Genomic DNA, 58,786 nt, shown 5'->3' on the forward strand with positions numbered 1-58,786 from the left:
CATTATGATTTTTACCTATAAAGTCTCTCGTAGAAGAATATTTCATTTTCTTCTTAATGCTCTTCTTAGATGGACATGTACAACTGGATGGTCCACAGCTTCTAAGAAACGAAAATGATACAGAGGAATGATTAATGTTTATACAGAAAATTCATTGGAAAAATTAAAGGGAAAACAAAGAGATAAAGGATTGCAAAGAGAGAGCATATATATATATGCAATCATTTCAGCCATTAAGGTTGGGGAGGTTGGACGTAGCTTGGTAAGTCTAATCTTGACAGGTTGCTTATCATATTATTTAATTCTCAATTTAATTGGGTTTCCAGAGGGGACCACTGACAATTCTTTCATTCTTCTTGGTCTTAAACTCTGATAAGAGAATTTCTATAAGTCAATTTAACTCTAAAGGGTATAGCAAAGCAAACCTAAAATGTTTGCTTATTTGTGTATAACTTTCAACTATAGCTAATGCTTAATTAGCCATAGCATAATGTGGCATTGTGGTTGTTCATTAATGTATTTTGTCATAATTCGACTAATTCGATTTCGAATTAGGGTTTCTCCATCTTTCCTAAAAAAATCCAATAATTTTTTTTTGAAATATTTCAATCGGTTCATCGTTTTGCAATTAGTTTGAGTTGGGACAAATTCTGGAATTAAAGTTTTAAACTTCTTCCAAAGACGGTACAGAGAAAGATCGGACACATGCTCAGTTTCCTGGCGCCTATTAAGCTACCATCATTTCGTCAACATATTTTTCTTTGAACATGTCAAATATCAGAGTTTAGCTGAAATGTCACTACACGAGTAACTTTTAATTCTAGTTGGTTTTATGTGTACGTGGAAAAATCGTAATTAATGTGATGTGATTTGGATTTATACAAATGGATTACCATATGCTGATGGTGCTAATGCTTGCAAACGAAATTCAATCAAACATGTTGCTATTAAATTTTGTACTAGCTAAAACTTATACGAAATTGTTTGCATGATGCACCACTAGGGATAGCCTAGTGGTATTGGGTGTGTTTAGTGTGTATTAGGTGTGCGGTTCGATTCCCTGTAATGTCCAAAAAAAGAAATTGTTTGCATGATTGTTAATGATTTCCTCTTCTCTTTTAATATTACTCAGGTCTGTCCAAAGCAAAATCAGAAATCAAAACTATTTAAGGGGGAAAAAGATTCAACTGGCAACTGATGATGATAGCATGACACGACACCCCCTCTTTGCAAACCACGAAATCATCGTCAGCACTATTATTAATTTATTATTCTTTTTCCCTCTCCATGAATTAGTACTTTGTTTGAAGAAATTAATTAAGATACATATTATGATCAATCAAGTATTTATATACAGTCCTTTTTTACACGATTATTAACTTTACAGTAATGCTATTTACGCAACTGAAAAAGATTACTTTTAGAAAGAAAGAAAGAAAAATGTAGATTAATATATATGCTTTTCAATATGGCAAATAAATAAATAGATAATTTTTTAATTTGGTCTTCCAAAAATTGGGATGTCACGACATTATTATTATTATTATTATTAATTTAAAAATTGTCTTTAAATTAATTTATCAAAACCTATATGTTGCTACATTAGTCCTCTAAATAATTTTTTCATTAAATTAGTCCTTCATAGATACAAACAAATAATTAAATTTGTCTTTTGTGTTACCACTTTAATTTTTTACTAAGATGAATATGGTGATATTTCAAAATTAAAAAAAAAAAAAAAAACTGGTGAGAAAATTTATAAAGAACTAATACGATAACCTTATACAAAAAAAAAAAAAACTAATTTTGTTATCAATATTTGAAGCACCGAATAGAGGTAAATTGGATAGAGTTATGTTATTTGGATGTAGAATTTGGTCCACACTGCTCAGATAAGTTGGGTTGGATAACTTTTTCACCAATTATCATAATTGTTCACGCAAGAATCTTAGTGTGAATTGGTGGGGATTAGTTCAGTAGGACAATAATATTTACGCATAAAAAATTTCACACGTAACCATAATTACCACATCCATTCACCGTTAAAAGGGACAAACTAATTAGGCATAATTGTGTTGGGACGAAAGCAATTCACAGGTCTCACAGCTCTCGGCACTTCGAGGTCAACCTAAAGTCATCAGGTCAGTTAAAATGTAAAAACAGAGAAAATACAAAACTGAGAAATGAAGAGTAAAACAGCAAATTTTAATGCGGAAAATCTTCTTTAATATAGAGAAATAAAAACCACAACAGCTAATCCAAAAATTCTTCCACTATGAATAATATGAGTACAAAGGATTCAAACTTCCTTAATTAGTCACACTAGAGGTACACTTAAATTTTACCAAAAAATGTGATTATGAGATTCTTCTCTAAAGAGGTCTTGGATTTTACACTCTAAAAAATGTCTCAGCTAACCTATTACAAATGGTTTCTTATAATTAAAAAGGTGAAGAGAAACCTCACACCTTATTCTAGAATCTTCATCAATAATGAGGTGATTATTAAGATATTGAGTCATGCACCCATAAAGGTGGTGCATGCTTAACCACCAAGTATTAAATGAAGGAATGGACCCCAACGAATCTCTTCCTTCCAGCTTTAATGCATAGGGTTCAGCAACCCAACACCTTCATAGTAGTCTTCAAATTTTTTTGCTGGTATTGGCTTGGTCATCATGTCGGGCCAATTTAGGTTGGTGTGCACTTTGACAAGTTCGAGCTGTTTATCCTCTATTACATCCCAGATCTAGTAATATCTTACATCAATATGTTTATGCGAGAGTGATAGGCCGAGTTCTTTGCTAAGTGAATTGCGCTTCGATTGTCACATTTCAACTTGTACCTGTCTTACTCATGGCCGAGTTCAAAAAAGAATTTCTTCATCCGTATTATCTCCTTGCAAGCTTCAATCGCCAATCACGGTTGTTGATAGTGCAGCACACTTTTATAATTTTGATTGCGAGGAGACAACACCTTATGCAAATGTCATTTGGTAACCCGTCGTCGACTTTCTCAAGTCGGCATCTCCCTTTAAATCAGCATTTGTAAAACCTTCCAGCTCAGCTTTACCATCTCCAAAGCAGAGGCATAAACTTGTCGTTCCTCTGAGATACTTGAAGATTCACTTGACAACTTCCCAAAGCTTCTTGCTGGGGTTAGACAGATACTGGCTTACCATTCCATCAGCGTACGCCAAGACGAGTCTCATACATACCATTGTATAGATCAAACTTCTGACGGTAGACTGGTACGAGATCTTCAACTTATTGTCGTTTTGCTCATCAAACCTCTGACATTATCTGTGACTCAATTTTATGTATCCAGCTAGTGGGTTCTCACTCTCTTGGCCTTGTCCACGCTGAATCTCTTCAAAATTTTCTTAATGTATTTTTTTTTAGATAACCACAGGAGCTTTCTTTGACGGTCTCTTATAATTCTGATTTCGAGAATTTGCTTGTAGGGCTAACGTCCTTTATAGCAAAGGACGAGCTCAACACTTTCTTTAAGGCGGTAATCCTCATTTTATCTTAATGTACAATAAACATATCATCAACTTATAAAAGTCAAATAAGAAAGTCTCTAGCATCATACCTATTAACAAATACATAGTGGTCGACCTCCATCTTGAACTTTTGCTTAGTCGTGAAGGATTCAAATTTCTTATACCATTGTCGAAATGTTTGTTTAAAATCGTATAGACTCTTCTTCAAACGACAGACCATATTTTCTTTACTTGGAGCTCAGAACCCTTCAGGTTGCTCCATATAGATTTCCCTTAAAAATCGTCGTGAAGGAATATGGTCGTCACGTCCATTTGCTCAACTTCTAAGTACATTGAGGCTACCACAACTAATATAGTTCAAACCAAATCATTTTCACAATAGGAGAGAAAATTTCTTTAAAATCAATTCATTTCTTTTGATTGCGTTCTTTCATGACAATTTTGGCCTTGTATCTGGGCCTTTGGCCATTCTCTTCATGCTTAATTTTATAAACCATTTATTTTTCAAAATTATTCTCCATTGAGACAGCTCAATCAACTCATAAGTCTGATTTTCATGCAATGACTTCATCTTGTCCTGCATTGCTTTCTCCCATTCTTTCTTATCGGAGCTCGTCATAGCCTCATCATAGCTTTGGGGTTCTCCATCTTTAGCAACAACTGTATATTTGTTAGGTGGTATCTTGTGGAAGGTCGTCTCACTCTAGTAAAGTGTGTAGGTTGTATCTCAGGTTGTGAGTCTGGCTCTTCATTCGCATATCGGACCTATGGATGACCTGCTTCAACTTGTCTTTTTTCATCACCTACAGCAGGTGGTTCTGCTTGTTGGTCATTTTCATCTATATTTTCTTGACCATTTTCTCCCCTTGTTTCTACTCTGACGGGAAGGACAAGTTCTTCACTTTGGACAACAACCTAGACTTTTGGCTTCTAGATGTCTTCGATAGTCTCGTCTTTGTGGAAGATAATACCTCGACTTATCACAATTTTCTTGTTGCCTTTCATCATTGGGAATATGCACGAAAACTCTGCATCCAAATACTTTCAAGTGGTTATATGAAGCTTTCTGCCTTGACCATACTTCTTCAAGGATTTCTCCTTCGAGTGGTTGTGATGGTGATAGATTGATCAAATCAACAACAATTTGGACCGCTTCTCCCCAAAATAATTTTGGTAACCCAACATGGGACAACATACTTCAGACCATTTTCTTCAATAATGCAATTCATATTCTCATCCACTTCATTAAGCTGAGGAGTCATGAGTGGCGTCTTCTCAAGTCTTATCTCGGTCTTTCAACAGTAAGTGTTAAAAGGGCCGCAATATTCACCTCTGTTATCAGAACGGACCACCTTCAGCTTCAGCTTATTGCTAGTCTCTCTTTACACCATAGTACGGAATTCTTTAAAGGCTTGGAGTACCTGGTCTTTAGACTTCAACAAATACACTCACACTTTGCGAGAATGGTCATGAATAAAGAGAGAAAATATTGAGTCCCACCAAGTGATCTCTCTGACATGAAGAATATGTCAGTGTGGGATGCTCCGGTCTCATTAAAGAAACACGGTGCTGCTTTTCAGCTAAGCAGTGCATACAACTCTCCAACACTTTGTCCTTCAACCCAGTCAAGACTCCCTTCTTATTCAAAATTTAAAGCCCCTTTTTTTGCTCATATGGCTGAAGCGCTTGTGCCACAACTTTATGTTAAGTCTGTATCGGATAGAGTTGGCTTCTCTACCATTTATTTTTCCTTGCATTATGTTCAAGGAGTCTTCCTTCTTGCCTTAGGCAACCACCAAGTTTCCCTTGGCCAATTTCCTTCTTCTGCTTCCAAATAAATCACTAGCCCGACATCATCAAATTTTTCTACCGATATTAGGTTCAGCTGCATGTATGGTACATGACTTACTTCCTTCAACATGAGTCGACAGCCGACGTCTGTGGTCAAGGTTACATCACTAACCCTAACAATATTAATGGTGACTTGATTTTCCATTTTTATTACACCAAATTCACCGTTACAATAGAAAGAGAAGAAGTCCATGCATATGATGACATGGAAGGAGGCACCTGAATCAAAAATACAGACATAATCATCGTAGACAACATTCAAAAAATTATCCTCATCTAAGAGGAAAACCTTGACACCAGTGTGGGTAGCCACCACAATGATGCTCTTGTGTTCTTTCTTTTTGGGCTCTATCAGATCTGATTCTATATTGCCGCTATTATGGTCTTTCTTCAAAGTCCAGCAGTCAGTCTTCTTGTGGTCGAGCTTCCCACAATAGAAGCAAGTTAATTCGTATTCTGGCCTAGACCAACCTTTGGACTTGTCATGACTCTGACTTTTGCTACGACCTCGGAAGTCATACATTCATCGATTCTCAGACGTGCTAGATATACCTCATTCTCTTCTCCTAGTTTTTTCTTTCATGAGACTGTCTGTCACAAAGTCCATTGTCAATTTTCTCTCAAGAGCCGAGTTGCTTAGAGTAACTACTAGAGTATCCCAACTTTATGGCAGCAAACTGAGGAGTAAGAGATCCTGGAGTTTGTCATAAATTATCATTTCAGCTTTAGAGAGTTGGTTTACAATGCCTATGTATGTGTTGAGGTGTTCAACCGTGCTCATGTCATCCTTGTGTTCGAGCTTCACAAGTCGACAAATCAGGTGCGCTTTGTTCCTGGGAGTCTTCTTCAATATCATGAACTCCAGCTTCATCCATAACTCATGCGCATTGGTGAACTGGGACACATGCTCAAATAGGCTTTTGTCAATATACTTCTTGATCATGACAACGGCTTTTCTATTTAGGATTTCCCATTCCTTCTCATTTTTTCCTTCCAGCATCTCGACATTGAGGATGGGCTCGTATAGGTCCTTGCAGAATAAACGATCCTCCATCGTCGATCTCCACTAAGTAAAATTATCTACCGTGAGCATAAACATGTCTCCGCTATGAGCAATACCACTGGTCTCCATCTTGTCTCGTCAAAGCCCTTCAAACTCGGGCTCTGATACCACTTTTAGGATTGGGTTCTGCAGTCAGCGCTGAAGCGATTCACAAGTCGGCACGTCGAGCTCGCAACTTGGAATTTCGAAGTCGACCTAAAGTCACCAGGTCAGCCAAAACGCAAAAGCAAAGAAAATGCAGAAATGAGATATGGAGAGTAAAACAACAAATTTTAATGTGACAAATATTCTCTAACACAGAGAAGTAAAAACTACGGGATTTAATCCATAAAATCTTCTATTATGAATATTATAATATCCCAAACTTAAGCATTTAATTGATTAATTTTAATTAAATAATTAAGCATGTTTTAGTGAGTAAAATTAAGTAAAAGACTTAATTAAATGAATCGGAGTCACTTAGAGTTAAAAAGTGTACTCAGTGAAAATTAAGGGGTATAAATGGGTACTGGCGAAAGTACCCAAAATATAAAAATAAAAATAGTAATATTCCTAGAATAATATTCCAGACTTTTGGGTAAAGTTTGGTAATTAATGGAGTTGAATAGATAGACGAACCAATACCCGCTTAAAGTCACTTAACCTATGTTAAGTGACTAAAGAACAAAGAAGAACCCATTTCCCCCCCATTGCCCGTCGACAGCAAACAGAAAGGAGGAGAAGAGAAGAGAGGGAGAAGAGAGGAAGAAGGAGGGAAAACCTAGTGGGAGCAAATCCCAACCGTTTTGGGTGATTCAAAAGCCTAAACTACTCTAAATCTTCCCCTTTTTCATAATCCTAGCTTGGTTTTGAGTGGGAGTCCTTGTGGAGAGAGATATTGGTCCCCAAAGATTCGCCCCTTTTGAGAAGTGTGGGGTTTTGGGAGTTTCTACCTCCATGGAAGCTTGAGGAACGCTCATTCCTCTATTGTGTGATCATTGGTGGTAAGTTTCCACTCTCTTTCACATGATTCTTGGAGATTTGCATGAGTTTAGGGTTAATGAATAGTGTTTTAGGGTTTTTATGAAATGTTGAGTAGATTGGCTATGTTCAAGGAAGAATGAGGCTTAGAGTATGTTGTGAAAAATGCTAGGAATGACATTTAATCGGTAGAAATGAGTTTATAGTGTTATTTTAGTATGCTTTGATGTTTGGAGAAATCTAGGCTTGGAACTATGGATTTCCTTGCATTGTTAGCATTGTTTGATTGTATTCCTTGTGTTGATAGGATTGAGGCAAGAGGACCAAGTGGAGTGACCAACCCTTGGGGTTGTGTGCAATTGAGGAAAGCTCAAAGAGCAAGGTAAACCTTTGGACCTTGTGGTTGATCCCATTGAGTGTTCCACCATACTCCGTTGAGGAGAAATGGTTTATGAGATGTGATATGTAATTATGATAGTGATTGTATGCATTGATTCATGCATTGATACATGTTATGATTGATTGATGATTATTGGTTGATGTTTGATTGTTTAAGAGTAATTGAGGAATGATTATAGAAGTAGCAATAATGAATGAGGTAATGGTTGAGGATTGTGATTGAGGTTATGAGTGATAGTATTATGATGAGGATGATTGGTAGGAACTTCCCTTGGAAACAGCCCTATGTGGATCTCCATGTGATGAGCCTAAGAGGAACAACATGTGGATCCCTCTTGGAGGTTCCTAGATTGAGGAAAGGACTTCCCTTGGAAACAGCCCTATGTGGATCTCCATGTGGTAAGAGCCTAAGAGGAACAGCCCTATGTGGATCCCTCTTGGAGGTTCCTAGATTGAGGAAAGGACTTCCCTTGGAAACAGCCCTAGGTGGATCTCCATGTGGTAAGAGCCTAAGAGAAACAACCCTTTGAGGATCTCTCTTGGAATAGATTGAGGAAAGGACTTCCCTTGGAAACAGCCCTATGTGGATCTCCATGTGGTAAGAGCCTAAGAGAAACAGCCCATAGTGGATCTCTCTTGGAAGTCCATGTGATGCTTGTGGATAAGAATGTGTTAAGCTATTATGATTATGTGTACATCAAAGTGAACCTTAGGGTGGAGTGATCTCCAAGGACCTCTGGTTTACTGTGATATATTCGTATATCTCACCCCGTGTTGTGGGGCATCATTTCAGGTACTGATAGAGGTGAGGTTGATCGAGGCAAGAAGCGTGAGTAGACTGTACCTGATAGCTGGACATGTTGAGTTGCATGCCATTTAGCATTGCTATATGTATATTTTGATGCCACATGATGTATTTTGGAGGACTTAGTGCATGATCATTGTAGTAGTAATGGGTATCTGATACAGGGTTACTTGCTTTGATCATGTTCATTTTGTAGCTAAGTCCTTTGGCATGTATATGAGATTTGTAATTAAGACATGATGTAATATTGTAAGTAATGAAGATATTGGTGTATGATGCTTACTGTAAGTTAAATGCATGAATGTATTTTTATGTATTGGATATGTTGAGCTGGAAAGTCAATTAGGTACCTTGTGCTAAGTTGGGAAACGTTGAGAAAACAAAGGTTATGCTGCCTAATTTCCGTTAAATCAATGATGAGAGGATGAGAGTTAAGCAATGATATAGGGATATCACAAGCTTGTTAAATAGGTTGTAAAATGTGTAGGATTGATTTCCCAAGAAAGATGCATGAAAAATATGAGTATAGGAAATTGCCCAGAAGAGGGGGCTTAAGCCTGCAAATGGAGGCTTAAGCCTGCTCAGGGGGCTTAAGCGCCCAGGAGGGGGCTTAAGCGCCCTGATGCACCTGTGAAGACCAAAACTTTCTGCCGCCTGGGGCTTTAGCGCCCAAAATGGGGGCTTAAGCGCCCAGGTAGCGCGCTTAAGCGCCCTGGAGCGAGCTTAAGCGCCCTTGGTGGCTAAAAATGTAAATTCCCTCTGTCTGTGGGCGCTTAAGCGCCCTGGAGTGCGCTTAAGCGCCCTGCCCGCGTAGTTTTTCAGCATACACCTGAGTTAGTAAAATTGTCATAACTTGAGCTACAGAGCTCCAAATGAGGAGCGGTTTGAAACCACGCGTAGCTAACGAAGAGATCTACAATATAGTAGAAGTTGGGAAATAAATAAGAATTAAATTAATGGTTTAAAAATGGAATAAGAACATGATGTTAAGCTTGGTTTATCTGATTCCGCAAGGTAATATGGTTATGATCACGCAATTGGCTATTTTAAATTCGGCGTCGTTTTAAAAAGAAAAACTTATCTGGATTTTAATTGAGCCAATGTGATTGTAACTGCGCTTAATATCATAATGCGATGTTAACAAACCGGTTCTAGAACGGGGCGTTACATTTTATGGTATCAGAGCAGTTTCGTAGGGAATAACTGTTAGCTATTGTTGAGTATGCTTAGTGTTTGATGTTTTATAGTTGTTTTAGTACTCTTTATGATTATTGCATTTGTGATCACTAAGTGTGGGCCTGATCAACTCACTTCTTTGTGTAACATGTGTAGTGACATGACGAGGAACCGAAACAACCCCGGACCATCAAACACCAATGCTCAGCCAGAACCTGTTTTGGCTGCTCTTGTGAGGCTTAGAAGTGGCCGTGGGGCAACGAGCGTACAGCCTGATCCCGTGGCTGAAGCTCTTGCAGCCGTTCAGAGGGAGTTGGCTGCTAGCAGGCAAGCCAATGAAAATCTGATGAAAACAAATGAAGACTCGCGGACTGCTATGGCCGCGATGATGACCGAGTTGAGGACGTTGAGGGGTCCTAGGCCCGTGAACTGGCAACCCACTCCTCCTCCTCACACTGCTACGCCTTCTCCACCTCCTTCACAGGAAGATGGTGCAGTGGGTAACAATGAAGGTGAGGGTAGTCACCACTCTGGAAGTCGGAGTCATCACACTGAGGTTCGTCAACCTCGAGTTGAAAATGTCGGTGATCATGAAGTGGAGGAAAGAAGATTGATGGCTTTCTGAAAACACAAACCTCCTTCTTTTAAGGGAGGTTATGAGCCAATGGCGGCTGCGAAATGGCTCCAAGCTATGGAGAAGATATTCAGGGTGATGAGGTGCCTTGATGCAATGAAGTTGGCCTACTTTGTTTATATGCTGGAAGAGGAAGCGGAAGATTGGTGGACCAATACCGTGCAGCCATTAGAAGCTGAAGGCCGGGAAATCACCTGGCGGTTGTTCGAGACATTGTTCTTGGATAACTATTTTCCTAGGGAGGCTAGGGAACAGAAACAGAATGAGTATAACGATCTCAAGCAAGGGTCGATGACAATTGACCAATATTTCGCCAAGTTCAATGAATTGGTGAAATATGCTAACTATGGGAGAGCCTTACCCATTCCGGCCGAGATGACCTCTAAATTTCAATGGGGTCTAAATGAGAAGATGTCTCGAAAGATGTCAAATTGTGACATCCGAGAGTTTAGTAGATTCGTGAACCAATGCCGGAAGGTGGAAGAAGTTTATGGTGTGCTGAAAAGTAAGAAGTCCTCCGAGGCACAAGCATCTGGTGCTAGTGGAGCAACTGGCTCTACTTCAGAAAAGGGTAAGAAGATGGATGACAGGAATATTAAAGAAAGATTACAAGCTAAACAATCTGAGGAAAAGTTTAAGAGAAGCGGGAGTCAACAGAGTTGGGACAATGAAAGACCTCTTGTGCCCCAGTGTGACAACTGTGGGAGGCATCACAAGGGCGTTTGTTTGATGGGTCAAAACGTATGTTTCAAGTATGCTAGACCTGGTCACTATGCGAGGGATTGTCCCCAGATCGTGGGACAAGTTGCTCATGTGCAAGTGGTCTCTGGTCTTCCAGCAGCGGCACATGTTAGCACTTCGACCCAACCCCAGCTAGAGAGGTTCCCATACTTGACGGGAGGTATGACGCATGTAGATTAATATGACATGCATAGTTTATTGAGGTTGGAGCCACACATGCTTAGACTGTGGACTCAATTATGATTGTGTGATTCGTTATGTCTAGTAATTAAAGACTAGACTATGTATTGATTGCTAAAAGATGGTAAGTTGTATGCAATGACCTTTCCATGGATGTAGTGGTAGTATTACCTCCATGAGGATAATATCCTATGAGATAGAGAATTCTCATTAAAGGTCTAGATTGAGGGGAACTTCCCTTGGAGTTAGCCTTCGGGACCTCCTTGTCAGATACCTAAGAGAAACAGCCCATAGTGGATCTCTCTTGGAAGTTCCATCAGATGAGATTTTATGTATGAGGTTATTAGTAGGACCGCAGAAGGTAGTGAATAGGTATGACCCTGGAGGAAAACGAAAGATAAAAGTGCTTGAACATATTAGTATCACCTAATTATAAAACATAGATTGAATCATGAATGAAACATTTCATCTTATGATAAGATGATGAGGAAAAGAGGAACTCATTAATAGGGTAACTTCGGGAACACAAGAAGAGTTCTCCGATAAATCCATAGATGATTGAATGAGTGGTTTTGTCGATTTTGAGGACAAAATCGTTAAAAAGGTGGGGTGAATATAATATCCCAAACTTAAGCATTTAATTGATTAATTTTAATTAAATAATTAAGCATGTTTTAGTGAGTAAAATTAAGTAAAAGACTTAATTAAATGAATCGGAGTCACTTAGAGTTAAAAAGTGTACTCAGTGAAAATTAAGGGGTATAAATGGGTACTGGCGAAAGTACCCAAAATATAAAAATAAAAATAGTAATATTCCTAGAATAATATTCCAGACTTTTGGGTAAAGTTTGGTAATTAATGGAGTTGAATAGATAGACGAACCAATACCCGCTTAAAGTCACTTAACCTATGTTAAGTGACTAAAGAACAAAGAAGAACCCATTTCCCCCCCCATTGCCCGTCGACAGCAAACAGAAAGGAGGAGAAGAGAAGAGAGGGAGAAGAGAGGAAGAAGGAGGGAAAACCTAGTGGGAGCAAATCCCAACCGTTTTGGGTGATTCAAAAGCCTAAACTACTCTAAATCTTCCCCTTTTTCATAATCCTAGCTTGGTTTTGAGTGGGAGTCCTTGTGGAGAGAGATATTGGTCCCCAAAGATTCGCCCCTTTTGAGAAGTGTGGGGTTTTGGGAGTTTCTACCTCCATGGAAGCTTGAGGAACACTCATTCCTCTATTGTGTGATCATTGGTGGTAAGTTTCCACTCTCTTTCACATGATTCTTGGAGATTTGCATGAGTTTAGGGTTAATGAATAGTGTTTTAGGGTTTTTATGAAATGTTGAGTAGATTGGCTATGTTCAAGGAAGAATGAGGCTTAGAGTATGTTGTGAAAAATGCTAGGAATGACATTTAATCGGTAGAAATGAGTTTATAGTGTTATTTTAGTATGCTTTGATGTTTGGAGAAATCTAGGCTTGGAACTATGGATTTCCTTGCATTGTTAGCATTGTTTGATTGTATTCCTTGTGTTGATAGGATTGAGGCAAGAGGACCAAGTGGAGTGACCAACCCTTGGGGTTGTGTGCAATTGAGGAAAGCTCAAAGAGCAAGGTAAACCTTTGGACCTTGTGGTTGATCCCATTGAGTGTTCCACCATACTCCGTTGAGGAGAAATGGTTTATGAGATGTGATATGTAATTATGATAGTGATTGTATGCTCATGCATTGATTCATGCATTGATACATGTTATGATTGATTGATGATTATTGGTTGATGTTTGATTGTTTAAGAGTAATTGAGGAATGATTATAGAAGTAGCAATAATGAATGAGGTAATGGTTGAGGATTGTGATTGAGGTTATGAGTGATAGTATTATGATGAGGATGATTGGTAGGAACTTCCCTTGGAAACAGCCCTATGTGGATCTCCATGTGGTTAGAGCCTAAGAGGAACACAGCCCTATGTGGATCCCTCCATGTGGTTAGAGCCTAAGAGGAACAGAGGTTCCTAGATTGAGGAAAGGACTTCCCTTGGAAACAGCCCTAGGTGGATCTCCATGTGGTAAGAGCCTAAGAGAAACAGCCCTTTGAGGATCTCTCTTGGAATAGATTGAGGAAAGGACTTCCCTTGGAAACAACCCTATGTGGATCTCCATGTGGTAAGAGCCTAAGAGAAACAGCCCATAGTGGATCTCTCTTGGAAGTCCATGTGATGCTTGTGGATAAGAATGTGTTAAGCTATTATGATTATGTGTACATCAAAGTGAACCTTAGGGTGGAGTGATCTCCAAGGACCTCTGGTTTACTGTGATATATTCGTATATCTCACCCCGTGTTGTGGGGCATCATTTCAGGTACTGATAGAGGTGAGGTTGATCGAGGCAAGAAGCGTGAGTAGACTGTACCTGATAGCTGGACATGTTGAGTTGCATGCCATTTAGCATTGCTATATGTATATTTTGATGCCACATGATGTATTTTGGAGGACTTAGTGCATGATCATTGTAGTAGTAATGGGTATCTGATACAGGGTTACTTGCTTTGATCATGTTCATTTTGTAGCTAAGTCCTTTGGCATGTATATGAGATTTGTAATTAAGACATGATGTAATATTGTAAGTAATGAAGATATTGGTGTATGATGCTTACTGTAAGTTAAATGCATGAATGTATTTTTATGTATTGGATATGTTGAGCTGGAAAGTCAATTAGGTACCTTGTGCTAAGTTGGGAAACGTTGAGAAAACAAAGGTTATGCTGCCTAATTTCCGTTAAATCAATGATGAGAGGATGAGAGTTAAGCAATGATATAGGGATATCACAAGCTTGTTAAATAGGTTGTAAAATGTGTAGGATTGATTCCCCAAGAAAGATGCATGAAAAATATGAGTATAGGAAATTGCCCAGAAGAGGGGGCTTAAGCCTGCAAATGGAGGCTTAAGCCTGCTCAGGGGGCTTAAGCGCCCAGGAGGGGGCTTAAGCGCCCTGATGCACCTGTGAAGACCAAAACTTTCTGTCGCCTGGGGCTTTAGCGCCCAAAATGGGGGCTTAAGCGCCCAGGTAGCGCGCTTAAGCGCCCTGGAGCGAGCTTAAGCGCCCTTGGTGGCTAAAAATGTAAATTCCCTCTGTCTGTGGGCGCTTAAGCGCCCTGGAGTGCGCTTAAGCGCCCTGCCCGCGTAGTTTTTCAGCATACACCTGAGTTAGTAAAATTGTCATAACTTGAGCTACAGAGCTCCAAATGAGGAGCGGTTTGAAACCACGCGTAGCTAACGAAGAGATCTACAATATAGTAGAAGTTGGGAAATAAATAAGAAGTAAATTAATGGTTTAAAAATGGAATAAGAACATGATGTTAAGCTTGGTTTATCTGATTCCGCAAGGTAATATGGTTATGATCACGCAATTGGCTATTTTAAATTCGGCGTCGTTTTAAAAAGAAAAACTTATCTGGATTTTAATTGAGCCAATGTGATTGTAACTGCGCTTAATATCATAATGCGATGTTAACAAACCGGTTCTAGAACGGGGCGTTACAAATATCGGGATTATAAAGGATTCAAACTTTCCTAGTCACACTAAAGGTACACTCAAACTTCAATAACAATGGTGGTTAGAAGATTCTTCTCTAAAGAGGCCTCACACTCGATCTTCTCTTAAGAGGATTTCACACTCTCAAAAATATCTCAGGTAATCTATTGCAAAAGGTTTCTTATGATTATAAAGGTGAAGAGAAATGTTACACCTTCTTCAAGAATCTTCATCAATAATGAGGTGGGTACATTCATTGAGGTGGTTGTTAAGATATTGGATCATGCGCCCATATATATGGTGCATGCTTAGCCACCAAAAAATGGAGATAAATATCCCAACAAATTGTTGGGTTAATATTGGATACTGATTTAAAAAGTATACATTTATATTACGTATGATTAAAAGTTTTCATTTTTGTGTGTGGCTAAAATACAACTTACCCCCTTAAACTTTGGTCATGCTTCAAATTACCACATTGTACTTTTAATTGTTTCAATTAACCCCTCATAGTTTATGATGATAACAAATTAACATATTTGTTAAAATTTTGTCTAACAGTGTTAATTTTTTTTTAACAATAGGACATTTTTAGCTCCTAAGGAGAAAGTACACTCATAAATACATGATAAATATCTGAATTCTGAACCACTTCTTCAGACGAAAAATAAAATGCACTTTAACAAATACTGATATATTAGGATACAATTTAAAAATAGTAATTGAACACGAAATGTTACTTAAGCTGAGCTTTAACTCCTGATTTCTTGAACCCTTCTGCAAATCTCCTTTGGTTTTCCTATGGAAAACTCAATTTCTTTGTTTTGAGCATCAAAGTTTGAACTTTTCTATTCTAGGGTGACCCGATCGGAATAGCAAGTCACCATTTTTTTATTTCCAAGCTCATCTTAAATGCCCAACATCTTGTTCTTGATGTTTAAGATTCATGTATCAAATTCTTAGTGAAATATTCTTTGGTAGGTGTATGATCAATTGCGATGTTAGACGCAGGACCCATTTAGTTCAACCCTTCTCAGTTGCTTTCCTTTATTGGCTCTACTATGTTTCATGATTTCTAACCCCCTCTTAGTTTCGGATTATTAAAGTATATCATCGCTATATATTATTACTATTATTATCTGCAATATTTTATGGTTGTGTTTAGTGTCTGGTTTCCTGCGAACAAGTGTCCATCTTCTTTGTTTAACTTTTGAATAATTGTAAGCTTGTATTGGTCTCTCTCTCTCTCTTACATGGCTTCCTCAAGTGGAACATCTTCAGGATAATCTCTTTTAGGTTTGAATGGGCTTTCAGGATCAAATGTGAGCTTTCTGGATTTTAGATAGAGAGGGAATAAAGGTATTCTACTATTGTTTATTTCTTTTAGGTTTTAGTAAATGGAGAAATTGTAAAGAACTATAAAGAACTACCTAAATGTTTTCAAAAACATAAGCAATGCAACGATTCAAACTTCCAAGGTTCCCTTAAAACTCCTAACCAGAATTTGAATGTAGAAGAGAAGGAGAAAAACTCTACACAAGAGTATCAAATGCAAATAAGGGAAGAGAATAAATTAAGGATTTAAGATTAATATTGTTAGTCAAATTTTAATAGATATGTTAATTTGTTTTTGTAACAAAGTACAAGGGGATTAATTAAAACAGTTTAAAGTATTAATTTAAAACATGATCAAAGTTAATGGGGGTATCTTGCATTTTACCCTCTCTTTTTTAACAAAAGTTTATATTGAGGAAAGTCACACCCTATGCATAATAGACATGAAGAAGAACACCCATTTCATTAGGATTTAAATGGCTAATGTACATGAAAGTCATGTATAGGATAGGCAAATAGTAATTAAGTCCCGATTTAGAATTAGTCTTATAAATAATTTAAAGAGTTGATACTTTTAAAAATATCCGAGATTGACTTGTCTCAAGGAGATAATTACGATCAGAATAAAAAAAAATTAGAATTCATTCCTTTATAATCTTATTCAACTGTAGAATGGGAATAGAATTTTCATTGCAGTTTATTAATTCATATTATTATTCTACATATCTTCGTTTTTTGCACCTACCGTTACCTAAAAGTGGGAGCATGTCTATTAGTCAAATACCTACTTGAACATTTGTCCATCACAAGACTCGATTAAATATAATCATTAAATTGACAAATCATATTGAATTATCTAGTCTCATATTTATATTTTTTGTCAATCAATTAATCATAAAGGGCAGTTTTGTATTTCTAGGAGGAAGATGTTCTCCCACAGTCCCACTACTAACTTAGCATAAACATAAGCAACTTATTCGCTGCCCTGTTTGGGAAACGGGGAAAAAGTATTTTAAAGCTAAGGTAAAAGTGCAAAATGTAGCTAGCATTATATAGCAGGTGGGTCCCCACACAAACTAAACAACTGGATGATAATTATATTCTCGACCTTCTAAAGTTAAAGATTTCTTTTCTCCTAGCCCACCTAATGACTTTATTATAAAAAAACTTCACCTCATATTTCATTCCGGAAACAGTTTAAATTAATGAAAACAAAATAAATATTCTGCAGCCAATCATGTAGTGCTATTATTTGTATGTTCTTTTCCTTCCTAGGACTAAATTGTTAACTATTATCTAAGAATTTTATAATGAGTTCGAATATTGAGAGTTATAATTTCTAAACAAGATGGAGAAATACAAATTTAAAATCAGATTAGTCAATTTCATTAGAACTTCGGACATAAGATGGTATAAAAAAAAAAAAAAAATGTTAACCGTTATAATAAAATTCGTGAATAGTCAAAGAAATTGAAAACTCAATGGCTCTGTTAATGTTATTTCATTGTCAAAGTGGGGATGAGATGTTTGATAATAAAAGTGGTATAGTAGTACACTCTATTTATTAATGACCACTGATGATGCGGTCAGACTCAATTTCTTCGTCCAACATCTTTGTGCGACTACTTGAATACTTATCAACGACACAGTGGGAAGCAAAGAGATTAGAGAAGATTAAAGAGAAGGATAATCGTGTGTGCAAACACGTCCACTATCATCTACTTCTCATGGCTTCCTAAGCATATACGTAAATTTCCATCATTCACACACCTTTCAACTAGCATCTAGTTGAGATCTTTGGGTCCCGTTGTGTATGTGGGACTAGTTTTGTCTGTGCTTGAGAACGCGTGTGAGACACAAGAGAAGCAAAAGGGAATGGACTCATTAATGGTCAACGAATTAGCATATTACTTGTTAAGAAACAAGTAAAAGGGTTTGAAATTATTGTATGAGAAGAAAGGACCCAATGATCAAATTTTTAAGTGTATAATTATGATATAACCTATTGCCATGTTTGACTAACATTGATGGTGAAGGTTATCAAAGGAGGGATTTCTAATTTTTTAATTTTTTGGAGCTTTTTCTTTTTGGTTCAACGAGTGTAGCCAAACGCTCACCCACTTCAGGATTCCCTCCCACTATTGTTATCTTTTAGTTCCTTTCTCCTCCCCTAAAAAGGGGAGGTTTCTATAATTATATAGCTTTTCTTTCAGGAAAAAAGCTTAAAAAACCATCAACTACGCATTTATGGGAATGCAAGGATTGCTAGTGCTCCTAGGCTCTATATATGGGGCAACTTAGGGAGGCTTTTTATGTGAGCAGGCGGGGGTGTTTGAACTGCCCTTTTTCATGATTGTGATTGTGATTTTGATTTGTGAATTTTCCTTCTTCAACTTAATATGTGACTCTATGATGAGAAGATGCCATATGTCGCCAAAACCAATGGTTGCCACCGAATGGTGCTGATGCACTAGGAGGTGCTACAGTTAGCATTTAGCAGTGTCACATTTTAATAGATGACACTCCAGTTGATTTTCATGAGGGACCCAACGGTTCTTGGCAATTAAACTTTCGTCTATACAATATTACTTTTTTACGTGTCTCAAATATTGGCCATTTTACATTTTCAGGATTCAGGACAACTGCTTTTAGATAATTGTCCCTTTGAAAACCTAAAATCTTGCAATTTAGTTTAGACCCATCAAAGTTGTTATTTTAGGGACTTGAATTTCACTTCAAAATTTGACGGATCAGTTGACATGGAGGAGCAACCAGCTGTTCCAGCACATACAGAAAAAGTGGGTATTAAGTGGACTAAGACTGCTACCCCAATATAATGCACAGTTCAAGTATCCACCACATATACAAATGCACAGTTCAAGTATTTGAGGGGATATTAATGGTTTTCGCTAGAGGTACACTAGTCCAATGTGTATATTTTCTTAGCCGACAGTATCACGGACCAATGAAAAAAACTTGAATTTTTCAGCGGCTATCTCTCTTTCTTTTCTTTTTTTTAAGGTGGAGCCCTGCAATTGTTTTCTATTACAAAATTCAGAACTACCCAAAAAAAAAAGGCAGCAGCTTGCTTTTTTCGCCCACACCTTCTGCCTATCCATCTCTGTTTTTAAGTTGGTTCATTTGCTTGCTTGGTTTGGCAATCAGTACGATGTACAAACCTGCTCCATTTACTTAATGGATCCACAATTTGCTCAGAAGGTTTTGGCACTTTAATGTGCAGAACCTTTGAACACAATACATATTCGGGTAGGGAATAGGCCCACGCTATGGATTGTAAAGTCTTTAGTGCACTCATTTACAGCACTGTGGCTTGATGGCCTTTAACTGTAAAGGCGGCGGCGGCCGGTGTATTCTCAATAACAACTTTATGCAGTTACGGCAAAAGTTAGATACTGAAGAGTTATGACAGAAGAAGCCGAAATTCAGAGGAGCTGGAAAAGTGGTTTCAAGTGTCCTAGCTGTCACTCAACCTTTAAAAATGGGATGAAAATGACAGTATGCCTGTAATGGAAAAAGTGAGAAAAACCAAGCTTTTCGAAGTGAAATTATTATTTATCTAATTACTAAAAACGACAATTAAGAAACAAAATCTTTTATTTCCCCACAACTTCGATTTCATAAAAGCTTGAAATGGATTCATCTTGCTCAAGAACTTGAAATGTTATACCCAGGTGGTATTTACAGCCAAAGACAAGCCCCACAGACTCTTGACATCAAATTGTCTCAAATCAGTTTCCTCGAGCTTCTATCTCTTTATATCCAGAAAAAAGAATATGACAAATTGGTAAGATATAAAGCTATCTTCAGCTATCCAACATTTCCTGGTAATTTGGGGCAAAAAGAATCATTGGAACAACTTGTCTCATTAGCATACCAGATTGCACAAATCATTAATCCTTGCCCGAGAGATGTTGGTAAAAGGAAAGACCCTGAAGTTGCCATTCCCCAAACAGGTCATTGTCAGCTGAGCATTACTCACCATTGTCTGCAGTTGTGGCACATAACCAACATTAGCATAAAGCATTGCGCTTCAGGAATTAATAACTTCCTGTAAACTTAATAGAGGGCATGCCCGGTGACTTCTATATTTAACAATGGTGTACTGATAAATATTAAATAGCTAGGTAATTGCCAAAACATTTTGTGTGGAAAGGAAGTTGAAATACTTCAACTACCTAGTTGCCGAAACAGGTAAACTTAGATAAGAAAAAGTTCAACTGAGCACATCTATGTTAGTATGCTGGCATTCCGTCTTGGCTTAATTCTATTTAACTTTTTTTAGAATATGTGATTACCTAGCAGTTCATGGTAACAAACTAACAATTGACTTCTCTTCACAGTAAAAATTGGTAAATAGTGCCAAACTTACCGTGAAGTTCCGTTTATAAGAATTCATATGTGCCATAGGTATATTTTTCATACAGTTGTAAAAGAGAATTCTTCTTTGTGATAGATATTTTGTTAGGCATTTTTAATTTGGGAAATGCCAAAAGTAAGCTGTATACCTCACAAGAGGCTTCTATGTCTTTGCAGTGCCAGCTTGTAAAAGGTATACAATCAACATACGGACACCATGTGCAATAACTGTTGATGTTGATTCCATAAAGAATTGCCACAAGACAACCAGCCAATCTGCAAAGAGAAGAAGCTTCTTATCTAAGATTTGAAGCATGCAAAAAAGCACTAGTGATAGACGACAGCTAGCAATGCAAATTAAATAGAAAAAAAGAGAGAGGTAAAAACAACATACAATAGGCTGAAGAGGATAAGAGAAACAATCCTGAGAACTGGTCTGTCCAGCTTTTGCTTCAACTTTAACTTGATGTAACTTTTGAAACCATAATCAATTACACCTCCTTTATTCGGAGCTACTTGTTGGAGCTGAGGGCTGACTAAAAGAACAGATCCAAGAAGGAATCCTGATATAAAACCTCCAATGCTTGAAAAATTGTCTACGTAAGGTAGAAAACCAAGGACGAAATTGCACACAAAGACAACGACTAATGATGCTATTGCTGAAATCTGCACCCAACCAATAAAAAGGATCGATACCCAAGCAAATCAATGAGAAAAGAAAATGAGGGGAAGAAGAAGCACCTTATTGACACGAAATTTCCAGTTCCAAACAAGTTCGGAAAGTAATGTTCCCAGTAATCCATATAAAGCACCGGAAGAACCAACAGCTGGGGTGTTTTGGAGAAAAAGAGAAGCCACCAAGGCACCCAAAAAAGCAGACAGTGTATAGATTATACCAATCCTTACTGCAAATAAAATGAAGCGTTCATAAATTTTGAACATTATCAAAGCATTTCAATATCATTTTCTGTATCAATTTAATCAAAATAAACACTAGAAATGGAAATCTGAAACCCAAAAGTTAATTAAAAAAAATTACGTGGTCCAAACTCCTGCTCTAGGTGAATTCCAACATAGATCACACTGCAGAGATTGACGACAAGGTGGAACAGTCCAGCATGCAAAAATGGAAATGTGAAAAGACGCCAAGTCTGATGATATTCTGTCAAAAAGGTTTTTCTAAGAGCTCCCATTTCATCTAACCTGCAGTAAATATAACACCCTTAGCCATCATTTTGTAACGAATAAACAAAGTTATCTATCACACCAAATAAACAAGCAGTGATCATTTCCTTCAAACCACAAACTATCAAAACCTATATCTTAGAATATATCCATACAATTCCAACATGCTAACAATAATTTCTCAAACCGCCAAGCTTGAATAGTTAATTAATTGCTTTTAGTTACCGATTCGCTGTGAAACCTAAATTAGACAATAAACAGAGCAGCGTGTAGTGCAGTGAGTGAAAAGTAAGGATAGGATAGAACAGAATCAAGAAAGTGAAAAGAAACGGTTTCTCTCACTTGGACTGGGAAGGACCTAAGAGGGGATTCTCGGAGAGAGGCTGAAACGAGAACCTTCCGAGAGCTTGGAGAGCACAATCACCGTGAGAATTGGTCCAACAGTCATTAACAAGCATCGTTGCTATGAAAACCCCAATCTGGATTATTACGAACACTGAAACCACCCATGTATCGCCTCGTCTAGATTTCACCAACGGAATCCTCTTATCAGATGCAGGAGACAGCTTTAAGTCAACGAATTCCGAACTTTCCGCCATGGATTTTCCACGAAAATTCAAGATTCTATCTCCAAGGCAGAGCGAGAGAGATAGAAAGAGAAAGAGATAGTGGAAATAGTTGGTTATTTTAGTTGAATTTGGCGGGAATTCTTGTTTTGTTTATTGTTTTATTTTATCATAAAGTATAAATTAAATAAACATGAAATTCCACAACCGGATCCGTGGCGCAATGGTAGCGCGTCTGACTCCAGATCAGAAGGTTGCGTGTTCGATTCACGTCGGGTTCAAAATCCCGATCCGTAAAGCTACCAACGGATCAATTTTTATCCTTCGGTTCCGTTACGTTGTTCTTTCTTATTTTGGGCCTGTATTGACGTGGCGTTTGGACTCGACTCCCTTATAATTGGGCTTATAAATGGGCTGTGTTACTACACATGATTTTACGGTCTTGCGCTGCTGCGCCGACTTTTTTTTATGTTTCTAAAATACAACAAACAAATTCTAAAATTGCATTAATTTACCTATATTATTATCCTATATATCTATATCGTCTATGCTATTATAAAATGAATTTGTTCATTTTATCACATTTTTTTAAAATATTATCATTCAATTAAACTATGATACAATATATTACAGAAATTACAAAAATAATTATTTTACCATTATAATTGCCTTTAGATATTCTTGAATGCATTGACATGTCAAAGAAATATAGTTTTTTTTTTAATTTGTAATTATTTTTTCACTATTACATAAAAATTAAAAAAAAAAATACAATGGATGAGCAGTAAACATTAGTTTATTGATAAAGCAAAATCTAATGTAGATTTATATTTTCATATATTAATACAAAATTTAAAATAATTATTAACTAAACCTTTTCGTTATTGGATATTTTTATTACTATTCCATGATATTAATTATTTTTTCGTTTCTTCATTATATGATTGATGATAAATATTCTGTATTGAATTTTCTAAAATATAAAAATAAATCTATTGCAAGCATATCGACTTTTAAATTATGAAATCAATCATTATATATATTTATCCAACTCTTATAATATCACGGTGTTTTTATAATTTTAATTTATTTTAATATTATTATAGTCTTTATAATTATAAATTTTTAATCTTTTAATTTCAAAACGACGTCGTTTTAGAAGTAAATGTAGATAACTTATCTACATTAACTGCAGAAATATTTATATATACATACATATATATATATATATATATATATATATATATAGGTTTAGTGTTTGTCATTTTAAATGACATAAGTTATGTCATTTTAGAAGAGATACAGACACAGAAAAATGGAAATCATGTGAGAGAGAAAGTAGGTGATTTTTTTTAATTTAAAATTCAAATTTTTTGTGTCTGTATCTCTCTTAAAATGACATAACTTTCTGTCATTTAAAATGACAAATACTTTTTCATATATATATATATATATATATATGGAAACTTCACAACTAGGATGACAATGTAATTAAGTGTTCGTTTGGATGAAAAAAAAATAAAAGTTTTAAAAAAGGAAAAAATCTTAAGCCAAAATTTTAGCTTAAGTTAAAACTCATATATTTTTTTCAAAATCAAATTTTTTATTTTATTTTTTTGTAAAAAGTACTTAATTTCTAAAATAATTAAGGAAAAAAAAATTTGGGCTTATCATTTCTAGATAATTTTATCTTCAGCTATTAAACCATAACCGTACAAAGATAGATCAATGATGATATAGGAAGAAAGAGAAAAAAAAAATTATAACAATTCAAAATTGAATTAATTAATATAAAAAATAAATAAATAAAATGACGTAATTTTGTAATAACCGAAGATAAATATATCTTGAAACAGCTTGAGAAATATATATATATATATATTTTTTTTTTCGAACGGCGGGAATTATATATATATATATATATATATAGTTACTAAGATTGACACATGTAGTTAGAAACATTAATTTGGGTAATGTACGACCTTAGAAAACTAATAATCCTGCCCGTCTCGTCGGCTATTCAAATTTCAATCTTCTCCTTTGGTAGCGTAGCGGTTTTAATAACTGTACACGTGCTTGCTCATTTTCTCTGAACTAGCTTAGAAAATGAAATCAATCACCGATTGTTTCAAATCAAAATTCGAATTTGTAACTACCAGATTAGGATCTACCACTTACGGAGATTGATTCCCACTCAAACGCTACTACTACCTTTGCCTAAACAACTCTATAAATACCCAAACGCTCCTCAAAGGTACATACATACATACATCCAACACTGAGTTAGGGTTCTCTTCCATTTGGATTTTGCGCTTATTCCGATTTCGTGAGAGGTGAATTTTGAGTTCATCATATTATTTCCTTATTTAATTTTGGTTCAATTTAACTTTCTTTTTTGGATGATGAGTTGTTTGCATGCAATTTTTATGTAGGCGATTTTGATGGATAAATTAAACGGATTGGAAGCTCCTATTGAAACACAAGTCAAAGCCTTTTTTGACTCTGCTCCTCCTTGGCATTGCAGTCATGAAGTAACTCTAAAATTGAATCAATTCATTGAACGGAATTCTTCCCCATCAGGCTAGTTGATTCCTTACAAACATTGAATTATGCATTTTCATTTAATATTATTATTTATTTTTTGTGATGCTTCCCTGATGAATTTTTAAATAATGTGTTGTGGATTTTGGTCCCTCAGCTAATGGGGAAGCTAAGAGAATTGTTTGTGTGACGTCTGGTGGTACCACTGCTCCATTGGAGCAACGGTGTGTCCGCTATGTTGACAACTTCAGTTCAGGTCACAGAGGGGCCACATCCACAGAGTATGTTGCATTCATCTTGTTCTTTTTTTTTTTTTTTTAAAAAAGGAAAAGAAAAGAAAAAGCTTTTGTTATTCTTTATTTAAATTTCTTGAGAAGAATAGGTTGCTGGTTGTGTTTTAGGTATTTTCTGAAGGCTGGATATGCTGTTATCTTTCTGTACCGGAGGTGACGTAGACTTTTCTTATTGTTTTATATGTTGGTGTGGACTCTTTTAGGTTTGTTGATTAACAATAAATATTTATGCAGGGGAAGTTTCCAGCCATTTTCCAGATCCCTTCCTGACGATCCCTTACTTGAATGCTTCGAGCCCACCAAGGATTCAAACTTTCAAGGTTTGTAGTTTTTGTTTTTTTTCCTCTTCTCTTGCCATAAAATGATAAATAAACTAATACCTATAATCCTATGAGCAATCTTGCACATTATATATAACATTTGCAATGCACTTGGTATCATGATGGACTGAAATACTTGACAATGCATGTTATTAATTGTATGGAGTGGTGGTGTTAAGTTTCTCTGGAGCAAATTTTTTCTAGATGAGTCTATCTCTTAATTATGATCCATTAGAGGCTACCATAAGTGCACCTATATAATTTCTTCAAAAATTGTGCTTTCCTAGTCCTTGGATGAATGCTACTCAAAGATTTATACTTCATTTGTTATTTTGTGACTATTTACTTAGTATGCCTACTTCATTTCTTCCTTGTATTGCTATTTTATACAAACAACTGTGGTTGTCTTGATTTTTGCCGAATTCTGTTCAATGGTTCAGTTTGCGAGGCTTATTCTGAAGCAGTGAAGAGGGTCATCGTGGATCATCATACTGTATGATCTGTGGATTGGGTTTTGTGATTTAAATGTCTTTTTTTTTTCTGTGATTTCCTTGTCTCTTTTAATTAATGGTTCATCAGCTTTACATTATTTAGATATACTTGTAGCCTCATTGGGGTTTTTTTCATTCTACTGCAGGCAGTGGCAGGTGGTTACATGTTGAAACTTCCTTTCAGCACCATATTTGAGTATCTCCAGGTTAGTTTTAGTCATGTTTGTAAAGTGTATGTATCCATTAGATGCAACAAATAATGAAATCTCTTGTATGGTGTATATTCTCATTCTCTGTCTGTCAGGGTGTTTACTGGCAATCAACCATGGAGTTTGATTGAATTATTGCCTTTTGATTTTCATGTGTTCGTCAGATTGCAAGATAGAGCCACTTCTTGTTTTATTGTATTGAAAAGAAGTTTCTGTATATATTGATTTTGAATAATTTACATGAGTGAGTATTTATACAAGAAAGAATCGCTAAGAATGACTAAGCGATGACTAAGCGATGACTAATCAATCCTAATCACAATCAATTCTAATCAATCACAATCAATCCTAATCAATCATAATCAATCCTAATTAATAGGAAATAAAAACGGAAACATGTTTGGATTCTGATTTTCTACACTCCCCCTCAAGTTGGGAGGTAAATATTGATCATTCCCAACTTGCCAATCAAGTCTTCGAATGCTGGACGGTGTAGGCCCTTGGTAAGGATATCTGCCGTTTGCTCTTTGGTTGGAACATATATCAAACGCACACTTCCATCATTTAATTTTTCTTTGATGAAGTGACGATCAACTTCCACGTGCTTTGTTCGATCATGATGCACAGGATTTTGAGCAATGCTAACAGCTGCCTTGTTGTCACAATATAGTTTTATTGGTAGGGAATATGAAATCTTCAACTCTTGAAGAAGTCTTCTCAACCAGATTCCTTCACAAACTCCATGAGATAAAGCTCGAAATTCTGCTTCAGCACTACTTCTTGCAACCACTGTTTGCTTTTTGCTTCTCCAAGTAACAAGATTTCCCCACACATAGGTGCAATAGCCTGAGGTAGATCTCCTGTCTACTGATGAGCCTGCCCAATCTGCATCAGTGTAGATTTCAATTGTCCTTTTATACCCCTTTTTAAAGAATAATCCTCTTCCTGGAGTATTCTTGAGGTATCTAAGCACCCTATAGACTGCACTAAGATGCTTCTCCTTGGGTGAGTGCATGAATTGACTAATCATACTCACCGCAAAGGCAATGTCAGGACGCGTATGAGATAAGTAGATTAGTTTACCAACCAATCGCTGATATTGTTCTTTATCCACCTCATTCCCATCTTCAATACCTAACTTGGTATTAGGTTCCACAGGTGTCTCAGCAGGTTTACACCCTAACATTCCTGTTTCCAACAAAAGATCTAGAACATATTTTTTTTGTGTTAGAGTGATGCCTGTTTTGCTTCTAGCAACTTCCATACCAAGGAAATATTTGAGAGTGCCAAGGTCTTTGAGTTCAAATTGAGCTGCTAGAAATTTCTTCAAGGTGTTCAATTCCTCAATATCATCACCTGTAAGAATTATATCATCTACGTATACAATAAGAATAGCAATTTTACCATCCTTAGAGTGTTTGTGGAAGAGAGTATGATCAGTCTGTGCTTGAATGAAGCCTCTTCTTTTGACTGCTTGTGTGAATTTGTCGAACCATTCTCTGGGAGACTGTTTCAATCCATATAGAGACTTTTTTAGTTTACACACTGATCCATTTCCCTTTTCAAAACCAGGTGGAGGATCCATATAGACTTCTTCATGTAAGTCACCATTTAGGAATGCATTCTTCACATCTAACTGTTGCAGAGGCCAATCTAGATTGGCAGCAAGAGATAAGAGAACTCGGATGGTATTGACTTTAGCAACCGGAGCAAAAGTCTCATGATAATCTATCCCATGAGTCTGAGTGAAACCCTTTGCAACCAATCTTGCCTTGTATCTGTTGATGCTATTATCTGCATTGAATTTTATTGTAAACACCCATTTGCATCCTACTGCCTGCTTTCCTTTGGGTAGGGTCACTATCTCCCAAGTTCCATTTCTTTTTAAAGCATTCATTTCTTCAAAGACAGCATCCCTCCATTTTTTATCATTGAGAGCCTCATGTATATTTCTCGGTATCTTTGTACTATCCAACATAGTATTGAAAGCACGAAACCCTGGGGACAACTTTCCATATGAAATATGATTAGAAATAGGATGAGTAGTACAAGATCGAGTACCTTTTCTGAGAGCAATGGGCAAGTGTAGATCATTTTCACCATGACACTCAAGTATTGGGGTGCTGGAACTAGAACATGGTTCAGAATCCTGGCAGTGTAGAGGCTCTGGGTTATTCACACTTTGAGGAGGCTTTCGCCTGCTATAAACTTGTCCCCATTTTGAGAAGGCTCCTGATGGTGAGGATTCTGTAGCTCCCCCTGTTTCCAAAATTAGAGGTAATACCGTGGCATCAGTAGGTTCCCATGACTGATCTTCATCTACTCCTATCTCCCCCTGAAGAGAAGTCGAGGGGAAGAAAGGGTCATTTTCAGAAAAAGTGACATCCATAGAGACAAAGACCTTACGAAGAGAGGGTGAATAACATTTATAGCCACGTTGAGTAGGAGAATAACCAATAAAGACACACTGGAGAGACTTAGGATCAAGCTTAGACCGTTGATGGGAGGGAATATGGACAAATGCAACGCAACCAAATAACTTGAGAGGTAAGGAGGAGACACCTCGGAAGGAAGGGCAGATACGAACAAGACTAGAAAGAGGAGACTGAAATTTCAGAATGCGAGATGGCATTCGATTTATCAGATACGAGGCAGTGAGAACTGCCTCTCCCCAAAGATATTTAGGAACACTCGTGGTAAACATAAGAGCCCGAGCAACTTCAAGGAGATGTCGGTTTTTTCTTTCCGCAACTCCGTTTTGTTGGGGTGTGTCAGGACACGAGCTTTGGTGAAGGATGCCATGTTGGGAAAGATATTCTCCAAGAATAGAGTTAAAATACTCTTTGCCATTATCTGTACGAAGAATTTGTATAGCAACTTGGAATTGGGTTTGAACCATGGCATGAAATTTTTTAAACACGGATGCAGCATCGGAATTATCGTTTAGAAGATACACCCAACAGACTCGAGAATGGTCATCAATGAAGGTAATGAACCATCGAGTACCTGAAATATTTTTAACACGGGCTGGACCCCATATGTCACTATGAATTAAGGAAAATGGGGAAGAGTCATGGTGAACTTTAGAAGGATAATGAGCACGAGTATGCTTGGCAAGTTGACAAATATCACAAGAAAACAAACTTGGACTTTTATGAATAAATAAGTTTGGCAACAACTTCTGAAGATAAATAAAATTTGGATGGCCTAGCCTACGATGCCACATCATAACATCATTACATGAATCAAAAGGAAACATAGAATTTTTTTCTACGAAAACAGCTTCATGAGTCACATCCTCCTCAAAGTAGTAAAGTCCACCATCCTCTCTAGCACTGCCAATCATCCTCTCGGAGTCCTGTTCCTGAAAAACACAACCATGTGGAAAGAATTTAGCAAAGCAATGCAACTCAGAGGTGAGCTTGCTAATAGAAATGAGATTACAAGTCAGAGAAGGAACATAAAGAAATGATGTCAAAGTAATCAGCTCAGAAAGTTTAATGGTTCCATGTCCCGCAATCTGGGAAAAACTGCCATCGGCGATCTTGACCCGAGAAGGTTCAGAATATGGAGTGTATGAACAAAACAAGCCAAGATTACATGTCATATGATCAGAGGCTCCAGAATCAAGGATCCAATGATTTTGACTATCAACATGGAAAGTTGTACCTTGCTGGACCACATGACTAGTGGCCTTAGGAGGTTGAGTCAAAAGTCTCTGAAGTTGTTCAAACTTAGTCTTGCTAAGAAAGACACCATTAGAGTAGGAGGAAGAGTGTTTTGAGGAAGCCATGAATAGAAAGAGAAGGGTTGACCGTTGATGAAAAATCAAGTTTTGTAAATTTTTGATCTGACCTCTGGAACAGGAAGGGGAGAAGCCGGCGAGAAGGTCTGTGCAAGTCGCGGCGGAAAAAGACGTTGGGAAGGCGGCGCGTGGAGCTCACGCGCCGGAAACTGGCCGCGCGTGTGACGGCGCGTGGCGGCGGTTGACGGCGATGGGTCCAGCGGCGGTCGACTCGTCGGATCCTTCTGAGTCGAATGGTCACCTCACTTTCTTGATCGGAGATCAGTAGACTAGGTTTCTGTGTTGGACAGATTCAAGGAGGTGTTTGACGGTGATGAAAGTGTTTGGATGGTTATTTCAGATTTGAATTATGGTAGGAACGAACCCGCTCTTGATACCATATTGAAAAGAAGTTTCTGTATATATTGATTTTGAATAATTTACATGAGTGAGTATTTATACAAGAGAGAATCGCTAAGAATGACTAAGCGATGACTAATCAATCCTAATCACAATCAATTCTAATCATTCACAATCAATCCTAATCAATCATAATCAATCCTAATTAATAGGAAATAAAAACGGAAACATGTTTGGATTCTGATTTTCTACATATTGTAACTTTTAATTCTAGGTGTTTAATCAGTAGATTTGTTATTGCTAAATAGTCATTGCTGATTGCCTTTTGTTTTTGCAGATGTTGCAAATGGTTGCAATCTCAATGAGGTGTATTGGCCCGCATGCGATGTTCTATCTTGCTGCTGCTGTATCTGACTATTATCTTCCTTGGAAAGACATGGTATAAATATGACACGTTAATTATTCATTCCATGAAAGTTTTAATGCCTTACTGGTTATGATCTTGATTTAAGTGATTCCGTAATTGGTTAAGGGCATAGTTATCAAATGCGGATTGCGGCATGTCGCGGCCAACCCCAAAAAACGCTATAGCGTTATAGCGGGTTGCGGTTGCGGAAATAGCGGAATAGATATATGACAAAAATAATGACAAAAAGAAACATTTTTCAAAGGCAGAGATAGCAGAAGTGATAGAGAGAGACGCGGATAGACTAAAAAACCCTTAAATTTTTTCTATTACACATTTAAATTTAGGACAAAATTGATATTTTGCCTTATGACAGCAATATGGCCACAAAGCCCATACGGCGCGGTGTCTTGCGGCGAGGCACCGCAACGCCCATACGGCGCGGCTCGCGGCGCTATTGTAGCGCAATTAACTACTATGGTTAAGGGACAATAGATTTATTATTCCACGAAGAATTCTGCACTGCTGCTTGCACGAAGATAAAATTTGTGTAGTGAAACGTCACAAAACTTTACTGGTCATGCTTCAATTTCAGTAAGGCATGGAATTTGAGTAGTGGCTGTACACTATTCGTACAACTTGTAAGGCCCTTGCCAAACCCTAGAACTGGAAGGACTTTCTAGGCTAAAACCATTCTAGAAGTATGTGGAACTTTAAAACTCCCATGGCTGTAGATTGATAAGTGCATCAAAGATGTCAAGATAGGCAGACATACATTTATGGAACAATAAAAAGAGTGGGGATATTCTAACTACCAAAAACTCTCACTACTAACTTACTACTCATCACATCACCATTGGATCAAAGAGAGAGAATGTTAAAAAGTTTTTAAAGAGAGAGAAAATGTTAATCTAATGGTGATTAGATAAGTACTAAGTTAGTAGTGAAAAATTTTGGTAGTTAGAATATCCCTCCTCCAATAAAAATTGTTTACATATGGTTGATTATTAACAAAAAGTTGCACTATAGTGCTAGGAGGTTGGAATTATAACATTTCAATGATAAGATTTACTTAAGTTGGAAATGTCAACTTGTTGTGTATTAATCCTGCAGGTAGAGCACAAAATTCAGTCAGGATCTCACCTTTTGGATGTGAAACTAGTTCAAGTGCCAAAAATGTTGTCAGTGCTCAGGAAAGATTGGGCTCCCTTGGCTTTCTGCATATCTTTCAAGGTATTGATGGTATTTGGAAATATAAGACTTAAAAAAAATCTATATGGATCTATACCATTTCACAAATACTAAACTGCAGTTATTACCAATTAAAATAGCAAAAATGTCTTCATATGGGAAGTTGAGAGTTTTGCCTCAAAAAACATGGGTGAAAATAAGTTTAGTCTAACCCCACATGTAATGATGCCTCGCAAATCAGCAAGTCTCATATCTGCAGTAATAGAAGAATAGACTAACATAATTAATACTAATTTTCTAAAGGAACTTCATTATCTATGTTTTTTCTGCTTAGGATATGTAGAAATAAAAATGAACCTTTTGAGATATAAAATATGATCCCCTGTGAGGATCAAAAGACCCCACTTAATACTGATCAAGTATTCAAGTTAGCGAGGTTATTTTTCTGTTTTTCAACAACAGACATCCAAACTTAGAATAAAATTATATATAAATACCTTGACACATTGAAACTGGCTTGACTAAGATTTACCTTCCCTCCTTGACTGACAGTTAGAGACAGATTCAAACATTCTTCTAAATAAGGCTGTTACAGCTCTTGAAAAGTACAAGATGCATGCAGTTGTTGCAAATGAACTCTCAAATCGCAAGGAGCAAGTGGTGGTTGTCACTAGTGCTGAGAAGATTACTGTTCAGCGAGATAAGAGTCAGCCTCTTAATGACGTAGAGAATCCCCTGATTAACCTTCTTTCGGAGAGACATACCATTTACATTAAGGATTCGGTAGATGAGTCTAGGGAATGACTTTGGCTCCTACTTGAGAATGAATCCTCCTCTCATATTCAATTTTAACATAATCTCAGTAGTTCAATTATAGATCAATAGTCAGCAATTAATTTAAAGGTTTTTTTTTTTTACAAGTTTTATCACCAAAATTATTAATTTAAAGATTTTGTCTTTTTTGTTTTACAAGTTTTATTACTAAAATTATGACCGTGGATTTATCATTGAATAGTTGAGATTTATTAGATGACATGACTTCAGCAAATGTATTAACTTTGCATGGTATTTTTGTGATTCTTCTCATTGCCGATTGGGCTCCCTCTTTTGGCATAATTGATAATATTGAAGTTAAATGTGTGTAGTGAAACATTTGGTTCAATTTTTGTATTTTCCGGTTAAGACCAAAGAGATTTTTATTACTGAATTAATCATTGGATGCAGAGTCAGTGAATACAAATGTTTTCGGGTTGTTAAGGGCTTAAGGCTAAGTAAGTTATTTGTCATTTGTATTTAAATGACAAATTTTATTTTTAAAGCAAGTGGTGTTATTGTTATTGCAACTAACACCACCACTGAGTCGAAAAGTTGGATGTTTAGGTATTTTAACATGAGCTATTGGAAATGGTAGTTGTGGAATCAATTGACATAATCACTAAGCCAGAATTTCGGTTCAAGTGATGGTCATCAGAAATAATGGGTAGTGTTATCTTAATTAATCGACCTTGATACTATCAAATTAAAATTTTTTGGTATAAATTTACGCACAATTTAATAGCTGTGTGGACTCATTTTATCTCATTTTCCTTATTATTTCTCGAATAGTTCAAAACATATGCACGTGCTATTTTCAATAGCGAAAGGAGGCAGATTCTATGGGTCGCGGATTGGTTTACATGAAGTTTGAGAAAAACATTTGTTCCTTGAATCACGATTCTTGAAAATATGTTGGGAAAATAAATTTCTCAAAAATATTATTATAAAGTTATTTGGTGGGCCAAAATATTCACATGAATGTTGCTCAAATTTTCTGATTCTATGTTCGGTTGATTGTCAATGACTCCTAGGAATTTGGGTTTATTTTACAAAATTAACATTTGATAAATTTTTAAAAACAATTTCTAATATGCCACAAAAGGGTCACCGGAGCGAAACAGCGTGAAGCAGAAAATATTATAGCTAGGGATTTAACAAGAGAGAGTATTTTAGTCATGAAAATAATAAAGTAAGGTTATTTATATGAGGATGGTTATACTTACAACCTATTTTTATTTACAATCTTTTACAACCATAATCTTAACTGTTGATTTTTGTCAATCGACGGATATTATTTATTGTGAATTAATAATTAATTAATAAATTTAATTTGCGAAAATAATAACCGTTGATTGACGGAAATCAACAGTTAAGATTATGGTTATAAAAAGTTGTAAACAAAAATAGGTTGTAAATCTAACCTTCCTCTATTTATATTATATAAATTATGTAAAAATTTCTCACCAGGTGATAATCCAAAAACACCATCCACCTGATAATATTATTTCATGGGATCCTTATTAACAATTTTAATTCCCAAGAATTTCATTTTCCTAGAAATTTTTTAAGAATCCATATACCAAACGTAGGTAACTAAGATTCTCAACGTGAGTTTCCTAAAAATCTAAAATTTATCTTTTTACAGAATGATACTTTACAGTCTATCGGTACGAGGGATTCGACGAAAAAGAAAAACATAAATCAAGTGGACAAGTCTTTCACCTTCTCATTTTCTTGCCTTCGAATCCCCCTTCCAAAATACATTAACCTTGCAAGTTAGCACAATTTTTAGAGGTTAACTCTACTTACTCTAATAAAGAAAGTACTATCAGAATTTGATCATGAAAGGAAAATGAGAGAAAATGAGAGAAAGTGAGAGAAACTAGAGTGAGAGATCTGAGAAATAATCTTTCTTATTAGCACAAAGTTCAGAAAATGAATCATTACAAGAGAAAGAATAGGGAACATTATATATAGACTAGAGCTAACTGAATTGCTGACTCAGCAATTCTAACAATTTAATAATTGTCCTATAACAAACTAACAGCTGGTACAACTTGTACAAAAGTAGGAGATCAGCTAAGTCTGGTACAAACAAGATAAGTTACAACCAGAGAATTAATATCTAATTAATATCCAATACTCCCCCTCAAGCTTAGCAGTGTTGGAGAGGTGGAACAGAATCCAAGACTCCGAGCTTGGTTCGGAAATCAGCAAAGAAGGCTGAAGGGAAAGGCTTGGTAAATGTATCTGCCAATTGATTCATGGCAGGTATATGCGATACTTGTATATCCTTAGCTACAAACTTTTCACGAAGAAAATGTAAATCCAACTCAAGATGCTTGGTGCGAGCATGTAAAATTGGATTATGTGCTATAGCTACAGCACTGAGGTTGTCACACAGAATGTGAGGAATAGAAAGGGACAACTGCAACTCCTGAAAAAGAGACTTGATCCACAATATTTCTGCACATACTAGAGCCATGCTTTTGTATTCAGCTTCAGCAGTGGACCTGGCTACAAGAGACTACTTTTTGGACCACCAAGATATGAGATTGGATCCCAAAAAGATACAGGCACCAGAGGTTGACCTTCGATCATCAGGATCACTCCCCTAATCAGCATCACAGAAAGCTGTAAGAGGAAAGGAGCCAGAGACATATTGGACTGGCTGAAAGTGAAGTCCAAAGGTAATAGTGCCTTGAAGATATCTCAAAATACGTTTGACTGCCTTCCAATATTATACCAAAGGTTGACTCATAAATTGACAAACCTTGTTCACAGAAAATGAGATTTCTAGCCTTGTGATTGTAGCATACTGCAAAACACCAACAACTGATCTAACAGATGGAGATCTTCGAAAAAATTGGAGCCAAACTTTGTGAGCTTGCTACTGGAAGGCATAGGTGTGGAAAGAGGCTTTGCTTCAAGCATGTTAACTCTAGAGAGAAAATCTTTTATATACTTGGACTGAGAGAGATATGGATGACCAGAAGATCGTTTCACCTCAATTCCAAGAAAATAGTCCAATTCACCAAGATCCTTTAAGGCAGAGGTAGAGTTAAGCTATGAAACAAACTGTTGTATAAAGGGAACACTGTTACCTGTCAAAATAATATCATCCACATAGACCAGCATATAGATTCTCAGGTTTCCAGCCTTATATATGAACAATGAGGGGTCACATTTACTTGCTTGGTGTCCGAAAGACAGAACATGAGCTTTTAGCTTATCAAACCAAGCCCTTGGTGCTTGCTTAAGCCCATAAAGAGACTCGTGAAGCTTACAAACCAGTGATTTATCCTTAGATTCAAACCAGCAGGCTAAACCATATAGACCTCTTCCTCAAGATCTCCATTGAGGAAGGCATTGTTAATGTCTAGTTGCCTTAATGGCCATTTAAATGTAAGTGCAATAGCAAGGACTGCCCGAACAGTGACTGGTTTAATGACAGGAGAGAAAGTTTCATTGTAGTCAAAATCTGGTCGTTGATGAAAACCTTTTGCAACCAGTCTAGCTTTGTATTTTTTGTTAGTTCCATCATGATTTTCTTTTACTTTAAACACCCACTTGCATCCTATAGCTTTCCTGCCAAGAGGTAAAGGAACAAGAGACCAGGTATGGTTATTTTGCAAGGCCTCAATCAGATTGCATTGCCTTGAGCTAGTTGGGACTGGTTAAGGCTTGCTTAACAGATGTGGGCTCAGCGTGAGTCAGTAGTACAAGGTTTCTGACAACAGTTTTTGATCGTGTGTTAATTGAATGAGTAGGAGATACCGAGCTTAGAGAATTTGAAGGTGCATGTTCAGAATGTGAAGACTCAGGACTAGATGGTGATGAAGATAACAAGTCAGAGGTTTGACTAGAAGAGTGACCAGACTGGTTAGTACTGTCTACGGGTGACAAATCTGTATGAGGAGACATTGGAGTGTTAGGTGAGACATCAACATTGGAGTCAGTATTCAGATAAGTGTTAGGTGAGGTATCAGAATTTGGAGATATGTGAGTGTTAGGTGAGGTATCAGTTTGTGATATAATGGCAGGAATAGTGGGAGTAGGTGGCATATTAGTAGATGGTGAGAGTGCATTGGTTTGAATAACTGGAGATATATGGGGTAAAGGAATAGTTGTGTTTGTAGGTAATTGTGGGGTAGGATACGACTTGTTGCTAAACCATTCCTTAGAGGGAAACTTGTATTCATGGAATAGGACATCTTTGGATATGTAGATTTTATCTTCTGGACTTAAACAAATGTACCCCTTGTGGTTAGATGAATAACCAAGAAAATACATTCTCTTGATCTAAACTCAAGTTTGTGTCTGTTGTATAGTCTAAGAAAAGGAAAACAAGCACAACCAAAAGTCCTAAGAAAGTTGTATTCAGGTTGTTGATTGTAGAGTTTGGTGTGAGGAATTTCAAAGTTTATGGCAGATGAGGGAAGTCTGTTGATAAGATACATAGAGGTTGTGAATGCATAGTCCCAATATTTCATGGGTAGGGATGAATGGGATAAAAGGGCAAGGCCAGTTTCCACAATATGTCTATGTTTTCTTTCAACAACACCATTTTGGTGATGTGTATGAGGACAAGTGATCCTATGTGCTATTCCATGTGAGCTGAGATACTGAGTGAAAACTCTAAACTCACCACCCCAATCTGTTTGGATAGCTTTTAGAGGTAGTTGAAACTGATTTATTATCATGGCATGGAATTGTTTGAACACATTAAATGCATCTGACTTCTGTTTTAATGGATAAAGCCATGTGTATCTCGAATGGGCATCAACAAAGAAAATGTAATACAGGTTACCAAGGGTTGATTTTATGGGTGAGGGTCCCCATAGGTCACTGTAAACGAGTGAAAAAGGCTTCTCATATTCAGTGTTAGATGGTGGAGAGTGTTGTCTGTGAGACTTTGCACAACAACAAGAGGAACAAAATTCTGCCATTTTATTGCTAATGTGTATATTACAAGTTTTAAGAACACTTTTGAGAGAATCTAAATGAGTATGCTCCAAACGGCAGTGCCACAAAGAGTACAATGAGCTGGAAGGAGTACATTCACTATCTCCATTTCCAGTAACAGTTTTATGGTACTGACTACTAACATTACTTCTAGAATTTACAACATTGACAGATCTGTTTGTAGGAGAAAGCAGAGATGAACTTGAAGAGGTATTATTTGACAGTGTGACAGGATTCTTTGAAAGATTCAGGTCTGAGAAGTGATATAGACCATCAGTCCCAACGGCACCTTGAAGGAGAATTTTATGTGAGTCCTGACATTTTACAAAGCACACATCAGAATGGAACTCAAAAAACACTGAATTATCCTTAGCAAACTTACTGACACTGATAAGGATTTTTGTGATTGAAGGCACTAGGAGTAAGTTCTTAAGATGCAAAACAAAATTAGATTGAAAGGAAGATATGAAAGAAGAAGACCCAACAGCTTTATGGGCAAACCTTGGCCATTAGCAATTAAATATGGTCTGTACCACTGAGTTGATGCCCTTGCATAATATTCTGAGATGCACCAGTGATATAACTTGATGCTCCAGAATCAGGTACCCACTCTACTAGAGGAGCAGTGTTGGATTGTTGAGTTGTCATATAAGCTTGGGCTTGATTTTGAGTCCTGTTGTACTGATAGGATCTCACAGGTTCAGGCTGTTGTTGGATAAAGAACTGAGGATAGGACGTGTTTTATGGTGGTGGTAGATTAGGAGTGAAGTTCTCTTCAAACCTATGCCAGCAATCTTTGACATTGTGACCAAACTTATAACAAAGTTGACAATTTGTACGTCCTCTTCCTCTGTTTGATCTCATACCATATCGTGCTCTTCCTCTGTTTTGGCCATTTGAGGTGTTAAATTGCCTGAAACTTTGCTCCTCTGTTTTAGTGATTCATGAACAGTGTCATCTTCTTCATCAGAAACAGCCTTTTGGTGTACCTGAATACGCTGGGTCAGGTTTGTTGAGGCTCCTTCAGCCAGTAATTGCTCGTTTTGCTTGACTGGAAGTTGTTCGAAGGCCATAAGTTCCACTCCTAGTTCTGCAACGGAATAAGCGTTTTCTCGACCATGAATCATCATCACGAAGGAGTTGTAATCAGAAGGTAGTCCTTCAAGTATCGTCTCTGTATGATCTTCAATGGATACTGGATTACCTATTGATTTGAGTGAATCACAGATAGTTTTGATCCTTGCGAGATATTCTTTTGCTGTCTTCGTTCCTTTCTTCATTGTCTTCAACTCAGATCTTAATTGTCTGGCTCGCGACTTCATCACTCGATGGAATAATTTGGGTATGTTCTCCCATGCTTCGAACGAGTGTTTCACTGGAAGAATATCATTCACCACTGATTTTGAGATGGTAGAAAGTAGCCAAGTCAGTAGCATTTGATCTTGCATTAACCATTCAGTATAATCTGAACTGAAGATGTTGCTCTCTCGATCTTCTTCTGATTCAAACTTTAAAGGAATTTTTGGATTTACTAACAAACGTTGCAATTGGTGAGATGTGATGATTGGCTCCACTATTTGATTCCAGAAGAGATAATTATCTTCTGTTAGTCTTGTAGAAACTTGAAAATTAAAAAGTGCAGAAGGATTTCTCTGCTCCATAGTTGTAGATCTGGAAGTTGATTTGCTTGTAGGTGTTGCACTAGTGTCTGCATTGGATGCAGAAGACATTATTGAAGGTTGTTCAATGGTTCAGGCCCTTGGATAGGGCTCTGATACCATATCAGAATTTGATCATGAAAGGAAAATGAGAGAAAGTGAGAGAAACTAGAGTGAGAGAGATATGAGAAATCATCTTTCTTATTAGCACAAAGTTTAGAAAATGAATCATTTACAAGAGAAAGAATAGGGAACATTATATATAGACTAGAGCTAACTGAATTGCTGACTCAGCAATTCTAACAATTTAATAACTGTCCTATAACAAACTAACAGCTGGTACAGCTGGTACAGCTTGTACAAGAATAGGAGATCAGCTAAGTCTGGTACAAACAAGATAAGCTACAACCATAGAATTAATACCTAATAAGTACGATACTACCTTTTTTTTCTTTATTAAATTACAAATTTCATATAAAATGTTACAAATTCAATAAAAAACAAGTATAGACTGAGTAGGAAAAGTTATAAACTTAAAAAAGTTACAAATTTTAATTAATGTAACTTTTATTACTCACTTTATAATTTAAAAAAAAAAGATAGTATAATATTCTTCTTCTTTTCAGAAAGAATATCGAAGTGAACCTCTAATTTTTAACAAGAAATTATCCACCCGCGCCTTACAGAAATCTAGTGTGGACGTTACCAGATAGTGTTATCTCAGCCATCTCCAAATTTCAGATCATCATTGAGTGAGCTATAACTTGAAAGGATAAATTATCATTCATTTTAGAGTGTAAAATGGAAATAAAAAAAATTTATGTACATATATCTTCTGTATAATAATAATTAGATTCGTGGAGGGAGACATTATGGAATTGAATAAAATATTAGCTATTGGTAAGAGGAAAGGAAGTTCCATGTTGACTAGAGTTCCTCATCACTATCTGAATCAAGCTCAAGACCTTCTGCCGCTAAGAGCCGGCTTATAGTCTTCTTCTTTTCTTCCTCAGCCTTTCTTCGCATCAAATCTCTTTTCTTCAGTACAAGTGTATGCCTTTTAAGGGTACTTGAGAAATTTTCAGCTGAAGCCTTCTTTTCTCTTGCCAGGATCTTCCTTGCTTCATCTGGATCAATCTGAGATTTCATAAAATACTTCCAATCAATTGAAAGGAAAAAATAAAAATAAAAATATAAGGTGTCTTTGACTTTGAGAAGAGATGAAATATGTGATACTGACACTTTCCAACACCCATTCTTGGTGAAAAATAACTATCTGTGATTATGAATGTATGAAGCTAGGGTCGTGTATCCTTTGAATTCACTCAAAGATGGAAGTAGTTATTAGCAACTTACTCTAACTTCATGTTGGCAGAAGAAAATTTGATAAAACTCTATGACCCACTTCTTGGCATAATCATTCAAGCCTACAGTAAGGTGGCAACATTTTCAAACAAAGCTCAATACCTTTGAGCGAGAAAGTTGTCGCACACGAATATTCAACTCGCGCTGTTGCTGCTCAGCCCAAGCAGCAATTGCCATATCACCCCGCTGATCAAAAGCTTTTCGCTTTTTCACGAGCCATTCCATCCATGCCTGAGATGCCTGAAGGAAACAAAACACCACATCGATCAAGAAGACAAAGAAAAGTTATGTATTCTAATCACAACAAAACAAAGAATCCATCCATTACTATCCATTTTAACCGTTTACAAAACAATTCTTTGAGGTACTTTCCTCTAAGGCTATATCACTGATAAAAAAAGTGGCAAGCAAACCATTTAGTGTACTCTCTGTACAAAAGATGAAACAATAGATATTTGTTTAAGTTCATCTCAGTTTGCCATGTATATCATACAAGGGTAGAAATCAAAATATCTCTTTCCTTTCAATAGGATTAATAAATGAGGCAGTTTGATTGGTCAGAAGTATTAATTAAAATCTTAACATTTAGTTTGCCGAAAAGTTCATATAGTAGATATTTGATTTACTGACCAGCTTAAAAATTGATGAAATTGAAAGAGATACCGCAACATTATAGCTGAAAAGAATTCGTTCAGGCTTGATGGTAGTAATCACATAGAAGATTATGATCCATTTAAAATCCCATATCACAGGGTGTAAATTAAAATATTAAATTTCCTCTGTAAGTGATAAAGAACATGCACCCGGTCATCCACTGATAATCAGATGTATAAAAATATTACCTTCATAGGGTTGACCCGGTTATCCTTATCATACTGTCTTCGCCTCTCCTCATCTATAAGCAATTCATAAGCAGCTTGAATCTTGATGAACCTTGCTTCTGCTGTTTCACCTTCTTCAAGGGTTCCTCTACCATCATAGACTTGAAGAGCAAAGTTAAAAGAATTATTATGTATTGAGAGCTTATATTCATCTTTAAGAAACAACACCAGCACAGCAGAACTGAATCAAAACTAAGTTGTATGGCACACTGTTGGAGAAACACTTAGAAGATAAATACTCACAAGCCACAAATGCTTCATAGGAACATACTTAGGGAGAAAAACAAAATATCTCACACGTTCTAGCAGACTAGCATTTAAAACAAGATGTAAAAGACAAAATGCTAACTATTAAGTAGTTGCAGTTGCTTAACTTCATCTTGAATGAATATAATAATATATTGCTGCTATATACGATTAATATAGGATTAGACAAAGGACCAGGCTACCATAATCAGCATTATCAAATATCAAGTTGACAGATACAGTTCACATGACACTTCAAGAAAACAAGTAGCTAAGATGAATATACATACCATCTGGATGATAAAATTTGGCCAAACGTCTATAAGCATTCTTTATCTGCTCCTCATCAGCATCTCCTTCCAATTCTGTTGTTTCAGCATAGACAATTGAAGAAGGAACTGTCAAAACAAGTATGCACAGAAATTTTCCGTCCCTATTCTCTTCTTACAAAAAAGGGCTAACATTACACAAGCATGCTTGACAGTCACAAACCCAAATACATCATTTCTTGTATTTCCAAGGAATTTTTAGCGCTAACCATCACATATTACCAATTTTTCGAGAAAATTATATCTATCATTGGTGCAACCTTAGTACAAGTAACCCTTTCTCAGTTTCTCAGTAACGAGAGTTGTCAAGAAAAAGGAACAAGCTTGAAAGTAAATTTACCAAGAGTTTCATATGGGGATTTTTGTTCAGCCCAGTTTGATGCCTTGGCCACAGTTCTCCTTTGATTCACACGAAACCAGGGCACGGTTCGGTTCGAACCGGAAGAACCGAGCCATATAGAATACAGCGACGGAGATGGCAAACGGGAATTGCAATTAGGGTTCCGAAACGAAGCCCTAGATCGAAATTGGTGTCTGCAACTAATGAAGGAGAACACCGCATGAGGCCTACATAGGGTTCTCATATTGCTCATTGTTTCCCTCTGATTTTTGAAGATCCTCAAACGAAACACTCACCTGAGGAATCAGCAACGACCCATATGTAAAAATCCTTTCTTTTTGGTCTTGGAAGGCGTGAACGGAGAGAAGAGATTCTGGGCCCTCAATGATAACGAACGCCAATGAATCTGATAGAATCTTTGAATTTTTGCAGTTTTTTTTTCTTTCTTTCTTTCTTTTTTTTTCTGTAATTTTTCTCAAAGAGGAAATTCTGATTTTCTTTTCTCATTTTTTGATGAGTGATAGCCGGGAATTTTATTTTTTCCCGGGAAATTTGTGGACGGTATTACAGTTATGCTCATATCCATCTACCAAAATAACTAATTTAAAATATTATAATTAATAAAAAAAAAAAAAAAACATATAGACCTACACGTTGAGAATTTATTGCAATTCTCAATTAATACAGTATTATGTCAAATCTACTTATTTACTTTATAACAAATCAACCAATAATTTGTAACATGTAATTTATCTATCTTTCTCTCTTTTGTGAGCCATTATTATTTTTAATTTAAAAATACTGGTAACTACCTGTGCTATAATACTGCTATTGAATTGAAATGATTTTTCCCTCTCTTTTTAATAATAATATGCACAAACAATCAATTTAAAACAAAATGAAATAATGGACACTAAACATTTTTTCTTTTCCAAAGATACTGAAAAGGTAAATTCCTTTTTCATAATATAAAATCTAAGATGATACACTGTTTTATATACAAGCATACTCTGAAGAGCAACAAATCACATAATTTTGCTTCATGTGCTACATAGCATTAACTTTCATCCATACACATATTTTTTCATCCAAAACTTGAGCTATTGTTCTGTAAACCACATAGCAGATCATCCATTTAAGGAGTCCTCCTCTAAGGAGCAATCTTAGGTGATTTGAATTCTTGAGGAAACTAAAGTTTGGGAGGCAAAGCAGGATCACAAGGACGAGCAGCCCAAAGAGAACTAAGAGTATGAAGACGGTGAAAGTATTCCCCCAGAACCAGCAAGCTCTGAGCAGCTTGGTTTGTTGACAGGATGCGTGACATGTGCAGCAGAGTTTGTTGCCTAAGGTGATCTGCCTGTGGAGTGTGAAAAAAAAAAAGAAAAAATGCATTTGATTTATTAACATAGCATGAGGAACATTTGCAATTACAGGAATCTAGGATCAGAAGTGTAATGGTGAATATGTATCATAAAAGAAGTAATTGACTCACTGTATATAGGGTCATTCTTCTAATAATGAAGAATGGTCTAGTTACTAGTTAGAGTTTAAATACCAGAATTTCCCTAGTCTTATAACCTTAGGGTAAGTGGGTAGCACTAAGCCATTCCTATTTGAATTAACTAATTGGTTTTCTTAAATGAGGATATAACTATTGTAGACTACAGAGAATGAATGTCACAAGTTTCTTATATTATAACCGGGACTAAGAACAAATCCTGAAGCCTATACATTACCTGGTTTACAAAACCTTCTAGTGCCTCAAATTTCTCCATGGCAACAGCCATCTGAAATCCAAAGACTCCTGCACCCAATGGATCAACTGCCATGTCATTGATCAGACTCTGCTGGAGTTTATCCAATCCTTGTGAAAGAGCATCTTCAGCTTGCTGAGATGATAGGCGCAGGTTGTTTATACTAACAATTTGTTGATCAGTCAAAGGCTCAAGTTGAGGAACTATGATCTGTCAGGAAAGGTCAAGTGGTTAGTTGTTTATTGAGGTTTCCACAGTTTGAGTTTTTTCAACGATATGCAACATGTATCATGAGACTCATGATTATCATGACATGAAAAACACTAGTCTTTGTCATGAAGAGTTAGTGTAGGAAGTTATCAAAATGATATTTAGTATGAGGTATGTACGTTAAGAAGCTGTGAGGGGCGGGATCCTCCAATCCAAAGGAAAATGCGCTCAACTGATGCTTTCCACACACCAGAGATTAAATAGAGGACATCTGCTTTTGCAGCATCTGCTTTCATTCTGAAAAGATTTGAGTAATGGTTCAAGACACTTTGAACAAGTAGATGGAGCTGTACATCAGTTGCATTAGTTTGAAATGCATTTCTAAGTTCTTCATTCCACTTATGTTGCTCTTGAACCCAATGTCCATATTCAATTTCAAACGCAACAATCCCTGCTTCACAGAACAGAAGGACTAGTTAGAATTATGTAGCAAGCTTCTTGCACAAAGAAAAAATAATTAAGTGGCAAATAAATTAACATCTAAATAAACCTTGAAAATTTTGATAACATGTTGTCCTTAAAACTATTCCTATCATGAAACTAACGTGTAGCTCAACACTTAGTTACTGAATCTTCTCCTATTTGAAGCAATGGAAAGAACAGTTTGTAGAGTATGACAGAATACATATTGCGATATTAGATGCAGGGATTTCTATTTAGCAGTTCAAGAAATATAGTTGGAAACAATCTGTTGCGTGGAAATGTAATCATCTGTAAACCAGTAGATTTTGTCACTTAGAAAAGATGAAACTTAACCAGTCATGTGAAAGGTCGAGGTCTTAAAGAAACAAGAAAGAATTGATGAAGGTGAATTATCCAAAAGGGGATACCAAATGAAGGAACACATCCATGAAAGGGGCATTATACTCACTCTTCACCTTTAGTCTGATATAAGGGCAGGAAAAAAAATAGGATTCTATATGCACATGATACCAAGAGGACTTCTAGTAAGGATATTGACAATTTACTTTGCACAAAAACGTGAAATTCAAGACAATTATAATTCTTTAAGAGGGTAGGCTGAGGAAATGGATGGGGCTAAAGCAATGATGAAGCATGATTGGCTCAAACCCTTTCGCAGAAATCTTTTAGGATCTTCCCTTCAACTCTGTGATTCAGAGAAGGGCAAGGAAGAAATGAAACATCTTCCACCGGTGGTTGAAAAGTACAGTTAAGCAGATATAACATGCACTAAAATAGAAAATATATGTTCACTGTTTAATTGTTGTATTTCTATCAAATTCACTGAGAACTGTAGGCCTCAAAGGCAATTTGATACAGATAAATGAACTGTATATGCATACTAGGAGTAATGACATAGATCTAGATCCCTGATATGTTGATTACTGCGTGAAACAAGAAAAATATGCATTTACATCCCATATATAAACATAAAAGGAAAAAAGAAAAACATAGTTCAAGTTTCTTCAATGCATGGAGACAAGAACAGGTGATATCTAGCTATTAATAGAAGAAGACATTTTAAGAAAGCTTAAAACTTATATCAAGAATTAGAAACCTGGGTTTATTGTTCCAGATGGTCCCATATAACTGCCATCTAATGCACTGCCTATGTACAGAGCCTGCAAATTAGTATATGCTTAAACATGACAGATGAAGCAAATATAAATCACAATAAAAAGTACAAGGAGATGATTTTTGAGTTTTGGTTCACCTGCTTTCTTGCTTTCCCAATCTCCAGCTCCAATTGCATGAGCTTCAAACGGCTTGTTTCTAATTGTTGAACATAAGCCTATGCATAACAAGAGTACATGAATCAGATGACAAACACTGGTTAACTTCCAATAAGTTCATTCATTCTACCTTTTTCCTCAGCCTACTTCTCTTAGCAGCCTCTCGATTCTGAGCTAGGCGTCTTCGCACCTACACATAAATATTAAGCAACTATATAATGTCAGAGATAAGTAGAAAACTCAAAATCATTCATGTTTGATATTATATATCTTTAAAATCATTCATGTCCTGATGAAACTTCATCACCTTACTAACATCTTTATTTGTAGTCTCTTGATCGTCTCCAGAAGTCTCCCTTGATTCATGAGGAATATATTCAGACTGGAGAATTCAAATTCAAAAGATTGTTATAATCAAGTTTTCACATAAAATGCAGCTGACCAACAAAAAAGGAAAGGAAAGAAAAGAAATTCATACTTTCTCACCTTGTTCTCCATGCTAGTGTTAACCAGTAACATTGGGGAAGCAATTGAATTCAGGCCAGTATCGACTTTAAAGCTGTCCTCCCACATAAGTTGCTGGAATGGCTCATATATGTCCATTAATTCTGTTTTATCTCTTGCAACGTCCAAATGATGAAAAGAAGAATTTTTCTGCATGTAAAAAAAAAACTTTTATACTTACTAGCAAACAAGAGATTTTTGATATGTTAAACTAAATCACTATCAGAAGGTATAAGGCTCCAAGCTGAAAATAGATAATCAATAGCTGTCTCCTAATTCTCTTTTGTATGCTTCCAATAACTCTAAATTCAAATACATCCCAGCCACCACCACCCAAAATAATAATCATAATAATAATAATAATCAAGACCTTCATACTCAGTCTGTCAAAGGAAATTCAAAGCTTTGCATGACTTGATAATTTTTCCAGAAATAAGCCAAAAAGTGCCTGTGTTTGACCCACTTGAGTACAAGATTTTGTTCAAAACAACAACTTTAAAGTTGGTTAAATCGAAATTGGAAACTAACCAAAAACATACTACTACTAATAAAGATTGAAGAAAACCAACCTATGACGAGCTTGACAGAATCTGCAACCTCCAAATTTGATTAGTCCATGAAAGACCCCCGGTTGATGCTCGGACTTATATATATATATATATATATATATATATATATATATATATTTGACAAACTCACTGGCTAAGTTGCTTTCAATTAATATCATTATTATTCTCCCGCATGCAAACAAGCTATAAAAGCAACGTTTACACTAAAGATAACAGGTGAATTTCAAAAGCTACAGTAAAAGTAATCAGTTATCACAACTTTTTCTTTTTCTGCTTTGTTTGTAAAACTATATTTTGAAACGCCAACTTGCTAACTTCGTTACTTTCCCACTCTAGGAGAAACAAGTGAGTGTGAAAGCATTAACTGAAAAAACAAATCACTAGTGCATTATAAAAATGAAAAGGTTACACAGAAAAAAGTACTTAGTTCACATGCACGTCCATCTTTTCTTGGGGCGATTTTAGACTGTAGAGTTAGTTTTTATAATTTTAAAAAATTATTTTAATAAAATGACCAAACTTCTAATTTATTTTCTCAAACATATAAATATCATTATTTTATATGTATAATATATATATGTGTGTGTGGGAAAGGTTATATTCACAAATTTTTTGTTTACAAACTACACTATGTCTGACCGGTAATACACTCTTGAGTAAAGTATTACCGTCAGACATAATGTCATTTGTAAGTTTGTAAAAAAAAATTATAAATGGATCATTCTCCTATATATATATATATATATAATAATAAATCTATCATCATTATTATTATAATTATTGTTATTATTATTATCTTGTAAAGAAGGAAGGATCAATGAACCTTATCTTGTTTGTCTAAAGGGATACACACCTGACAACTCAACTTTAATAAGAATGAAGTCATGCATAATAGTACTGTTTGTTCATTCCAACAGATTAAGCCGTCGATTTGATCAAGGTTGCTCCTTCCAACCTCATAGGGAAAGGTATGGTGCTTCATAAACGACATTAACTTGTGCTTTTATAAAGGAGAAGATAAACCAATTTCCGAAAGTAATCATTTATCGTCTTTATTTCTTTCTTTTCTCCCTTTTTCCATCACCCAAAAAAAAGCAATTACGTACAGTGAGTTCAACTTTAACCAATAATTTCCCTTGACTCCAACTATGATATCAATTATCAAGAGCTCGTATTTCATCTGCAGTGGATTTAAGTACATTTTTTCTACTAGGCCACCTTTTAGTCTGCTACCGAAAGCCCTGCATGCTTAGATAACCACTCGCGAAGAACAAAAACTTTGAAGTAGCAATTCATGCAGACACACTCATGCATGTTTTGGAAGAGTTTCTTTTTTATCAACTCTCACCGTAAATATATATGTTATCACACGGGGGACTCAGAATTTTTCTTTTATGTCTGTATATTTAGAGCGAAGGTTTGAGAGCGTCCTCTTGATTTTTTTGGAAGGTTAGGATTGGCAAAATGGGCCAACCTGGCCCGGCCTGACCCAACCCGCATTCAACCCAAAAAAACGAGCCGAGTTAGGGTTGGCTCGAAAAAAAAAACGAGTCAGAGTCGGATTAGGGTTGACTCGCGGGTTGGCTCAAAAATATGGTTTGTGGGTTGGCATAAAAAAATAGCTCGCGAGTTGGCTCGAAAATTGGCTCGCGGGTTGGCTCGTTTCAACTTATTTAAATGATCCTGTAGTATTAATGCACCAGGCTTCCATCATTCCATCAGCTTAAACAAAGGGTTACAAAATGAGAAATAAAAACAAAATATTTTAATTTCGATTTTCTTCACAACAAATTTGTATTAACATCAAGAAACAATCAAAACCACTTGCTACCAAGTGGGTAAGATATTTGAACTAAACAAAGTCAGCACAACCTAACAATATAAAAATGGCAGGAATGTGAGAAAATTAGGGACTTAGGTTTAGAGAAAGAAGAAAAATGACGACAACATGTGTGGATTTTGTCCATTTTTGTATATTATATTTTGTATTTAAAAAAAAATGAACCAGCGAGCTGGCTCGTTTGACCCGCGGGTTGACTTGTTTTTTCACGACCTGACTCGGCTCGGGTTGGCAGCTCATTTTTGCCAACCCAGCCCGGCTCATTTTTGGCGGGTTAGGGCCAACCCTAATCATCGTCCAATTTTTGCTTCCACTTCAAAAGTAAAGCTTAGGTGAATCAACCAAAATTTTAAGGAAATAATCGATAATGATAATTAAAAAAAATAATAAACACCACAAAAAGACATTGGTAAAATATAGTATAATTGTAGGGGTTAATCAATAAAAAAATCACCTTTGTCGATGTCTATTTAATCCAAAGTTGGCCACTTTTGTTTCACAAAAAAGGTGAAAAATCTCGTACGATTCTCATCCACTTGATAAAGATTGAATTTCAGGAATTGTTAATGTCTATTAAGATTTAAAGCTAATAAAGTTTATGTAAAAAAAAAGAAACAAAGCAATGAGCTAGGATTTAAGCTTTAAGATTTTAATTGTAGGGGTTGGTTGTGTTGGGTCTATCTTTACCTTTTTTTCTTTCAATCTTCCTTTTTCTTTTTTCTTTTCTTTTTTTTTTTACTTGAATCCCATGTAAAAAAAAATTTCCACCCAACTTTGTGTCTGCAAGTGCAGACAACTGCAACCACTTGGGTCTGCCATTGATCACATTTTTGCGGAAAAAATGTTTCTCCTGTAACCATAGAACTATATTATTTTGAGGATTGAAGAAATTAATGTAAGATATTTTAAGAATTTTATTTATTTTTTTATATGAATTTTATCAAAATATCCTTCATTAATTCTCTTAACCCTTAAAACAACATGATTTTGATGTTGCAATAAATATATATATATATATATGTGTGTGTGTGTGTGAGAGAGATTAATGACATCAAGACAAGTTTTAAGGTAGGAATTTTTTAAAAAAATTTTAATTCCATTTGAGACTATATTAGACTTTGTCATATTTTTTCTCAATCTCAAAACGACGTCATTTTAATTTCATATGAGATAATTTTAAAGAGAAATACTTATTCCATCTTAATAATAAGTACTATCTATCTTGCGAATGTTTGAATTACTTAATGTTTACAGTATTAAAACTTACTGATTATATAATTTAACTTAATTTATGTGTACCATTTTTTTATAAGAGATAGTATGTAGTTTTTGCTTTTATGCTTTATTTTTAGATAATGCATGTAATCACTCGATTGATCAATAGCCATACACTCATGGATAAATAATAGGGAATTTTTTTTATTATTTTAAAGGACATTGTTTTATATCATTTTAGATGAAACGATGTCGTTTTGGTGTATAATTAATATTTTTTACTTTTTTTTCATCCATAGAATTAGAAAAGGAATGAAAGTGAAGAAGAGAGAATGTAAAAAAATATCAATTATGTATCGTTTTATTTAGAATGACACAAAGTTGTTTACAAACACTTTTCCCTAAATAATATACTTATTTCATATTCCAAAATCCTGATTCTTAACTCACTCTTATACTATCGCTGAAATTTCATCAGATCAAACATATATGTTGAAGTACCCAGCATACTTAACAAATAAAAATGCTATTTTTAATATATGCAATTCAAATTTTTATTGGCATTAATCACGTACCGGAGAATTGTTCGTTCTCAATTATCCTAACAAATGATGTTCCTCTCGCTAGCTTGTTTTTCTTTAAAATGTTGACATCATATACATAGAATCAAATTAAATCACCTATTCATTTTTCCTGAAATGAAATCAACTGTGTTTTTTTTTGTTGTCTCTTTCTTTATTCCTTTAATTGAAAAATGACTCTTCAGTCGAAAAAAGAAATAGCAAAGAGAAAATATTCTTCTTCTTTAAAAAAAAAACACAGAGAGAGAAAGAGAGAAAGTATTCCATTTAACAAAGAGAGAACTTTTTTTTTAATTAAAATGTCGTTATTTAATTGGAGAAACAATAAAGAAAACAAATAAAGGGAATAGCTGATTTAAATCCCATATACATATCCATTGCTTATTGGGTAAGTTTTCTTTTTTCTTCAGAAAAATGAAATTTAAAAAACAGTTAGCAGTTGATATATATATATATATATATATATATATATATATATATATATAAGTAAATGTAGATAAGTTATCTACATTTGCTGTTAAAACGACGTCGTTTTGGGTTGAAAAATTAAAAAATTATAATGAAAAAGACTATTATAATCCTGAAATAAATTATAATTATAAAAAAACCTTGATTTCCGCCTCAAAACGACGTCGTTTTAGGCTCAATGTAGATAAGTTATATACATTGACAGTGGAAAAAGCGAACTCATATATATAGGGTCAGGATTATTTTACACCAGTGTAAGTTACACTCTTAATCTTGTCCACTGATCCCACTTATATCTAAGGGCTCAATATTTTTAGTAATGTGAGCCATTGGATACAAGTGAATCAATGGTCAAGATTGAGTATAAGACTTCTAACTCTTACACTGGTGTAATAATATCTTGTCCTATATATATATATATATATATATATATATATATATATATATGACAAATCCTAGTGGTACATATAATAGTGTATTATATATGCGTAAACAGCTGACACGGGGAAAAGGAAGGATTGCATCAATTAAAGATAGAAAAGATTAAAAAGTAAAAGTAGTAACTTCTTTCCAAGTGGCACTGCATGAAAATGCTCATTTTCTAACCAGATTTAGATGATACGAAAAGAGCATTGTATTTTAGAAAATAATAGAATATACAATTGTAATCACTGAAAAAAAAACCGAGGTAATTTATCACATATCGGTAATCTGTATGTAGATATTTATATTTTATAAAATTCTAATCATTGATTTTTTTTTTATATCAACCATAATTACCTCTTTAAAACGAGTCTTTAAGACGAGTAGGATCTTCTGAATATTTCCATAAGTTTTGCCTCTTTGAATCGGGTATGAGACTAATTCTGAATTTAGAGCTGATCAGGAATTAAGATTTTATATCCCTCACAAATGTGGCACTGATGAGGATCAAATTGAAGTCCTTTTCATCACTTATTCAGCTCTTATGCATCAACTGAGTTACCACCTTTGTAAATTCTAATAAGTTACAAATTTGAACGTTATTCTCTAAATTAGAACATTGCTAATTAATGCTAAGCTCTTTTTCTTTTCTTTTTTTTTTTGTTTCGCAAGCACTTTAAGATTTTTCTCCACTATGAAAAGGCAATCTAGCTTGTGGGTCAGGGTTACTTCATTATAATTTATTTGGGTACACAATAATTTCTTCCTGGTGGAGCTATAACTAATGAATAAAGAAATCATAGCGCCTGCATATATAAGACAGAGTCCGTGCTGTACTCCTGAGTATTTTAGTACAAAACAAGTTTATAATGACAACGGAATCTTTTATTTGAATTAAGTGACTGTGCAAATGGAAAGATCTATCTTCAGATTAATGAATGAAGAACATAAAATTTGGTAGGTCATTTTACGTAACTTTTACGTTGGCATGGTGCTTTATTTTGTCCAATATTTTTCTCTCAAGACGAACGGAATCTCCTTTTCTTACCCAATGCACTTACTATACCTGATCGATGTGTATCTCCATTACTTTAAAAGAATCTTAAAATTGAGATAACTTATAAAATAAGTAAATGTGTTTTTTTATATTTCTCTGCCTCTTCATTGATTACCTCATTGTTTTATTAGTTTGATAAAAATGACACCGCTCTTTCTAATAAATTTTTAACTCAAATTTAATATGAAATAACCCTATCAAATGATGGATACGCTTAAGAATAATAAATTTATCTTTTTGAACCGTGATAGAAGGACATGTTACTTACCAAATCGGTCTCTTCTTTCTCACTCTCTCCACCTTTTTGGCTCGTTATCCAGTAATCCTGATTCACTGGCAAAAGCTCCACGTACACACAGTAGTGGCAGTACAAATAAAACAACTCTAGAGAATTGACCAGTGGAAATAACTGAAGAATAAAAATATTCCTGTGAACATGCAAGGAACAAATAAAGGGTATCGAGCAACTATCGTGGCGAATATACACAGAATATTTCTTAACTATTTGCTACAACGTGGCTGCTCTCCTAAGCGACCTACAATTCAATCTTGTGTTTAACGATGTATTACTATATTATTTAATAAACTTAACATCCATTATAATAGTTATAACATAGTCAGATTCATTAACGAGATCATATCCAACACAAAATAAATTATAACATTACATTGCATCAAAATTAAACAATAATTTTTCCTTTAAATTAATGTTCACCTTATTACAGATAATTCAAATTGTGAGATCATTAATCTAAGGGGTGTTTGCTATATGGATTATTTTTAGATTCTCAGGAAATTGGTATTGGAAATTCTATTTATTCATATATTTTTTTTGGATAACAATCTATTTACCCACAGAAGATTTTTGAAAAAAATTTCGGGAATCTGATTTTTTCGAGATTCTGATTTGTGAACAAATTATATAACAAAATGACATTCAAAAAAATACCATCACTGAGGGTGTGGTATTCTTGAAATCTCGGGTGTTGAAAAAATTTGACATTTTCAATAATATTTAATAATCAACCAAACATAAATCAGTAAACTTGAGCTAATATTTTCAGTAATATTTTTGCTTAACAAACAATATTTTGGTCATATTTGCAAAAAAATCATTTTTCCAATATATTCTTGATAATCATAAATTTTGGGCAAAAAAGAAATTTCTTCTTTACCAAACATGCCATAAAGACAAAATCAGAGTGATCTACCTTGGATAGATGATTTCTCAGTATTTTGTTATAGCAGGTGATATTAAATCAATGTAGACTCGGTTTACCAAAAAAAAAATAAAAAAATCAATGTAACCTAATTTCAAGGCCACTTTTCATGCAATTAAATCTGAAAGCATTAGGATTTTAATCTGCGCAAGAAGAGAGCCCAATTATGGCAGCCCACATATAGCATTGACCAATGATATGACAACTTGTCATTGGACTAACAAAAGCCCAAGGGCTGAAGCGCCAAACCAGGCACAAGTTTTCCATAATAACTGTCGTTAAATGATCATCTAATTAATTCTATTATATTTGGATAGGGCATACTGACTCGATTAAGTTATTGGATCAATGGAATATTGATTTAATTAGTGAGTATTTGGTTGAATCGGATATATATATATATATATATATATATATATATATATATATATATATATATATAATGAGTGTAATAATAGTCATATTATTGTGGGCTTGTGGCTTAGCGATTGGTAATTTATCTATATAAGTGAAGGGGCCAGGTTCACTGTTTTTTCTTTTTTGTTTTATATGACCCTTTTCATTAAAATTGTGAATATTAATCAATTAATGAATGATCAAGATTTCTCACATATCTCGATCATATTAAGATGAGACATAAAAATATCCATTCTCAAAATAAACGCGTTTCAATTCACATATGGGTGAGATACTCTGACGTACTTTGAAACATCTCAGAACAAGGACATGCTATCAATTAAAAATCAAAAATCAATGTTATAAGATAGAAGTAAAATTTTAAAATGCTCCGTCTTTTTTTAATTTTTAAAACGACGTTATTTTAATATTGTAGGAAAAAAATTTATTTCGATGGCAAGAGAAATAATTTTTTCATAATTTAAATTGATAATTTTATCTTTTTTAATTTTTATCTTTTTTCTATTCTTATTTATTTATCTATTGTAAGTAAATGATAAAATAAAATAATTAAAATTTCATTACAAACATGAAATTTGTTAATCAAATCAGATATTATTTTGTATAATAATTTAGATAAATATTTTTAATTAAATTAAATTAATTTGAAACAAAATGCTATGTATCTTGACGAGATAATCATATAAATGACACTTTTCAATTTTTTATTTTCTTTTCCTACGCTTGTTGAGGTTTTTTAATTAATATAATTATAAAAATTATTTAAGTGTCTTCACATAAATAGTTTAAGTTTTTGGGAGAGTACATTGTTCACCTTTTATTCAAAAATTCTTAAATGAAGGGCGTGTTAAAAATATAAATTAATATGATGACGGGAGTAAATGAAGGCTAACCTAAGCAAATTGAAGTTAGAATATATAGATATGAGGAACAAAAAAAAATGATAATGTTTTCAACTCTCTTTTTTTTTCTTCTTCTAAAATTATTCGTATTGATTTTGTAAGAAGAAGAGACACAATTATTATTATTTTTAATACATTAGAAATCAAACATAACACTTACAATTCACTACTCACCCCCTTCGCCACTAAACTAGCCCTACAAGCTTATAGACAATTAGACACTGTTATTTTCTTTTCTTCTTTTTTTTTTTATTTTTTTTTTTGTAAAGAGGAAGGACAAAGCCCCAAAACAAAACAAAATTACTAAGTAAAGGTTTTTGCATGAGCTCCCTAAGCTGAGAAGGAGGGCAGACACAGTTCTTTTCAGCTACAAATCTAATGCCAAAACTCCAACTGCCACGTATCAGTTAACATTTAATCGTCGAAGCAAATAATATCTTTATTATTATTATTATTATTATTATTATTATTATTATTCTATATCTTACTTTTTCTTCATTGTTAATTAAATATATACAATATTCATGTATATATTTATCATATATATATATATATATATGAATAATGTCATATATGTGAAAAATATCATAAATGTATTTGTTTAATTATTTATTTCATTTTTGCATGTTCATTATATTGATATGCTACATCTTTAATTTTTATGTAACTTGTCCTGATAACTTTTGTATGGTAAATATTGTATGGCATAAATTCTTATAACTCATATTTTTTAGATTTACTAAGGTGATGCGATTGTTCTTACTTTTATTTTGTTGTCAATTTTAAGTAATGGTTTGTCATACCTTACAAATTTTTTTATGTCATACCTTACAATATTTTAGTTTATTTAAATGGGTGTTTAAAAAATAAGTTAAAGCAGTGAAAAAAATTATTTTTCTAAACATATATGTTATCCTGAAAAATATGTTTTTTATAACATTAAGAAGTTATTAAAATACTTGATTTTATTTTGTTGAATTTCTAATATCTCATGTAATCGATATATAATGTTATTATAAATGTTGACGTATTATACATGGCAGGCATCCTAAAGTTACAGTCAACTAATGCAATGCATAATAGTCCAAGAGTTGTAAAATATTTTCGGCACTACGAATATATTAATTATTCAGTATTGTTTTTACCAAATATAAAAAAAGTAATATATTTATACTATCTTTATTTTTATGATTATTTCTATGGGGAAGGATATTGTGACAACCAAGTTGTGTTATTATCAAGTGACTACCAATCAATCTCACTGTTAGATCGATTATGTTGATCCAACGGTTATATTTATTTCCATCTTTGTATGGTCATGATTCCCCATATTTAAAGTGAAAGCATTAAATATGGGAAATCATAATCATACAAAGGTGAAAATAAATATAAAGTATTAAATCTGAGGAATCATGACCATACAAAGATAGAAATAAATATAACCGTTGGATCAATATAATCGATCTAACGGTAAGATTGATTGGTAGTCACTTGGAAGTAACACAACTTGGTTGTCACAATATCTTTCCCATATTTCTTTTCATTTTTTTTTTTTGGTAATAATAGAGTATCTACTCACTCTTGTTATTAGGCGTGTTCATAAACCGATCCAAACCGCAAAAACCGAACCGAAAAACCGAAAATCGAAAAACCGAAAACCGAAAAAAACCGCAAATATTTACTGGATTGGATCGGTTTTCGGTTTGGATGTTGAAAATCGATCCAATCCAAACCTATTTTTTACCAATTTTTTTTTTTTTTTTTAATGTAGTATTCATGCCAATGATCTATGTATGGGTAAGAAGAATTCAGTTTTATGTTTTAAGTTTACTATGTTATGGAATTTCTGGATTACTTTCGTTAATCTAGTATACATGATTAAGTTTTTTGTAGAAGCTGTGTTTTGGCCGGTGTTCATAGTGGCCACTTTTGCGACCATTATAATTTATAAGTAGTAAAACAGTGATTTCTGTAAAAGAATTCATTACTTTTTTTATTAGAACATCGATCAATAATTTTTTTTATTAGTGATTTTGGAAGACTTATTACTACGGTATTGTCAAAATTTTCTGCTACTACCAATACAAAAGATCCATGACAAATAATACTACTCATTTTTCTAAAAATAATTCTTATAAGTTCTATTTTTTTGACTTTTCAAAAAACCGAAAACCGATCCAATCTAAACTTTAAAAATTGGATCGGATTTGAAAAAAAATTCAAACCGATCGGATGATGTAATGACCAAACCGAAGGAATTGGATCAGATGATTTTTTTGCTTCAAAACCGATCCAATCCAAACCGCGAACACCCTACTTGTTATACCAAAATACACTCCAAAAGTTGAATGCTTGAATATGACTGTTTTTTATTTTTATTTTTGTTGAAATGACCGGGTTAATTAATGCGTGTTAGGACTGCTTTTAATGCCAAGTTAGACCGTATCAAAATTCAAACCTTTGATCAAAACAATTAGCAAGACTTTTTCTTTTTCCTTTTTTTTGGTAATCAAAGCAATTAGCAAGACTTTATACCACATAAATGCGATCAAGCCACTAAATAAAAATGATATATTATGATAAAAAAGTACTAATACAGTAGCAAATGCACCAATTAAAAAAAAATTGCACCAACCCTTGTGGTTTTAGGGCATTATTATCATTTTGCGAAGTAAAGTATATATTATTATCGAATTTAGTTGGAATTTATCTGAAAAAACGTTAAATAAAGTATGCTGAATGCCGTACTTTTTTCACAATTTTATTTTTATTGTGACCAGATAAATATCAAATTATTTCGTGTACACGTTGTCTAATTTAACTACACAATACTCAGTTACACGCGCTAAACTAAAAAGATACAAAAAATAATTTTCATAATTTAAATCTAAATAATGACATAATTTACACCTGAAATCATAATTATTTAATTAGCCAGATATGACATATCATATCCTCATTTGTTACTATACTATCACCTCAAGCTTATCTTTTCCCCTGAATTTAAACGTAACGCAAGGAAACCATTATCAAATATGAAGGGAGAGTCTTTGTTTTCTACATTATTAATAGGGAAAATCATTTATGTCATTTTAAATTTTAATTGTTGATTTTTGTGAATTAACGGATAAAATTTATTGAGTTTTATTGTAAATTACTAATTAAATAATAAATTTAACTTAATAAATTCTAATCGTTGATTGACGAAATTCAGGATCTAAAATGACACAAATTTATATCCTTTAAAAGAATAAATATTTTTTCTTATTAATATATTAGATATTTTTTCCGTTCTTATTCGAAAGAGAGAATTTCGTTTTACATAACAATTAACGTTATTTATTAAATATGCTACCGTAATTTATAATTATTTGAT

At 34.9% G+C, this 58,786-nt stretch overlaps 4 protein-coding genes, 2 long non-coding RNA genes and 1 other non-coding gene across 8 annotated transcripts; 4 read left to right on the forward strand and 3 right to left on the reverse strand.

Moving 5' to 3' along the window:
- Positions 1-7,378: 7,378 nt before the first annotated feature.
- LOC133308677 (uncharacterized) lies at positions 7,379-8,837 on the forward strand. Its single transcript, XR_009751201.1, has 3 exons — positions 7,379-7,401; positions 7,686-7,760; positions 8,571-8,837. It is a non-coding gene; the product is annotated as an uncharacterized LOC133308677 (long non-coding RNA).
- A 3,586-nt stretch (positions 8,838-12,423) lies between these two features.
- On the forward strand, positions 12,424-13,873 carry LOC133308676 (uncharacterized). Its single transcript, XR_009751200.1, has 3 exons — positions 12,424-12,561; positions 12,846-12,920; positions 13,665-13,873. It is a non-coding gene; the product is annotated as an uncharacterized LOC133308676 (long non-coding RNA).
- Positions 13,874-20,059: 6,186 nt separating this feature from the next.
- LOC133308699 (inactive RHOMBOID-like protein 8) lies at positions 20,060-22,337 on the reverse strand. The gene is made up of 6 exons (XM_061509375.1): positions 22,078-22,337; positions 21,590-21,753; positions 21,292-21,455; positions 20,945-21,216; positions 20,700-20,826; positions 20,060-20,179 (listed from the first exon to the last, which is right to left on the reverse strand). The coding sequence occupies exons 1-6, from the start codon at positions 22,332-22,334 to the stop codon at positions 20,060-20,062; spliced, it is 1,104 nt and encodes a 367-aa protein (XP_061365359.1). The 5' UTR covers positions 22,335-22,337.
- A 173-nt stretch (positions 22,338-22,510) lies between these two features.
- TRNAW-CCA (transfer RNA tryptophan (anticodon CCA)) lies at positions 22,511-22,582 on the forward strand. The gene has a single exon. It is a non-coding gene; the product is annotated as a tRNA-Trp (tRNA).
- A 1,736-nt stretch (positions 22,583-24,318) lies between these two features.
- Positions 24,319-32,997, forward strand: LOC133308686 (phosphopantothenate--cysteine ligase 2-like). 2 transcript variants are annotated; one of them, XM_061509354.1, is made up of 10 exons: positions 24,319-24,634; positions 24,734-24,881; positions 25,000-25,123; positions 25,244-25,288; positions 25,370-25,455; positions 25,896-25,948; positions 26,093-26,152; positions 30,637-30,738; positions 31,819-31,938; positions 32,449-32,993. In XM_061509354.1, the coding sequence occupies exons 2-10, from the start codon at positions 24,743-24,745 to the stop codon at positions 32,698-32,700; spliced, it is 981 nt and encodes a 326-aa protein (XP_061365338.1). In that variant the 5' UTR covers positions 24,319-24,634; positions 24,734-24,742; the 3' UTR covers positions 32,701-32,993. The 2 variants fall into 2 exon arrangements, with proteins under 2 accessions (XP_061365338.1, XP_061365339.1); XM_061509355.1 differs by lacking the exon at positions 24,319-24,634 and having other exon boundaries at positions 24,744-24,881; positions 25,225-25,288; positions 32,449-32,997.
- Positions 32,998-40,081: 7,084 nt separating this feature from the next.
- On the reverse strand, positions 40,082-42,897 carry LOC133308692 (uncharacterized). The gene is made up of 5 exons (XM_061509363.1): positions 42,497-42,897; positions 42,118-42,192; positions 41,543-41,682; positions 40,803-40,940; positions 40,082-40,472 (listed from the first exon to the last, which is right to left on the reverse strand). Exons 1-5 carry the CDS (start codon positions 42,747-42,749, stop codon positions 40,263-40,265), a joined length of 816 nt encoding a protein of 271 aa, XP_061365347.1. The 5' UTR covers positions 42,750-42,897; the 3' UTR covers positions 40,082-40,262.
- A 587-nt stretch (positions 42,898-43,484) lies between these two features.
- On the reverse strand, positions 43,485-47,354 carry LOC133308685 (transcription factor TGA3-like). The gene is made up of 9 exons (XM_061509353.1): positions 47,288-47,354; positions 46,701-46,868; positions 46,522-46,596; positions 46,345-46,404; positions 46,196-46,273; positions 46,040-46,103; positions 44,640-44,911; positions 44,233-44,460; positions 43,485-43,853 (listed from the first exon to the last, which is right to left on the reverse strand). The coding sequence occupies exons 2-9, from the start codon at positions 46,815-46,817 to the stop codon at positions 43,686-43,688; spliced, it is 1,062 nt and encodes a 353-aa protein (XP_061365337.1). The 5' UTR covers positions 46,818-46,868; positions 47,288-47,354; the 3' UTR covers positions 43,485-43,685.
- Between the last annotated feature and the right edge of the window lie 11,432 nt (positions 47,355-58,786).

Source organism: Gastrolobium bilobum, unplaced genomic scaffold (assembly GCF_033153095.1).
Source record: "Gastrolobium bilobum isolate Gb01-03AN ecotype WA unplaced genomic scaffold, APGP_CSIRO_Gbil_v1 utg2170, whole genome shotgun sequence".
Classification (NCBI taxonomy): Eukaryota; Viridiplantae; Streptophyta; class Magnoliopsida; order Fabales; family Fabaceae; genus Gastrolobium; species Gastrolobium bilobum.

Excerpts from the sequence above, each read along its gene's own strand:
- LOC133308699 (XM_061509375.1), bottom strand. The coding sequence starts at position 22,334 with ATGGCGGAAAGTTCGGAATTCGTTGACTTAAAGCTGTCTCCTGCATCT. Across the intron at positions 21,456-21,589 it reads AGAGCAGGAGTTTGGACCAC|TAAGGATTGGTATAATCTAT; the intron begins GTAATTTTTTTT and ends TTTTATTTGCAG. Across the intron at positions 20,180-20,699 it reads ACATAGAAGCCTCTTGTGAG|ACAATGGTGAGTAATGCTCA; the intron begins GTATACAGCTTA and ends CCACAACTGCAG.
- LOC133308686 (XM_061509354.1), top strand. The coding sequence starts at position 24,743 with ATGGATAAATTAAACGGATTGGAAGCTCCTATTGAAACACAAGTCAAA. Across the intron at positions 25,289-25,369 it reads GTTATCTTTCTGTACCGGAG|GGGAAGTTTCCAGCCATTTT; the intron begins GTGACGTAGACT and ends ATATTTATGCAG. Across the intron at positions 31,939-32,448 it reads CTTTCTGCATATCTTTCAAG|TTAGAGACAGATTCAAACAT; the intron begins GTATTGATGGTA and ends CTTGACTGACAG.
- LOC133308692 (XM_061509363.1), bottom strand. The coding sequence starts at position 42,749 with ATGAGCAATATGAGAACCCTATGTAGGCCTCATGCGGTGTTCTCCTTC. Across the intron at positions 42,193-42,496 it reads ATCCCCATATGAAACTCTTG|AATTGGAAGGAGATGCTGAT; the intron begins GTAAATTTACTT and ends CTGAAACAACAG. Across the intron at positions 40,473-40,802 it reads GACAACTTTCTCGCTCAAAG|ATTGATCCAGATGAAGCAAG; the intron begins GTATTGAGCTTT and ends ATGAAATCTCAG.
- LOC133308685 (XM_061509353.1), bottom strand. The coding sequence starts at position 46,817 with ATGGACATATATGAGCCATTCCAGCAACTTATGTGGGAGGACAGCTTT. Across the intron at positions 46,274-46,344 it reads GAAGTAGGCTGAGGAAAAAG|GCTTATGTTCAACAATTAGA; the intron begins GTAGAATGAATG and ends TGTTATGCATAG. Across the intron at positions 43,854-44,232 it reads TAGAAGGTTTTGTAAACCAG|GCAGATCACCTTAGGCAACA; the intron begins GTAATGTATAGG and ends CACACTCCACAG.